The sequence below is a fragment of the Procambarus clarkii genome, chromosome 22 (genome assembly GCF_040958095.1).
Source record: "Procambarus clarkii isolate CNS0578487 chromosome 22, FALCON_Pclarkii_2.0, whole genome shotgun sequence".
Lineage (NCBI taxonomy): Eukaryota > Metazoa > Arthropoda > Malacostraca > Decapoda > Cambaridae > Procambarus > Procambarus clarkii.
This window is the reverse complement of record NC_091171.1, coordinates 33,871,623-33,939,122: the sequence shown is the minus strand read 5'-3', so window position 1 is coordinate 33,939,122 and position 67,500 is coordinate 33,871,623. Positions and strand designations below refer to the sequence as shown.

The 67,500-nt window shown below is 47.2% G+C and overlaps 2 protein-coding genes across 2 annotated transcripts; both read right to left on the bottom strand.

Moving 5' to 3' along the window:
* Positions 1 to 9,819: 9,819 nt before the first annotated feature.
* Positions 9,820 to 26,427, bottom strand: LOC123753306 (protein sax-3). The gene is made up of 4 exons (XM_045735305.2): positions 26,128 to 26,427; positions 18,462 to 19,040; positions 16,464 to 17,993; positions 9,820 to 15,562 (listed from the first exon to the last, which is right to left on the bottom strand). Exons 1-4 carry the CDS (start codon positions 26,207 to 26,209, stop codon positions 14,478 to 14,480), a joined length of 3,276 nt encoding a protein of 1,091 aa, XP_045591261.2. The 5' UTR covers positions 26,210 to 26,427; the 3' UTR covers positions 9,820 to 14,477.
* A 12,868-nt stretch (positions 26,428 to 39,295) lies between these two features.
* On the bottom strand, positions 39,296 to 40,105 carry LOC138367497 (clumping factor B-like). The gene has a single exon (XM_069329171.1). The coding sequence runs from the start codon at positions 40,103 to 40,105 to the stop codon at positions 39,296 to 39,298; it is 810 nt and encodes a 269-aa protein (XP_069185272.1).
* Positions 40,106 to 67,500: the final 27,395 nt, after the last annotated feature.

Sequence of the window (67,500 nt, the reverse complement as noted above, 5' to 3'; positions counted from 1 at the left end):
GCTGACACCACACTCCCCACATGCTGACACCAAACTCCCCACATGCTGACACCACACTCCCCACATGCTGACACCACACTCCCCACATGCTGACACCACACTCCCAACATGCTGACACCACACTCCTCACATGCTGACACCACACTCCCCATATGCTGACACCACCCTCCCCACATGCTGACACCACCCTCCCCACATACTGACACCACACTCCCCACATACTGACACCAAACTCCCCACATACTGACACCACACTCCCCACATACTGACACCACCCTCCCCACATACTGACACCACACTCCCCACATACTGACACCACACTCCCCACATGCTGACACCACACTCCCCACATGCTGACACCAAACTCCCCACATGCTGACACCACACTCCCCACATGCTGACACCACACTCCCCACATGCTGACACCACACTCCCCACATGCTGACACCACACTCCCCACATACTGACACCATACTCCCCACATGCTGACACCACCCTCCCCACATGCTGACACCACCCTCCCCACATACTGACACCACACTCCCCACATACTGACACCACTCTCCCCACATGCTGACACCAAACTCCCCACATACTGACACCACACTCCCCACATGCTGACACCACACTCCCCACATGCTGACACCACACTCCCCACATGCTGACACCACACTCCCCACATGCTGACACCACACTCCCCACATGCTGACACCACACTCCCCACATGCTGACACCACACTCCCCACATGCTGACACCACACTCCCCACATGCTGACACCACACTCCCCACATGCTGACACCACACTTCCCCACATGCTGACACCACCCTCCCCACATGCTGACACCACACTCCCCACATGCTGACACCACACTCCCCACATGCTGACACCACACTCCCCACATACTGACACCACACTCCCCACATACTGACATCACACTTCCCCACATGCTGACACCACCCTCCCCACATGCTGACACCACACTCCCCACATGCTGACACCACACTCCCCACATGCTGACACCACACTCCCCACATACTGACACCACACTCCCCACATACTGACACCACCCTCCCCACATGCTGACACCACACTCCCCACATGCTGACACCACACTCCCCACATGCTGACACCACACTCCCCACATGCTGACACCAGCCTCCCCACATGCTGACACCACCCTCCCCACATGCTGACACCACACTCCCAACATGCTGAAACCACCCTCCCCACATGCTGACACCACACTCCCCACATACTGACACCACCCTCCCCACATGCTGACACCACACTCCCCACATGCTGACACCACACTCCCCACATGCTAACACCACCCTCCCCACATGCTGACACCACACTCCCCACATACTGACACCACACTCCCCACATACTGACACCACACTCCCCCACATGCTAACACCACACTCCCCACATGCTGACACCACACTCCCCACATGCTGACACCACACTCCCCCACATGCTAACACCACACTCCCCACATGCTGACACCACACTCCCCCACATGCTGACACCACACTCCCCACATGCTGACACCACACTCCCCCACATGCTAACACCACACTCCCCACATGCTGACACCACTCTCCCCACATGCTGACACCACACTCCCCACATGCTGACACCACACTCCCCACATGCTGACACCACACTCCCCACATGCTGACACCACACTCCCCACATGCTGACACCACACTCCCCACATGCTGACACCACCCTCCCCACATGCTGACACCACACTCCCCACGTGCTGACACCACACTCCCCCACATACTGACACCACCCTCCCCACATGCTGACACCACACTCCCCACATGCTGACACCACCCTCCCCACATGCTGACACCACACTCCCCACATACTGACACCACACTCCCCACATGCTGACACCACCCTCCCAACATGCTGACACCACACTCCCCACATGCTGACACCACACTTCCCACATGCTGACACCACCCTCCCCACATTCTGACACCACACTTCCCACATGCTGACACCACCCTCCCCACATACTGACACCACATTCCCCACATGCTGACACCACACTCCCCACATGCTGACACCACCCTCCCCACATGCTGACACCACACTCCCCACATGCTGACACCACACTCCCCACATGCTGACACCACCCTCCCCACATGCTGACACCACCCTCCCCACACGCTGATACCACACTCCCCACATGCTGACACCACCCTCCCCACATGCTGACACCACCCTCCCCACATGCTGACACCACACTCCCCACATGCTGACACCACCCTCCCCACATGCTGACACCACCCTCCCCACATGCTGACACCACACTCCCAACATGCTGACACCACCCTCCCCACATGCTGACACCACACTCCCCACATACTAACACCACCCTCCCCACATGCTGACACCACACTCCCCACATGCTAACACCACACTCCCCACATGCTAACACCACCCTCCCCACATGCTGACACCACACTCCCCACATACTGACACCACACTCCCCACATACTGACACCACCCTCCCCACATGCTAACACCACCCTCCCCACATGCTGACACCACACTCCCCACATACTGACACCACACTCCCCCACATGCTAACACCACCCTCCCCACATGCTGACACCACACTCCCCACATGCTGACACCACACTCCCCCACATGCTGACACCACACTCCCCCACATACTGACACCACCCTCCCCACATGCTGACACTACACTCCCCACATGCTGACACCACCCTCCCCACATGCTGACACCACACTCCCCACATACTGACACCACACTCCCCACATGCTGACACCACACTTCCCACATGCTGACACCACCCTCCCCACATTCTGACACCACACTTCCCACATGCTGACACCACCCTCCCCACATACTGACACCACATTCCCCACATGCTGACACCACACTCCCCACATGCTGACACCACCCTCCCCACATGCTGACACCACACTCCCCACATGCTGACACCACACTCCCCACATGCTAACACCACCCTCCCCACATGCTGACACCACCCTCCCCACATGCTGACACCACACTCCCCACATGCTAACACCACCCTCCCCACATGCTGACACCACCCTCCCCACATGCTGACACCACCCTCCCCACATGCTGACACCACACTCCCCACATGCTGACACCACCCTCCCCACATGCTGACACCACACTCCCCACATACTGACACCACACTCCCCACATGCTGACACCACCCTCCCCACATGCTGACACCACACTCCCCACATGCTGACACCACACTTCCCACATGCTGACACCACCCTCCCCACATTCTGACACCACACTTCCCACATACTGACACCACATTCCCCACATGCTGACACCACACTCCCCACATGCTGACACCACCCTCCCCACATGCTGACACCACACTCCCCACATGCTGACACCACACTCCCCCACATGCTAACACCACCCTCCCCACATGCTGACACCACACTCCCCACATGCTGACACCACCCTCCCCAGTCTGCCGTCAGCCAACAAAGCCAAACTAGGATATAGGAAATATTTGCAGAGCAATTATTCCTGCAAGTTTTTATCCTCGCTCGACTTGCTGTTGCAAGGCTGGAGAGGCACCTCTTGTGGGGCTCTTTTACCGCAACTCTCCTTAATAAACAAAGACGTATCGAGGGAGTCGAGGCCGCCATTTACAACACTGTTCCCTCTACACATAGTTGAGAGGCGGGACCAAAGAGCAAGAGCTCAACCCCCACAAGCACAACTAGGTGAGTACATAAGGGCCATGACTAGCCGACCTCTCACGGTGTTCAGAAGTGAACTTTATTAAACACCTCCAAAGGATACCTGGTCAACCGGGCTGTGATTCATACGTCAGACTGCAGGCAGCGGCGTCCAACAGCCTGGTTGACCAGATCACCAGCCAGGAGGACTTTACATCATGGAATCACAACACCGTGATATTTGAAGAAAAAAAAACGAATTTTGGGGAAAATGTGGCAGGATTCAACACACGTCTAAGGTAACTAGAAACGAGAGTTCGAGTCCATTGTATCTTTATTTTTTTTTTAGTTTCTTTTAATGTTCACTCTATTCTCTCAATGTTTTATTCATTTTATGCAATAATTGGATTTATCATTATCTCAAAATTTTCAGGCTTGAGGGTTGAAGGGGAGGGGGGGGTTGGGGGTGGGGGTACTTGGTTAAGACGTTGACCAACAGTATCCCAGGCCAGTGGCTAATGCCAAGCGTCCAGCTGAGCCGCTCTATCCTTCTAGCGTGCTAGGGTCAAGGTCACCTAGGGGTCAAAGGTCAGCCAGGGCGAAGGTCAGTTTGGGCGTCTACACACTACAGGAGGATTCGATTTTATATATTTTTGTGAGAAAAAGCAACATTACTCCTTGAGTTAGTCTACCACACTGGAAGATTACTCCTTGAGTTAGTCTACCACACTGGAAGATTACTCCTTGTGTTAGTCTACCACACTGGAAGATTACTTCTTGTGTTAGTCTACCACACTGTAAGATTACTCCTTGAGTTAGTCTACCACACTGTAACATTACTCCTTGAGTTAGTCTACCTCACTGTAAGATTACTCCTTGAGTTAGTCTACCACACTGGAAGATTACTCCTTGAGTTAGTCTACCACACTGTAAGATTACTCCTTGTGTTAGTCTACCACACTGTAAGATTACTCATTGAGTTAGTCTACCTCACTGTAAGATTACTCCTTGAGTTAGTCTACCACACTGTAAGATTACTCCTTGAATTAGTCTACCACACTACAACATTACTCCTTGAGTTAGTCTACCTCACTGTAAGATTACTCCTTGAGTTAGTCTACCACACTGTAAGATTACTCCTTGAGTTAGTCTACCACACTGTAAGATTACTCCTTGAATTAGTCTACCACACTACAACATTACTCCTTGAGTTAGTCTACCTCACTGTAAGATTACTCCTTGAGTTAGTCTACCACACTGTAAGATTACTCCTTGAGTTAGTCTACCACACTGGAAGATTACTCCTTGAGTTAGTCTACCACACTGGAAGATTACTCCTTGAGTTAATCTACCACACTGGATGAAAGGAAGACGTAGACTCTTCCAGTAGTCTACCAGGCTCGCCTTTTGTGGCCACATTGCAACAAGCTAAGTCTCTGCAACGTGACGTCACGAGGCAACAACCCTGCTGCAACTCTGTGGTCGGGTTGTGTGTGTGGGGGGGGGGGGGCACAGAAGACAACACCTTGAGGGCCAGTAACACAGCCTCAGTGTGGGGCACAGAAGACAACACCTTGAGGGCCAGTAACACAGCCTCAGTGTGGGACACAGAAGACAACACCTTGAGGGCCAGTAACACAGCCTCAGTGTAGGGCACAGAAGACAACACCTTGAGGGCCAGTAACACAGCCTCAGTGTGGGACACAGAAGACAACACCTTGAGGGCCAGTAACACAGCCTCAGTGTGGGGCACAGATGACAACACCTTGAGGGCCAGTAACACAGCCTCAGTGTGGGACACAGAAGACAACACCTTGAGGGCCAGTAACACAGCCTCAGTGTGGGGCACAGAAGACAACACCTTGAGGGCCAGTAACACAGCCTCAGTGTGGGACACAGAAGACAACACCTTGAGGGCCAGTAACACAGCCTCAGTGTGGGACACAGAAGACAACACCTTGAGGGCCAGTAACACAGCCTCAGTGTGGGGCACAGATGACAACACCTTGAGGGCCAGTAACATAGCCTCAGTGTGGGACACAGAAGACAACACCTTGAGGGCCAGTAACACAGCCTCAGTGTAGGACACAGAAGACAACACCTTGAGGGCCAGTAACACAGCCTCAGTGTAGGACACAGAAGGCAACACCTTGAGGGCCAGTAACACAGCCTCAGTGTGGGGCACAGAAGACAACACCTTGAGGGCCAGTAACACAGCATCAGTGTGACGTCTGCTTTTCACTCAAGATGGTGGCTTCTGTTGTGATCATTTGTGAGTGTGAGTGTGAGTGTGAGTGAGTGTGAGGGGAGTGTGGGTGAGTGTGAGGGGGTGTGAGTATGAGTGTGAGTGTGAGTGAGTGTGAGGGGAGTGTGGGTGAGTGTGAGGGGGGTGTGAGTATGAGTGTGAGTGTGAGTGAGTGTGAGGGGGGTGTGAGTATGAGTGTGAGTGAGTGTGAGGGGGGTGTGAGTGTGAGTGTGAGTGAGTGAGGTGGGGGGGTGTGAGGGAAAGTAGATGGAGGAGATGGGGAGGAGACACCGAAGTAGATGGAAGGGGGTGTTTAGACAGCGAAGAGGAAATGACAGAAGACAGAAAAGATAGGAGAAGAGGCAAAGAAGGGGAAATAGGGAGACAGGGAAAGGGAACAAATAATGACAAGAAGAGGAGATAGGAAAGAAGGAATGAGCAAAAAGGAAGAGAAGACAGACAAACGGGGGAAGGAGAAATTTGTTATATTGATTAGGTTCCAAAAGTGAATAGGAGGACGGAGAGAGAGAGAGAGAGAGAGAGAGAGAGAGAGAGAGAGAGAGAGAGAGAGAGAGAGAGAGAGAGAGAGAGAGAGAGAGGGGGAAGAAGAGAGGATAACAGAGGATCAGTAGCAGGAGGAGAGGAGCAGTAGCAGGTGGCGGAAGAGCAGGTGAAAAATCAACATTTAATTTTTTCAATTTAAATAATTGGAGGATGTAGACGAGGAAGGGGGGGGGGTAAGGGGTAGTAAGCTGGAGCAGCAACATGGGGAGGGGTGGGGGGGAGCAACATGGGAAGGGGTGGGGGGAGGGCAGCAACATGGGGAGGGGTGGGGGGAGGCAGCAACATGGGGAGGGGTGGGGGAGAGGCAGCAACATGGGGAGGGGTGGGGGGGAGGCAGCAACATGGGGAGGGGTGGGGGAGAGGCAGCAACATGGGGAGGGGTGGGGGAAAGGCAGCAACTTGGGGAGGGGTGGGGGGAGGCTACAACATGGGGAGGGGTGGGGGGGAGGCAGCAACATGGGGAGGGGGTGGGGGGAGGCAGCAACATGAGGAGGGGTGGGGGGGCAGCAACATGGGGAGGGGTGGGGGGGAGGCAGCAACATGGGGAGGGGTGGGGGGAGGCAGCAACATGAGGAGGGGTGGGGGGGGCAGCAACATGGGGAGGGGTGGGGGGGCAGCAACATGGGGAGGGGGAGGAGGCAACACGGGGAGATGTGGGGGGGGGGGCAGCAACATGGGGAGGGGTGGGGGGGCAGCAACATGGGGAGGGGTGGGGGGGGGAGGCAGCAACATGGGGAGGGGGGGGGGAGTTAGTGCACACACACACTGTGAGGGGAAGAGAGTTGAGGCAGAAAGAGGGGAGTCAGCTAATTTGTTGCAGGGAGAAACATGTGTTGTTACATCGGTATATGTTGGGCAATATGCCGGGTATACGACGGTGTATAACCACGCTGCAGAACTCTCTGGTATACTTAGAAAAACAAATTCTAGTATTTCCAGACACCTGGATGTACACCTGCCTCGCTAGCGCAGGTGTGGGGGGGGGGAGTAGACGTTATTCATATGTGGCTGCATATATATGAACATATATATACCTGGTTGAGCAACAAGATTCAATATAGAATCATATAGGTTGTATATTCAACCATAGGTATTTACATATACATAGGTTATATACATACATAGGTAATATACATATACATAGGTTATATACATACATAGGTAATATACATATACATAGGTTGATATGTATATTCAATATACGTTGAGCAACAAGATTCAATATAGATATAACAACTACAAAACAATGTGACACATACAGTACCCTGCTGTACTCTCCTACCCCACTACACTACACTGTTCCACATACAGTACCCTGCTGTACTCTCCCTCCCCACTACACTACACTGTACCACATACAGTACCCTGCTGTACTCTCCCACCCACTACACTACACTGTACCACATACAGTACCCTGCTGTACTCTCCCTCCCCACTACACAACACTGTACCACATACAGTACCCTGCTGTACTCTCCCTCCCCACTACACTACACTGTACCACATACAGTACCCTGCTGTACTCTCCCTCCCCACTACACTACACTGCACCACATACAGTACCCTGCTGTACTCTCCCACCCACTACACTACACTGTACCACATACAGTACCCTGCTGTACTCTCCCACCCCACTACACTACACTGTACCACATACAGTACCCTGCTGTACTCTCCCTCCCCACTACACTACACTGTACCACATACAGTACCCTGCTGTACTCTCCCACCCCACTACACAACACTGTACCACATACAGTACCCTGCTGTACTCTCCCACCCCACTACACAACACTGCACCACATACAGTACCCTGCTGTACTCTCCCTCCCCACTACACAACACTGTACCACATACAGTACCCTGCTGTACTCCCCCTCCCACTACACTACACTGTACCACATACAGTACCCTGCTGTACTCTCCCTCCCCACTACACAACACTGTACCACATACAGTACCCTGCTGTACTCTCCCACCCCACTACACAACACTGCACCACATACAGTACCCTGCTGTACTCTCCCTCCCCACTACACTACACTGCACCACATACAGTACCCTGCTGTACTCTCCCTCCCCACTACACTACACTGCACCACATACAGTACCCTGCTGTACTCTCCCACCCCACTACACAACACTGTACCACATACAGTACCTTGCTGTACTCTCCCTCCCCACTACAGTACAGTGTACCACATACAGTACCCTGCTGTACTCTCCCACCCCACTACACAACACTGTACCACATACAGTACCCTGCTGTACTCTCCCTCCCCACTACAGTACAGTGTACCACATACAGTACCCTGCTGTACTCTACCACCCCACTACACAACACTGTACCACATACAGTACCCTGCTGTACTCCCCACCCCACTACAGTACAGTGTTCCACATACAGTACCCTGCTGTACTCCCCCTCCCACTACACAACACTGTACCACATGACGTAACACATTGCCTTACGCAACTGTGTGTGTGTCTGTGCAACAAAACACGTCAAGTGGCTTGTTGATCACGCCTCGTGTGTGCCTAGTGGGGCTTGACCGCCGCCCTGCCCGACCTGCTCGGCCAAGCCACCTCTGGTAGACAAGCTTGACAAGGACAGCCTCTTTAAAATGAGAGAAAGTAGGACACGGGGACACAAATGAGGCGAGGAAGAGTAAGGAGTTACGCTCACCCTGCACGGCCGGTCAACACGTGGAATGCTCCGAAAGAAGAAGCTGAGGAAGCCACCTCCACCCACAACTTTAAGACTCGACGCAACAAAGAATTCATATACGTCAGAATAGTCTATAGTTTAATAGCTAGTTAGAATGAATTATAAAAAAAAGAGCCACTGGACCTCGCTTCCCCGTAGTCACTCATAGGTAAGCAAATGCATGTTCCAGTCGAGCTAATTGTTGTGGCATGTGATATGTATGAAGTATATTTATCCATGGAGAATTGTGGAGGCTGAAAATGTGAATTATATCCCCCCTCCCCCAGTAAACCCAAGTGTAGGCAGGCGGACACCACAATGCACACACCACACCCTACACGGCGCGATAAAGATCTTGTGTACACACACATTATATATTACACTTCTCTAGGTCCTTGATGAAGCATGATGGCCGCTCTGATTACCTCTCTTGTGTCAACTGATATTAATCTTATTATTAATCTTATTATTAATCTTATTATGACTTCTGCTAATAGCATTTATTGATCGCCTCCCCCCCCTCCCCCCCACGACGTAAAAATATGAGACCCACCACATGAGGAATTCCCAATAAAACGCCGTTATATAACCGGAGATTAATTTTAATATAAAAATAATATATGTAATATACATATATACAACTGACTAGTAACAAATAATGTGTGACAGCGGTCACGTGACACGACCAACTGGCACGTGACACGACCAACTGGCACTGTTTGGCACCACAGTACATATATATCACGTCTTCTGGTGTGTGGGAGTGTTACTGGGTGTGTGTGGGAGTGTTACTGGGTGTGTGTGGGAGTGTTACTGGGTGTGTGTGGTAGTGTTACTGGGTGTGTGTGGGAGTGTTACTGGGTGTGTGTGGTAGTGTTACTGGGTGTGTGTGGGAGTGTTACTGGGTGTGTGGGAGTGTTACTGGGTGTGTGGGAGTGTTACTGGGTGTGTGGGAGTGTTACTGGGTGTGGGGGAGTGTTACTGGGTGTGTGTGGTAGTGTTACTGGGTGTGCGGGGGAGTGTTACTGGGTGTGTGGGAGTATTACTGGGTGTGTGGGAGTGTTACTGGGTGTTTGTGGGAGTGTTTCTGGGTGTGTGGGAGTGTTACTGGGTGTGTGGGAGTGTTACTGGGTGTGTGTGGTAGTGTTACTGGGTGTGTGTGGTAGTGTTACTGGGTGTGTGGGAGTGTTACTGGGTGTGGGGGAGTGTTACTGGGTGTGTGGGAGTGTTACTGGGTGTGTGTGGGAGTGTTACTGGGTGTGTGTGGTAGTGTTACTGGGTGTGTGTGGGAGTGTTACTGGGTGTGTGTGGTAGTGTTACTGGGTGTGTGGGAGTGTTACTGGGTGTGGGGGAGTGTTACTGGGTGTGTGGGGGAGTGTTACTGGGTGTGTGTGGGAGTGTTACTGGGTGTGTGTGGTAGTGTTACTGGGTGTGTGGGAGTGTTACTGGGTGTGGGGGAGTGTTACTGGGTGTGTGCGGGAGTGTTACTGGGTGTGTGTGGTAGTGTTACTGGGTGTGTGGGAGTGTTACTGGGTGTGGGGGAGTGTTACTGGGTGTGTGTGGTAGTGTTACTGGGTGTGTGTGGTAGTGTTACTGGGTGTGTGTGGTAGTGTTACTGGGTGCGGGGGAGTGTTACTGGATGTGGGGGAGTGTTACTGGGTGTGTGTGGTAGTGTTACTGGGTGTGTGGTAGTGTTACTGGGTGTGTGTGGTAGTGTTACTGGGTGTGTGGGAGTGTTACTGGGTGTGGGGGAGTGTTACTGGGTGTGTGTGGTAGTGTTACTGGGTGTGTGGGAGTGTTACTGGGTGTGGGGGAGTGTTACTGGGTGTGTGTGGTAGTGTTACTGGGTGTGTGGGAGTGTTACTGGGTGTGGGGGAGTGTTACTGGGTGTGTGTGGTAGTGTTACTGGGTGTGCGGGGGAGTGTTACTGGGTGTGTGGGAGTATTACTGGGTGTGTGGGAGTGTTACTGGGTGTTTGTGGGAGTGTTTCTGGGTGTGTGGGAGTGTTACTGGGTGTGTGGGAGTGTTACTGGGTGTGTGTGGTAGTGTTACTGGGTGTGTGTGGTAGTGTTACTGGGTGTGTGGGAGTGTTACTGGGTGTGGGGGAGTGTTACTGGGTGTGTGGGAGTGTTACTGGGTGTGTGTGGGAGTGTTACTGGGTGTGTGTGGTAGTGTTACTGGGTGTGTGTGGGAGTGTTACTGGGTGTGTGTGGTAGTGTTACTGGGTGTGTGGGAGTGTTACTGGGTGTGGGGGAGTGTTACTGGGTGTGTGGGGGAGTGTTACTGGGTGTGTGTGGGAGTGTTACTGGGTGTGTGTGGTAGTGTTACTGGGTGTGTGGGAGTGTTACTGGGTGTGGGGGAGTGTTACTGGGTGTGTGCGGGAGTGTTACTGGGTGTGTGTGGTAGTGTTACTGGGTGTGTGGGAGTGTTACTGGGTGTGGGGGAGTGTTACTGGGTGTGTGTGGTAGTGTTACTGGGTGTGTGTGGTAGTGTTACTGGGTGTGTGTGGTAGTGTTACTGGGTGCGGGGGAGTGTTACTGGATGTGGGGGAGTGTTACTGGGTGTGTGTGGTAGTGTTACTGGGTGTGTGGTAGTGTTACTGGGTGTGTGTGGTAGTGTTACTGGGTGTGTGGGAGTGTTACTGGGTGTGGGGGAGTGTTACTGGGTGTGTGTGGTAGTGTTACTGGGTGTGTGGGAGTGTTACTGGGTGTGGGGGAGTGTTACTGGGTGTGTGTGGTAGTGTTACTGGGTGTGTGGGAGTGTTACTGGGTGTGGGGGAGTGTTACTGGGTGTGTGTGGTAGTGTTACTGGGTGTGCGGGGGAGTGTTACTGGGTGTGTGGGGGAGTGTTACTGGGTGTGTGGGGGAGTGTTACTGGGTGTGTGTGGGAGTGTTACTGGGTGTGTGGGAGTGTTACTGGGTGTGTGTGGTAGTGTTACTGGGTGTGTGGGAGTGTTACTGGGTGTATGTGGGAGTGTTACTGGGTGTGTGTGGGAGTGTTACTGGGTGTGTGGGGGAGTGTTGCTGGGTGTGTGGGAGTATTACTGGGTGTGTGTGGGAGTGTTACTGGGTGTGTGGGAGTGTTACTGGGTGTGTGTGGGAGTGTTACTGGGTGTGTGTGGGAGTGTTACTGGGTGTGTGGGGGAGTGTTACTGGGTGTGTGGGAGTATTACTGGGTGTGTGGGAGTGTTACTGGGTGTTTGTGGGAGTGTTTCTGGGTGTGTGGGGGAGTGTTACTGGGTGTGTGGGGGAGTGTTACTGGGTGTGTGTGGTAGTGTTACTGGGTGTGTGGTAGTGTTACTGGGTGTGTGTGGGAGTGTTACTGGGTGTGTGTGGGAGTGTTACTGGGTGTGTGTGGGAGTGTTACTGGGTGTGTGTGGTAGTGTTACTAGGTGTGTGGGAGTGTTACTGGGTGTGGGGGAGAGTGTTACAGGGTGTGTGGGAGTGTTACTGGGTGTGTGGTAGTGTTACTGAGGGTGGGGGAATGTTACTGGGTGTGTGGGAGTGTTAATGGATGTGTGGGAGTGTTAATGGGTGTGTGGGAGTGTTACTGGGTGTGGGGGAGTGTTACTGGGTGTGTGTGGGAGTGTTACTGGGTGTGTGTGGGAGTGTTACTGGGTGTGTGGGAGTGTTACTGGGTGTGGGGGAGTGTTACTGGGTGTGTGTGGGAGTGTTACTGGGTGTGTGTGTGAGTGTTACTGGGTGTGTGGGAGTGTTACTGGGTGTGTGGTAGTGTTACTGGGTGTGGGAGAGTGTTACTGGGTGTGATTATGATACTACCTGTGGGGGTTACCTGTGGCCGGTTTCGAGTGGCTTTTACCATGGCACTGCCACGGTAGAAGTCTGGTCAGGGAAACTATTCGTATTAGCAGCCTGCAGTAAGTAGCTGATCAAGGGTTGATAGTGTGTGTGTTGATAGTGTGTGTGTTGAGTGTGTGATTGTGTTACTACTGTGTATATGTTTGTGTATATGGCTTGTGTATGGTTGTATTACTGGGGGGGGGTGTATCACTAGGGAGTGAGGGGGGTGTATCACTAGGGTGTGAGGGGGTGTATCACTAGGGTGTGAGGGGGTGTATCACTAGGGTGTGAGGGGGTGTATCACTAGGGTGTGAGGGGGTGTATCACTAGGGTGTGAGGGGGTGTATCACTAGGGTGTGAGGGGGGTGTATCACTAGGGTGTGAGAGGGGTGTATCACTAGGGTGTGAGGGGGGTGTATCACTAGGGTGTGAGGAGGGTGTATCACTAGGGTGTGAGGGGGTGTATCACTAGGGTGTGAGGGGGGTGTATCACAGGCGTGAGGGGGTGTATCACTAGGGTGTGAGGGGGTGTATCACTAGGGTGTGAGGGGGTGTATCACTAGGGTGTGAGGGGGTGTATCACTAGGGTGTGAGGAGGGTGTATCACTAGGGTGTGAGGGGGTGTATCACTAGGGTGTGAGGGGGGTGTATCACTAGGCGTGAGGGGGTGTATCACTAGGGTGTGAGGGGGTGTATCACTAGGGAAAGCGAGTGTATGACTAAGGTGAAGAAGCAGTGTCACCAGGGTTGGGTGATAGCTCTAGGGTGAGGTGGGAGTGACAATGCAGGAAGTATCACTAGATTAAGATAGGCCTACTAGGAAGAGGTGCGTTGTCATAGCATAAAGTGTTAGTCATGAGAGGTGACGTCTACCTATACCAACATTGATTAAGAATTAACAGTGTTTCTGCCCACTTTGTGATTTATTTGTGGCTGTCATTCTAGTTGTTGCTTTCACCAATCTTGCATATGGAATTATTCTCCCTCCAGACACAAGTGGAAAGTCGGGTCAATTACATATATAAACTTTGCAGTGTTCTAAATACACTAGAAAACATCTGAAGGGTTCTGCTGGACATTTGTAGTGGGCCAATTCTGAATTCCACCACTAGTTCACTTTCACAAGACACGGGGTGTGGACTGGCACTCAAACCTTGCTTGCCCTTACAGGTTCGTGGTTTCCCGAGCAATGGCTCTATTGACACAAGTGTTTTAGTTCGAGTAAAGTGAGTTATTAAACAGTGGGTCCATGTGTGTTCAGGTAACACAGGCACTGCTGTGTGTTACAAACCTCAGACTGGCACAGCCAAAACGTTTGTGCATTGCCGTGTGTGGCAGGCCTGCAGATTTAATTGCAACTCGTATCTGCAGGCACAGCAGACATGGGACGTAATGTGTATATTACTACTTGCGGTCCGAAAATGCAGCAGACACTGAATCTAGTGTGTGTTGCTACGTGGCTGGTCGGAAGGTGGCAGAGGGTGACAGTCGGCACGGACCTTTTGACAGCTGTGGCCCTGTAGAGTATTGAAGGTTAAGAACCCTTCTCGGCAGTCTGCAGGGGTCACCTGTGTGTACACATCATAAGTGTGCTCCGAGGCAGCGTCACACGGATGCTCGTACTGCTCCGATCTGCCCATGTTATCGTACTGAGAAGCAAGAGACGAGGCTTTCCTGGCCCCCTGGAGGTCACTTCCGCTTGCCGTGTCCCCCAGGTCAAGTGGTGGGGGACACGCAGGTGGAGGGGGAAGGAATGCGGCCCAGTTGACCTGCACTCCCGAGTCATCGCTGTGGTGTTGCCAGGGAATGCCGTTGTTCAGATGAGGTGACGGGGGAGCCAGTAACGCCGTTGTGGCATAAGGTTCCGTCGCCTCACTCAGCCCCTGAACCCGTGGCTCCGCATATTCATTCACCAGTTGATGTGGGTGCAGGAGCCGTGTCGATGATAAACTTGAGTCCTTGTCGCTCTCTGAGGGACGCCACAACTTATTCTCGCCATACATATTGACAGAGTTTTGGTCTGGATAGATAGACGGGTCCTGGTAGAGAGCGGGCGCATGTGGGGGGTTAGAGGACGGAACTTTCTTACGCAGGCGCCTCACGTACAACAAGGTGACCACAAACACCAGCAGTACCAGTGGTATTAGCAGATACATCAGCCACGCTGGCTGGGGTGAAGCATACATAATGGAATCACTATTGTCTCCAGCCATATTGACCCTCTGAATGCTGTGGGCATCACTGGGCCCAGCATCGAGCAGGACAGGGTCACTGAAGGGCCCAGGACCTGCGCCCGTGACGGCTGCCACGCGCACAGTGTAGAGGCGGCCAGGCAGGAGGTTGCGGGCCTCCAGCCAGGGGCTTGCCACCGTCTCTGTGGTCTGGCTACCATTGTGGCTTATTGTTACCTGGTAACCCACCAGGTCCCCGCGGGCTTCCTCAGCACTCACACTCGCCCACCTGATGAGTACAGAGCCTTCCTCATGCACCGTCACACGCACCTCCCCAGGGGCAACTGCAGGCACTGTGAAGAAATAGAACAGGAGCTCCGTAAATGTTTCCTGCTGTAAAAAAAAAAATGGTCATAAAGATGATAGAAAATATTGTCTGTGTACAGCAGGTCATATCAAAGAAATATTAAATATTATATATATATATATATATATATATATATATATATATATATATATATATATATATATATATATATATATATATATATATATATATATATATATATGCGAACAAGCCTGAATGGTCCCCAGGACAATATGCAATATTTTACAATGTATTTACAATATTTATATATATATATATATATATATATATATATATATATATATATATATATATATATATATATATATATATATATATATATATATATATATGTTGTTGAATATGACCGAAAGGGTAAGATTAATGATTCTAACACGAAGCTTCTCCATATTTCTTACGTTTTTCTTCACTGTCGGGGGTAATTGAAAAATTAACACTCCAACACTCCAAAGTTCATTTGCACATTTTTATTTATGGTCTATAAATCAATTAGACCATAAATAAAAATGTGAAAATGAACTTTAGAAAGTTAATTTTTCAATTATGCCCGACAGTGAAGAGAAACGTAAGAAATATTGAGAAGATTAGTGTTAGAATCATAATTCTTACCCTTTCGGTCATATTCAACAACATATGGTTACAAGAGAGACTGCTACCAATATATATATATTATATATATATATATATATATATATATATATATATATATATATATATATATATATATATATATGTGTGTGTGTGTGTGTGTGTGTGTGTAGATATATATGTATCCTGACGTCATACTGAAAGAAAAAGCGAAAATACTGGATGGGGACAAGCTATAGCATATACGTGATACATTACAACTTTGCAAAGCAACTTACCATCCTCAGGTGTAGTGAGTGAGTGAGAGTTGGAGGGTGTGCCCTCAACACTGCGCCAGAAGGGGACGATGAAGAAGGTGTAGGGGGTGTTGGGACGCAGGTCGTGCACCAGGTGGGAGGAAGAGGACGCACCCAGGACGGTAGCCACCTGCACGGTGCCCACCTGGGCGAGCGAGTATACCAACACACCCTCCACAGACTCTTCTGTAGGGGTCAGAAAGTCCCAGGTGAGCAGGACACTGTCGGGGGCAGTGATAGCAGCGACGGTGAGGGTGATGATTGGGCGTGACAGGCGACGGCTGACCTGGCGGACCTGGTCCAAAGTTAGACTCGGGTCACGAGGTGGACGGGTGGTGACAGCGTCTGACCAGGGACTTGGAAACGACTCTCCTTTGCTACTGACGGCTCGGACAAGGAAAGTATAAGTGTGTCCTGGAGAAAGGTGACTAACAACACATGACTCCTGCAATATGAGGGCGTCAGCCACACGCCATTCATCCCAGCCCTGCCTCCAGTACTCCACCGTGTACCACTGATCCGACGCTGCACTCACTTGAGAGTTAGGAAGCCAACTTAGCTGAACTGCTGTCTGATTCATGGCCATGAGGCGAGGCTTAGTGGGAGGAGCTGGCAACAACAATGGTTCAATAGCATTGGCATTTTGGTCTACTCGCAGTATAGCTGCTTGTTCCACCGTGCCAGTATCTGCCGTGGCACGGCAAGTGTAAATTCCTGCGTCGTCTAGGTTCACGTGCTTGATGATGAGGGCCCCATTGTCTGGGAGAGAGATCCGAGGATCAGCAGAGTCTTGAGAGAGTTGACGGGATGGCAGGTGGACGGCTGGTCTGTACCACCATGACACGGTGGCCTCAGCTGCTTCGCTCACTACCTCACAGGGGAAGGATGCCACTGTACCAGGCACAACAGTTAGGTCTTGGGGTCCCACGCCTATTACAGGTGGTGGGTGAGATGGTACCACCACCAGTTCTGCTTGTCCACTGACACCTCCACCACTGCTCACACCCCAGCAGTGGTAAGAGCCACTGTCCTGGGTATTTGCTTGTTCAATCGTTAGGGTGTGCCCGTCATCAGACACTGAGGCCTGACCCCTGCTCAGTCCTGACGTTAAGAGTGCCGTTCTATCAAGCGTTGGAAGGCGCCAGAGCACCAGTGGCTGTGGCCCGCCCTCTACGCGGCACGAGAACTGAGCTCTCTCACCAGCCATTACCTGAAGATCTTGTGGTCGTTGCGTCAACTCAGGAGCGTCCACTATAGTGAGTGTTGCTTGGGCAGAAGCAATTCCTGCCTCATTCTCCACCTCGCATGCGTACACACCGGAGTCTACAGTCTCCACCTGTTCTAACACCAACCGTTGGTCCTCTATCCTGGCTCGACCCAGCGGCATCTTGCCATCTAGCCGACGCCACGTTACTGTGGGAGTGGGTGATGCTTGGGCTCGACACGCTAGCTCAACCGTGACTCTCGACGGCGCTGTCACATTTGTTGGCTTCTCTTCAAACCAAGGAGGGGCTGAAAATAGACATAACCTCGTTTTTCCATCAATTATATATTTATATATAAGGTATTCCTAATGTGCACTTAGAAAACAGCTGACAATCGGTGTTCTCTGTGGTGACGTTTTAATTTGAATACAAAGTTCATGTTATATATCAAGGATATATCACATATCCCTGATATATAACACCTTTTTTTAGTAAAAAAAAGTATAAAAAAGGTGAGTATATATCCCTGATATATCCTCACCTTTTTTTAGTAAAACACCAATATCATGGTCACTGCTGAAGCTGTCTTACCACTGAGATATTCTTATGCAGTTGTTGGTACTACAAATAATGATTTGGCACCATTAAGTAGCTTTACAAACGGGTTCATAGTGCATAGATCTAAGCTAGAAAGACACTAAAACATGCAAATTATTTCACATTATATGACCTTGATAATAGCCTTTGGGCCAATTTGGAGGATATAAACACTTACTCATAATAATAAGTTGAGTTGGAGAAGACTCCCTGGTCCCAGCAGCATTACGGGCTCGACACACGTAGGCTGCAGAGTCTTCCTGGACGGCCTGGCTGATGACCAGGTCTCCAGCCTCAGTGACGCTGACACGACTGGAGTTGGTCACCTGCCGGCCGTCCCTCAGCCAGGTCAGCTCAGGCGGAGGAGTGGCTTTGGGGGGTCGACATGGAAGGCTGACAGAGTCACCTACCCTGGCCTTCACCGTGGGCTCTGCCTGGCTCTGGAAGTCATACGCAAGGGTGGCCACGGTCAGTGTGGCATTGTGGGAGCGTGTAGTGCCGTAGCTATTGGACGCCACGCACCAGTAGGTGCCTGTGTCACTGTCCTTCCTGGTGGCAGTGACACGGAGGAAGAAGAGGGAACCAGAGGGCAGGAGGACACGGTGGGAGCGAGGGTCTTGTGTGGAGGTGACCACCTCTTCTCCGTCACGGAACCACCTGACGCGGGCGGCACCAGAGGCGGCACAGTTGAGGGTGGCGGGGTCGTTGCGGCGAGCCACCACGTTACTGGGGTGCTCCTTGATCACCGGTGGTCCTTCTGTATAAAGAAAAAGATCATATATGTGAGGCCTGCCCAACATCAATCACTTACAAATACGATATGATATCTGTAAGCACTTGCTTAATGAATCAGTTAAGATCTCTGTTTTTATCTCAACTGAAGTGAGAAATGACTGCATCTATAACTGTCATGCCGAGGTCAAAATTGTGGGTCTTGCCATTGAATACCATACTCCAGGACCCATTAGGTTCTCAGAGAAGTACCTAAATTACAAGATTAAGGTAACGTTTCTGGTTTCCAGACACCGGAAATGCAAACTTAAGAGGATTGGAACCGGAGTGCAAAAATCTACTACAACAATATAGGATGAAAGGAAGACAGATTCTTCAATCAGAAAAGAAGAAAGACCTGGGAGTGGACATAACCCCAAATTTGATGCCAGATCAACATCCGTGTATATTTCAGAAACTTGGACAAAGGGGGTTTCCGGGCCCTATATACAGCGAAGGTGAGATGCACTCTTGAATATGAATCCCCAACATGGAACCCTTACCTGAAAAAGGACCAGGAGAAACTAGAAAAGGTCCAGAAATATGCAACAAGACTTATTCCTAAGCTAAAGGTATTAAGCTATGAGGGAAGACTGAGAGAGCTGGAACTTACTACATTGGAGAAACAGAGAGATAAGGGGGAACATGATATCAATACATAAGATTCTAAGGGAAACTGACAAAGTAGACAAAGCAGCGTCCTTCAGAGCCAGGACCAGCAGAACTAGGAGTCATTGAGGGACACTCGAGACACAAATGAATCAGAGACATCAGGAAGAACTTTTATCAGTGTTAGAGCTATCAGTAAGTGGAACAAGTTAGACGTAGAAGTCGTTGAAGATAATTTGATTCCAAAATGTTAATTTAAATATGATAAAAGCGTGAGTGATGAGTCGTTACATTCCTCTAAGAACTTTTGGAAGGCGGGACTATGGGCCTAGTTCGACCCTGCAAACACATCTTGGCGAGTATACAATACCTAAAGCCCCAGCCGATATCAATTGTATAACATCTCACGTCACTTCATAGTACACACACACACACACACACACACACACACACACACACACACACACACACACACACACACACACACACACACACACACACACACACATACACACACAGGTGTGTCGTGTGTGTGGGAGAGGGGGGGATTATTATAGACACATAAAATACTCAGGCAGATTGACTGGAAATAGACGAAATGGTCACACTGAATAATAACAAAACGAGCGGACATGGGTGGAAGCTGGAAATTCAGATGAGTCACAGATATATTATGAAGTTTTCTTTTAGCAAGAGAGTAGTGGAAAAATGGAATGAAGTTAAGGAGCCGGTTGTGGAAGCAAACTCTATTCATAACTTTAAAACTAGATATGATATGAAGATAAGAGAGGAATAAACAACCGGTGACTAGAAAGGCGGGATCTAAGAGTCAATGTTCAATCCTGTAGGCACACATAGGTGAGTACTCGCACACACACCAGACCTGTCCCCTGAAGCCCACATCAAAAGGATCAGAAACGTGTGTAAGGAATCATTCAGAACCTTGAACACCTCATATGTCAGACCAATACTGGAATATGAGGCTCCTGCCTGGAGTCCACATCTAGCCAAACACAAAACGAAGTTAGAAAAGGTTTAAAAGTATGCCACCAGGCTAGTCCCCGAGCTGAGAGGTATGAGCTACGAGGGAAGATTACTGGAACTAAACCTCACGACATTGAAAGACAGAAGAGTTAGTGGAAACATGATCACTACCTATAAAATTCTATATAAAACCTGTTTAGCATGGGTGGTACGTGAACAAGGGAGCACAGGTGGAAACTTAGTACCCAAGTGAGCCACAGGGACGTTAAAAAGAACTTTTTCAGTGTCAGAGTAGTTAACATATGGAATGCATTAAGCAGTGATTTGGTGGAGGCTGACTCCATACACACTCTCTAATGTAGATATGATAGAACTCAGTAGACTCCAGAATCTATACACCAGTTGATTGACAGTTGAGAGGCGGGACCAAAGAGCCAAAGCTCAACCCCCACAAGGACAACTAGGTGAATGAGTACACACACTTGTATGCATGTCTCTCTCCTCCTCCCCCCTCTCCCTTGCCTCTAAGTCTTCCCTCTCTCATCTCTGTTTCCTTATTCCCCTATCCTTTTCTCTCCAACGAATATATTTATCTCTGTCAATATCTCTGATTATCATTCTCTATCTCAATCTATCAACCCCTTGACCCTCCTTGTCCACATTCCTTTGGTCCCTCTCCTCTTTCTCTCCCTTTAATCCCTTCCCTTGCTTCTCTCTCCTGCTTAATATTGAGAAGTATTGAAACACCTTTTTTTATTATTAATACATGAAGTACATCTGCATTTGTGCAGCTACCCTAGACTATATGAAGTGGAGTACAGTGTGTCAAAAAGCTGGCTACGTGATGCTAAATATCCCCATCACACAGGATGGTTAGTCATACAGAGGCATGTGATAAGTAGTCTGCACTGGCAGATTCTGGGTGCATTATGAGGATATCATCAACACAAGATTGATTAAGATAGCAGTGATACTAAACGTCCCCATCTCGCAGGATGGTTAGTCATACAGGGCCATATGTTTAGTGGCCTGCACTGGCAAATTTTGGGTGCAATATGAGGATATCTTCAAGAACACGAGTGAATAAAATAATTGCAAAGCTCTAGGTACCTCATACCTCTCACATATATAAATCCAAGGGAAACGCATCATATATTTCAAACTTAACCCCTTGAAAATCGCCTGAAGGGGTCTACTATTGTCAATATATCTTAAAGCATTTAACGGATCATAAAACATTTATCTCGACCACCGTATGTCCCTCCCCTACCCCAGACCGTTCACCCTGCAAATAAGAGAGAAAATGTTGTTTTAAATATGATATGGATGAGGTGTGTCGTCACTGTGACGTCACCACACTTAACTGAAGTCATACTAGGTGTGACGTCACATCACCTAACTGACGTCATACTAGGTGTGACGTCACTACACCTAACTGACGTCATACTAGGTGTGACGTCACTACACATAGTGTCATAATGTTAATGCTGTCACAGGTTACATTTAACATCTAACTGTTAAGAAGGCATGACAGCTGAGTGGACAGCGAGCGCTTCGGATTCGTAGTACTGAGAATCAGGGTTCGATCCCCGGTGGAGGCGGAAACAAATAGCCAGAGTTTTTTTTCACCCTAATGCCCCTGTTACCTAGCAGTAAATAGCTACCTGGGAGTTAGACAGCTGCTACGGGCTGCTTCCTGGGGGTGTGTAACAAAATAGGAGGCCTGGTCGAGGACCGGGCCGCGGGGACGCTAAGCCCCGAAATCATCTAGAAATAACCTAAAGATAACCAAGGCTAAATATTAAATGTGATAAAAAATGTTTCATCAATCACTACAGTTTATATGTAGGATCTGACCTCTGCTTGGATCTGACCTCTGCTTGGATCTGACCTCTGCTTGGATCTAATCTCTGCCTGAGTCTCACCTCTGCCTGAATCTGACCTCTGCTTGAATCTGACCTCTGCTTGAATCTGACCTCTGCTTGAATCTGACCTCTGCTTGAATCTGACCTCTGCTTGAATCTGACCTCTGCCTGAGTCTGACCTCTGCTTGGATCTGACCTCTGCTTGGATCTGACCTCTGCTTGGATCTGACCTCTGCTTGGATCTGACCTCTGCTTGGATCTAATCTCTGCCTGGATCTGACCTCTGCTTGGATCTGACCTCTGCTTGGATCTGACCTCTGCTTGGATTTGACCTCTGCCTGAATCTGACCTCTGCCTGAATCTGACCTCTGCTTGGATCTGACCTCTGCTTGGATCTGACCTCTGCTTGGATCTGACCTCTGCTTGGATCTGACCTCTGCTTGGATCTGACCTCTGCCTGGATCTGACCTCTGCCTGAACCTGACCTCTGCCTGAACCTGACCTCTGCCTGAACCTGACCTCTGCCTGAACCTGACCTCTGCCTGAAGCTGACCTCTGCCTGAAGCTGACCTCTGCCTGAAGCTGACCTCTGCCTGAAGCTGACCTCTGCCTGAAGCTGACCTCTGCCTGAAGCTGACCTCTGCCTGAAACAATGAGTGAGTGAAATAAACACCATTGCTTTTGTCCAGATAGTTAGTTGGGTTCATTCTCGACAAATAATACGAGAATTCCAGGCTCGAATCCCGGGTTAGGCGCGTTTCCTATCGCTTATTAACGCCGTTCACCTAACAGTAAATAGGTATCCAGGTGTTAGTCTGCTTGTTGGGGGGGGGGGTCGCATCCTGGGAGGGGGGGTGGTGTATTCAAGAGGCACTTAGACAAGTTCTTGTAAGAAGTGCCGGGCCAACCGGGCTGTAGTGGATATGAGGGCCTGCGGGCCGCTCCAAGCAACAGCCTGTTGGACCAAGTTATCATAAGTCATGCCTGGCTTCAGGCTGGGTCTCGGGGTGTAGAAGGACTCCCGAAATTCTCTCCAGGTATGCTCCAGGTCAGTAGTTTTACCCTGGGGTTGGGGGGACCACGATATAAGGCTAACGTGTATATATTCACTGGCTGACTGTCCCCCCGACAAAATAAAGTTAATATTTGAATTATATAGGTCCCTGTAGTAACATGCCAGACACCCGGGTTGTAATGGATATTGGGGATCTGCGGGCCGCTCCAAGCAACAGCCCTCTCGATCAAGTTATCACATGACATGTCTGGCAACCAGACCGGGCTTGGGGAGCAGAAGAACTCTTGGAAATGGCCACGGGTAAACTCCAGGTAATTGTTTTGTACCACGAAGCAATTCAATACCCTCAAAATAATACCCTATGATGTGGCTTTTGTTAATTTCAGAAATTATGTTATCTTGAGATGATTTCGGGGCTTTAGTGTCCCCGCGGCCCGGTCCTCGACCAGGCCTCCACCCCTAGGAAGCAGCCTGTGACAGCTGACTAACTCCCAGGTACATATTTACTGCTAGGTAACAAGGGCATAGGATGAAAGAAACCCTGCCCATCGTTTCTCACCGGCGCCCCGGGATCTATCCCAGGACCACATGATCACGCGCCCAGTGTTCTGTCCACTCAGCCACCGGCTCCCTATGTTCAGGAACCCGTGTGGCCGCCGCCGGCTGGACGAAGTGACAGACATTAACCTTAACATTGTGCTCATTGTGCTCATTCAAACAATTTAAACATCTTATTATTGAACTCATTCAAACAATTTAAACATCTTATTATTGAACTCATTCAAACAATTTAAACATCTTATTATTAAACATCGAAATCTTAAGCTCATTCTACTCACGCAAATTTGAAATAAGCACATTAGGTAAGGTAAGATAAGATTGGGTTGGGTTGGGTGGAATAAGTAAGGTAAAAACTTAGGTTGGGTTCTGAAAGGTTAGGTTGTGTTAGATAATGTAACGTTAGGTTTAGTTGGGTCTTGTCGGTTAGGCTTGAGTAGGTCAGGTAAGGCAAGGCTGGATAGATTAAGGTTAGATAGATAAGGTTGGATAGATTAAGTAACGTTAGGATAGGTTAGGCTAAGGTTAGATAAGTTAGGATTTTGGTGAACCATCTTGTGTACAATATGACTTGTATCTGAAATTATACATGTAGTCGCCTTATTAAATTTCAGACACGAAGCCCAGTCACACTTCACCACCCAAACTACAGTGTAACTCACCATAGCGCCGCCTCTGGCACTTGTTCTGCTCATGTTCTTTAACCAAATGTACAAATGAGGTAAGATAATTATCAGGAGAAAGCGCTAAGCAAGTATGACTATAGTACTCGGAAGGGATATGAGATAGACTAAGACCTGAGATAGTGTAAAGGAATGGTGCTTAACACTTGGATTATTGGGGATCGAACGTCGACACTGCATGAAGCAAGACCGTCGTTGTACCAAGCAATCAAGAATGTTTGCAGGTTAGATCAATGCTATTCTGAATCGAAACACATGTTAAGTTATCACGTATCCGAATAATGCCGAGTGTATGGAGAACGACATAATGCAGTTCTTCATCGACCTGTATTTATATAATACATTTTCCATGGACATGTATCCACATAATGCAGTTCTCCATATACCTGATTGAAGAAGATTAAGCTACCCAATAGGTGGCATGGGCATGAATAACCCGTAATCCATATACCAGTATCTACATAATGCAGTTCTCCATGGACCTCTATATATATATAATGCATTTATCTATTTATATAAACGTATACATGTGTCCAACTATCTCCTCTTGGGCCTATTTGCAAATTCCACTAGATCATAGCTTCAACAGTTTAGTACATTTACATTTATATCGTCCTACGTTCTAATACATTACGTGTGAATTAATTTATTTTAAAAGTTGTATATCATCACACGTTATAATTCAGGAACATAAAACATGTGTGACAATCAGAATATTTGTAAACATAACACATGGACACGTTGGGTACAGGTGCGGCCTGGCTGTGTCATTTCTTTTTACCTGAATTTACCTGAGGGCATTGATCTCACAAGTCGCCTTGATGAGGACAGGAAGCCGCCAGGTTGTCAAAGATCCCCCCCTTCCATTTGTCCTGATCATTTTATCGAGCTGCATTTCAAAATTCAGTAGTGATTTAAGGCATTTAAATTTTAACCCATGAACTTTTAACCCTTGAACGCAAAATTAACCTAATGTTTTAACCTAATAGTGCTTCTAAAGCACTTCTCAAAGTACTTATAATATTTCCCTATGTATTGCTTACAAGATTCTACACATTAATGTTGTGAATTTTCAATTTAAAATATTCATTATAACCTAAAATAAAAAAGATTCTTTAATGGATTTATCTTTAGTGTCTATTGAGAACTGGATATGTAATATTGCAAATACAGGTAGCAACATGAAGCTCATCCACACACATTTCTTTGATAACCTTCAATAAAAAATTGTAATGAAATTTAACTTGATCTATTTGAAAACTGGTTGCTTTAATCCAATTTTTGTAATGAGTATGCAACATTGCAAATACAGGAAACATTGTGAAGTTCACACACACACAAATGCAACACGTGTCTCACCTTCGTGGGCAGTAACCAGCACTAGAAGACACACCACTATGGCTACAGCCATTGTTATGTATCCACTAAATCCTGGACACATTTAACATCACTTCTCAAAGTACTTCCACAAAAGACACGTTCGATCATAATGAAACGACAATGAGAGACATCCACACAGTACCACTATTCACTTGGTGTCTGATACACTCAGCGAGGCATCACTCCCGTGGATACTTTCGTCAGAGCGTGAAATGAACGACAGATAAGAGAACACTAGGGAGCTACATCCATCCTCGACCGAGTTGCGTCTCGCACTGAGTGTGGTGGAGAGAGGCAGTTGGTGTGGGTGGTGGTGGTGGTGGTGGTGGGCGGAGAGATCGCTGATGGGCGGGGCAACCCCCACAAACCCGTCAAGCAAACTGCGGTCAGCGCAGCACGCGCTCAAACCCAACCTCACCTACCGGTAACTTTTTTTATATTATTTTTACCCCGAAGGCAAAAGCTTTTTTTTGTTTATTGGGCAGCGAAACTTAATCAGTGTGTGAACATAGCGCTATACCGGCATGTTCAACACCCTCCTATACGAAGAACACCTGCTGGGTTGTTCATGCTGTAACTTGTACCCAGACGCAGCTGTGACTTATAACTGTCTCAAGTGAGTTCATGAAGCAAGGGATTAACTCAACTCGCAGTTAACCAGCGATCGGTTATAGTAATGATGTTGAGAAGCACATTTTCTCTCTCTCTCTCTCTCTCTCCCAACCATTGCTTTGAATTAATTTGCATGCCGGCTTGATCCACAGTGGCTGATACATTAAAACCAGAGATAAAAGCACATATTTGGCGAGCAATCAGCCTCGTGCCGGAGCAGGTGATCATCACACACGTAAACAACAAATAAAATTCGATCATTTTTCCGAAATGAAATTGCCTAGCAATCTGACGAGAGCCAAAGGCGCTCTACCGACATAGACAAATTGCCTGTCAATAATGTCAATGATTTATTTGACTTTTATTAATAAAACTGATGACGGGGTATCCGATACCGGCCTAGATAGTGCAACGCTAATTGGATATCGGATAACATGTTATCCTACAATTGAACTTGATGATATCCCGTAATGTAAGGACATAAAAGGGTACTTCGGATAGCCTTTTTGTCCCATACGAGGCAGCTTTAATTTATATCCGTCAAAAGTCATTCATTCATGTGTCTAACCTACCCTGGAAACAATCCAGCGATTACAAGTCAATTATATAACTTCATTTAGATCACATCGACGTCCGTCTTTACAACTCAAAATGTCTAATGTGTTTTTGGCCTAAAAAAAAAATATATATATATATATATATATATATATATATATATATATATATATATATATATATATATATATATATATATATATATATATTGTGACGGTAAAGCGTTGGTGTTCGGCTGTTTCAAAAGCTAGGGGCAGGGCCTCGTCACATAATCAAAAAAAAAAGAGAAAAGTTGGAGCTTTCGTCTGTGGTAAGGTAATGGGAAGACACACAAAACACAAGTATATAAACAATGAAATTTGAATTACTCTAGAAAAACAAGACATGAATAAAGGTGATCACATAAAAATATGCAAGATAAGTCAACAAACAAAATAATATGAATAATCACTGGCAAATGAAAAGTTACGTTAAGACAAGTAAGTTACAGTGATAGCAAAATAAAATATAAGTGGTGCTGGAATACTGGCTTCGAGCTGCCACCTCCCTTAGTACACGAAAGCCAAGGCTTAGTCTACCAGCGAGAGATGTCAACTGCTTGGAGCACTGAGATATTCTGACGATACTGCCGCACTGCAGCCCAGACGTCGACTTGTGGTGGAGGCGGAGGGCAGGGGCGACGAGTCACCAGCCAATCAGCGACAGGCAGGCAGAGGATGAGCTGGTGATTAGCTGGTTACGGCGGTGGTAGCAGGTGTCACGGTGTGCTGGGTACGATTTGCTCTCTGGGCAAAACGTTTGGCGATACTTGGTGGACGTATCTTCTATATTGTCTTGTATATTGACGTACTTATGTAGGGAAGAGCAGGCTCAATCTCTCTTGAAAGAGATTATCGTCACAATATATATATATATATTATTCAACTATCTACACCTATACATAAACACATATGTATATGTGGATTATATTTGACAGTTGAGAGGCGGGACCAAAGAGCCAAAGCTCAACCCCCCGCAAGCACAGATAAGTGAGTACAGACAAGCGGGTCGTCACTGGCAAGGTGGCAGGTGTACTTGGCAAATTTTGAGCTGCCATACCAAACCTGATAGTCATCAGCCCCTCGATATCGTTAAAGAAATAACTGTAAACGAAGGATTCGTCGCGTTAACCACTTTCACATTTTGAATTTCTGCGCCATTAAAAAATTATTAATATTCGAGGTTAATGATATTTAATATTAGATAATTAGCTTCGAAGATTGGGTAAAGGAAAACACCCCAGTTAACTCTACGCTGATTGCGAACTCTGGCGTCTAACAGCCTGGTTAAACAGACTTTGTAACTGGTCCTCAGACGTTAACTGGTATTATGCGTTAAAACACCAACATGACGTGAAAGTGTCCGCTTCCGTCCGTCTTGGATCCTCACCAAGTCGTCCTGGACCCCTCATCTAGTCGTCCTGGACCCTCATCAAGTCATCCTGGACCCTCAACAAGTCGTCCTGGACCCCTCACCAAGTCATCCTGGACCCTCATCTAGTCGTCCTGGACCCTCACCAAGTCATCCTGGACCCTCATCTATTCGTCCTGGACCCTCATCAAGTCGTCCTGGACCCTCACCAAGTCGTCCTGGACCCTCATCAAGTCATCCTGGACCCTCAACAAGTCGTCCTGGACCCTCAACAAGTCATCCTGGACCCTCATCAAGTCGTCCTGGACCCTCATCAAGTCGTCCTGGACCCTCAACAAGTCATCCTGGACCCTCATCAAGTCGTCCTGGACCCTCATCAAGTCATCCTGGACCCTCATCAAGTCATCCTGGACCCCTCATCTAGTCGTCCTGGACCCTCATCAAGTCATCCTGGACCCTCATCAAGTCGTCCTGGACCCCTCATCTAGTCGTCCTGGACCCTCATCAAGTCATCCTGGACCCTCACCAAGTCGTCCTGGACCCCTCATCTAGTCGTCCTGGACCCCTCATCTAGTCGTCCTGGACCCTCATCTAGTCGTCCTGGACCCTCATCAAGTCATCCTGGACCCTCACCAAGTCGTCCTGGACCCCTCATCTAGTCGTCCTGGACCCCTCATCTAGTCGTCCTGGACCCTCATCTAGTCGTCCTGGACCCTCATCAAGTCATCCTGGACCCTCATCAAGTCATCTTGGACCCCTCATCTAGTCGTCCTGGACCCCTCATCAAGTCGTCCTGGACCCTCATCAAGTCATCCTGGACCCTCATCAAGTCATCCTGGACCCCTCATCTAGTCGTCCTGGACCCTCATCAAGTCATCCTGGACCCCTCATCTAGTCGTCCTGGACCCCTCATCAAGTCGTCCTGGACCCTCATCAAGTCATCCTGGACCCCTCATCTAGTCGTCCTGGACCCCTCATCAAGTCGTCCTGGACCCTCATCAAGTCATCTTGGACCCTCATCAAGTCATCCTGGACCCTCATCAAGTCATCCTGGACCCCTCATCTAGTCGTCCTGGACCCTCATCAAGTCATCTTGGACCCCTCATGTAGTCGTCCTGGACCCCTCATCAAGTCGTCCTAGACCCTCATCAAGTCATCTTGGACCCCTCATCTAGTCGTCCTGGACCCCTCATCAAGTCGTCCTGGACCCTCATCAAGTCATCCTGGACCCTCATCAAGTCATCCTGGACCCTCATCAAGTCATCCTGGACCCCTCATCTAGTCGTCCTGGACCCTCATCAAGTCATCTTGGACCCCTCACTAAGTCGTCCTGGACCCCTTATCAAGCCGTTATCAAGTCACGACACGATAAGAGTCCGGGACGGAAAGGAACTGCATCACTCCCATGCAGGCTTTCATGTGGTATGTGTGGCCGGGTTGGGAGACGTGTTTCAGCCACCTTGTTGTGACTTGTTCTCTACATATCAGACTTTATCTGTACATAACCTTGTCAAACACAGTGACCCCCGACTTTCCTGGCGTTACCTCTGCTTGAACGACGTGACTACAGAGTTATTTAATTATCATTAATTGGTATCTAAGAGCTTTGCCCCGAGCACGTCTGCCTTGACCGAAGCTTCAGAGATCCACACAAAACTCGCTTGCACTTATACTCTTTTTTCCCCACCTTTAAAAATATCAAATTAGATTTTCTCATTTATTCTTAAATTAATTAATCTCTCTCTCTCTCTCTCTCTCTCTCTCTCTCTCTCTCTCTCTCTCTCTCTCTCTCTCTCTCTCTCTCTCTCTCTCTCTCTCTCTCTCTCTCTCTCTCTCTCTCTCTCTCTCTCTCTCTGTTTCTCTCATCTGAAGGATAAAGTAAGATGACGGGGTGGCATGAGGTGACAGAGTAACATGACATGTGACTAGAGATGGCAGAGTGACATGAAATGACAGGGTTATCAGGGGGGGGGGGCGAGGGAGGTAATTGGTGACCTTTGGCACGAGGACGACGACTAAAAACAATGACAGCTAATTAGTCTGTTATTTTGGTCATTTATATAAATCGATCTTCCAACCCATCAAAAAAATGTATATACGAGATATTAATTATAAGTTGTGTTGCTAATCGCGTCAACAAATTCTAGAGCGGACCGGTAATTGCAGCAGTAATTACGGTGGTCACATCAGTTTTGTCCGGCTAACCTAAACTCTTCTGGTCCGGACACGAGAGGAGAAGTACCTGTAGACTAATTAGTGGCGGTGGCGGCGTGGTGGTACACACTCACCACAGTCCTTGTGTATGGTACACACACCAGAGTGGTGATACACCCCTTTGGTTATGACGGGGATAATCTGTGTATAATGTGTGAGAGTGTTTCCCAGCGGGGATCATTATCAACGTTATCTTGAGATGATTTCGGGGCTTTCAGTGTCCCCGCGGCCCGGTCCTCGACCAGGCCTCCACCCCCAGGAAGCAGCCCGTGACAGCTGACTAACACCCAGGTACCTATTTTACTGCTAGGTAACAGGGGCATTGGGTGAAAGAAACTCTGCCCATTGTTTCTTGCCGGCGCCTGGGATCGAACCCAGGACCACAGGATCACAAGTCCAGCGTGGTGTCCACTCGGCCGACCGGCTACCTTGACGTTATCAACATTATTAACGTAGAATTAACGTTATCAACGTAGCATCAACATAGTGTCAACATATGATCAACATTTATCAACGTAAGGTCATTGTTATCAACGTTGGATCAAAGCTATCAACGTACGGCCAACGTTATCAATGTAGGATCATCAAGTGGCCGAGGGAGAGAATTAGTAAGAGCGAGAAATCGCCTTGGATACACTTACCCAAGGAGCTGAGCCGACGCCAATCCTTAACTGTTTTTCACCTCAGTTCTCCCCCGCCAGTCATTGGGTACCTGGTTGTTGAACGACTGGCGGGTCGTGTTCCAGGGGAACTAGTGGGTATAAGGCTTACCGTGAGTTATGGAATGGGAAAGTTCTCAGCCTGATGATAAAAATGATGGACTCAACAGTTGCAGAATCTGTGGTGAGATTTTATTATTATTATTATTATTATTATTTTCTACCACAGACGTGGCCACACATTTACAATGCTAACCAACATATATACATTTTCTTCTGTCCTCCATGGACAGGGTTAGAGATCTGTTAAACATATAGTTGAAGGGTTTATTGAACAATGTGGTGAGAGTGACGGACACCGCCTTGACCACTACCTGAGAGAATGTGGACATCTAAGAGACATTAGAAATAGGTGTAGCATTGTAAACTCCACATTATTCCAGTTAGGAAAAACACTATTTGACAAATATAGATACTGGTCTTAAAAGATTTTCGCCCATTTTGCATCCGCTGTCCAATACTGTCACTATGGCGGTGTGTTCACTCACAGGATGAGTGACGCTGCCCAATACTGTCACTATGGCGGTGTGTTCACTCACAGGATGAGTGCCGCTGCCCAATACTGTCACTATGGCGGTGTGTTCACTCACAGGATGAGTGGCGCTGCCCAATACTGTCACTGGCGGTGTGTTCACTCACAGGATGAGTGCCGCTGCCCAATACTGTCACTATGGCGGTGTGTTCACTCACAGGATGAGTGGCGCTGCCCAATACTGTCACTATGGCGGTGTGTTCACTCACAGGATGAGTGGCGCTGCCCAATACTGTCACTATGGCGGTGTGTTCACTCACAGGATGAGGGACGCTGCCCAATACTGTCACTATGGGGGTATGTTCATTCACAGGATGAGTGACGCTGCCCAATACTGTCACTATGGCGCTGTGTTCACTCAGAGGATGAGTGACGCTGCCCAATACTGTCACTATGGCGGTGCGTTCACTCACAGGATGAGTGCCGCTGCCCAATACTGTCACTATGGCAGTGTGTCCACTCACAGCATGAGTGACGCTGCCCAATACTGTCACTATGGCGGTGTGTTCAATCACAGGATGAGTGACGCTGCCCAATACTGTCACTATGACGGTGTGTCCACTCACAGGATGAGTGACGCTGCCCAATACTGTCACTATGGCGGTGTGTTCACTCACAGGATGAGTGACGCTGCCCAATACTGTCACTATGGCGGTGTGTCCACTCACAGGATGAGTGACGCTGGCCAATACTGTCACTATGGCGGTGTGTCCACTCACAGGATGAGTGACGCTGCCCAATACTGCCACTATGGCGGTGTGTTCACTCGCAGGATGAGTGACGCTGCCCAATACTGTCACTATGGCGGTGTGTTCACTCACAGGATGAGTGACGCTGCCCAATACTGTCACTATGGCGGTGTGTTCACTCACAGGATGAGTGGCGCTGCCCAATACTGTCACTATGGCGGTGTGTTCACTCACAGGATGAGTGGCGCTGCCCAATACTGTCACTATGGCGGTGTGTTCACTCACAGGATGAGTGACGCTGCCCAATACTGTCACTATGGCGGTGTGTCCACTCACAGGATGAGTGCCGCTGCCCAATACTGTCACTATGGCGGTGTGTCCACTCACAGGATGAGTGGCGCTGCCCAATACTGTCACTATGGCGGTGTGTCCACTCACAGGATGAGTGGCGCTGCCCAATACTGTCACTATGGCGGTGTGTCCACTCACAGGATGAGTGGCGCTGCCCAATACTGTCACTATGGCGGTGTGTCCACTCACAGGATGAGTGCCGCTGCCCAATAAACTCGCCGTAAGAGGAGAAAAACAAAATAACATCAACAAAGTTTTCCTAGATACACCAGGGTGGGCGGTGGTTGAGGGAGGGGGGGGGGGGGGGGTTAGGGGTTATAAGGGGGCGGGCATCAGCTTCCGTGAGGGGAAATTGCCGCCTCATGAACCAGGACAACATGGTGAGGCACTTAACGGCCATGTGGGGACTGTCTCAGCCCCCCACATGACGGTGTTTATGGCTGTTTGGACAATGAAGGGAATTGCTCACCACGTTGTGTGTGTGTATGTGTGTGTGTGTGTTTGTACTCACCTAATTGTACTCACCTAATTGTGCTTGCGGGGGTTGAGCTCTGGCTCTTTGGTCCCGCCTCTCAACCGTCAATCAACTGGTGTACAGATTCCTGAGCCTATTGGGCTCTATCATATCTACATTTGAAACTGTGAATGGAGTCAGCCTCCACCACATCACTTCCTAATGCATTCCATTTGCTAACTACTCTGACACTGAAAAAGTTCTTTCTAACGTCTCTGTGGCTCATTTGGGTACTCAGCTTCCACCTGTGTCCCCTTGTTCGCGTCCCACCAGTGTTGAAAAGTTCGTCCTTGTTTACCCGGTCGATTCCCCTGAGGATTTTGTAGGTTGTGATCATGTCCCCCCTTACTCTTCTGTCTTCCAGTGTCGTGAGGTGCATTTCCCGCAGCCTTTCCTCATAACTCATGCCTCTTAGTTCTGGGACTAGTCTAGTAGCATACCTTTGGACTTTTTCCAGCTTCGTCTTGTGCTTGACAAGGTACGGGCTCCATGCTGGGGCCGCATACTCCAGGATTGGTCTTACATATGTGGTGTACAAGATTCTGAATGATTCCTTACACAGGTTCCTGAACGTGTGTGTTCAGGAACCTGTGTAAGGAACCTGTTTGTGTGTGTGTGTGTGTGTGTGTGTGTGTGTGTGTGTGTGTACTCACCTATTTGTATTCACCTATTTGTATTCACCTATTTGTGCTTGCAGGTTCGAGCATTGACTCTTGGATCCCGCCTTTCTAGCCATCGGTTGTTTACAGAAATGACTCCTGTCCCATTTCCCTATCATATCTTGTTTTAAAATTACGAATAGAGTTTGCTACCACAACCTGTTCCTTAAATACATTCCATTTTTTCATTATTCTCACGCTAAAAGAATACTTCCTAACATCTCTGTGACTCATCTGAGTTTCCAGCTTCCACCCACGTGTCCCCCTCGTTTTATTAATATTTCGTGTGAGCAATTCATCTATTTCCACTTTGTCAATTCCCCTGTGTGTGTGTGTGTGTGTGTGTGTGTGTGTGTGTGTGTGTGTGTGTGTGTGTGTGTGTGTGTGTGTGTGTGTGTGTGTGTGTGTGTGTGTGTGTAGTGTTTACTATTTGTGTCTGCAGGATCCAGCAGTTAGCTCTCGGACCCCGCATTTCTAACCGTCGGTTGTCTAATGTACTGTCTCTCGACCTATATGTCCTCTAACATGTCTACGTCATATATTTCTCTCTCTAGCACACACATTCCTAGGATGTAGTCCGTAGCAGCTGCCTAACTTCCTACCTATTTTACTGAACGGCGAACATGGGCATCACGTGAAAAAACTATCCATTTGCTTCTGCCTTGACACGGGAATCGAACCCGGGCCCTTAGGGCTACGACCTCAGTTCGATTGCTGTACACTCGGCTACAAAGGCCTGTAGACCTTCGGAGGAGCAGAAGACCAGATATAAGATATCAGTTGGGAGATGAAATTCTTCTAGAATCAGAGAGAGAGAGAAATACTTGGGGGTTGATATCACGCCAGACCTGTCTCCTGAAGCCCAAATCAAGAGAATAACATCAGCGGCATATGCCAAGTTGGCCAACATAAGAACGGCCTTTAGATTCATTACTGGTGTAAGGAATCATTCAGAACCATGTATACCACGTATGTCAGACCAATCCTGGAGTATGCAGCTCCAACATGGAGTTCATATCTCATCAAGCATAAAACTAAATCGGAGAAGGTTCAGAGGTTTGCCACCAGACTATTGCCCGAACTGAGGGGCATGAGCTATGTGGAGAGACTACAGGAACTAAACGTCACGTCGCTGCATGAGAGGAGTGTTAGGTGGGGGGGAGGACATAATCACCATATACAAGATTCCCAGAAGAATTGATAGGGTTATCTTGAGTTATCTTGAGATGATTTCGGGGCTTTAGTGTCCCCGCGGCCCGGTCCTCGACCAGGCCTCCACCCCCAGGAAGCAGCCCGTGACAGCTGACTAACACCCAGGTACCTATTTACTGCTAGGTAACAGGGGCATAGGGTGAAAGAAACTTTGCCCATTTGTTTCTGCCTCGTGCGGGAATCGAACCCGCGCCACAGAATTACGAGTCCTGCGCGCTATCCACCAGGCTACGAGACCCGAGGGCAGACAAAGACAGTTTATTTAACACAAGGGGGCGCACGCACTAGGGGACACAGGTGGAAATTGAGTGCCCAAATGAGCCATAAAGACATCAGAAAGAATTTTTTTAATGTCAGAATAGTTAATAAATGGAATGCATTAGGAAGTGATGTGGTGGAGGCTGACTCCATACACAGTTTTAAGTATAGATATGATAGAGCCTAGTAGGCTCAGGAACCTGTACACCAGTTGATTGACAGTTGAGAGGCGGGACCAAAGAGCCGAAGCTCAACCCCCGCAAGCGCAACTAGGTGAGCACCTAGGGTAGGGGAGAGGGGGTGTGGGGGGTGGGGTTTAAGGGGAAGACCCTGTAAACTCCCAACAGCGTCTGGGAGAGCAGTAAACCTCTCTTACCTACCGGTGTTATGGCGCCACAAAGGATAGAAGGTTGGGGCTAATTAAGTTGTTTGTCAAACAATATGTTTAGGATATTTGTTTTCTCCAACCTCCCCTCCCCTCCCCCTCCACTCCGACCCCTCCCCTACCCCCTCTCTTGTGTGACCAACACAACTGTTATTGTTTGTTAATCTTATAATAAATATCAACTTAGATAACTAATATTTGCAGTAAATATCTCTAAAGTTACCTAGTCGACGCATAACTAATATTGTTGACTACTATTATCATTACTGCTACAGTTGACTGTTGCTGTTGTAGGTCACATTACTGGACCTGAACGAGCAGATGTGCTGGCTGCTGAAGGCGCTGAAGGAGACCATATTGCATACTTCATACCCAAGACTCTACTACAAATTAGAGGTATTGTCAGGCAACATCACCGTGACAAGGTAACTGAGGAAAGGAGGATAGAAGCACAAACCAGTGAATCTATACGATGGTACAACATGGTTGCAGCTGGCAATCCCAATCATTATGGCCGAAGAGGAGGAGGACGAGGGAGGGAATCAGTAATAGCGAGAATCCGTCTTGGATACAAATATCCATGGAGATATGGAATGGAAACAACAGTTGATCAGCGAAGTTGCAGAATCTGTGGTGAGAGTGATGGACACCGCCTTGACCACTATCTACGTGAATGTGAACACCTGAGAGACATCAGAAATATGTGTAGAATAATAAACCCCACATTGTTTGAGTTAGGAAAACACTATTTGTCAAATATTGATGCTGTTCTTAAAAGATTCCCCCATTTTGCACCCGCAAGATAACGTAAGCTTTTAAGGGTTGATAAATGTTAATCTTCTTGTTTGAGGAACTGTTCACTTGAGACAATTAAGCAAGTCCCAGCTGTGTCTGGGTACAAGTGACAGGATGAACAACCCAGCGGGTTTTCTTCCTATTGGGGAGTGTTGTACATGCTGCTATGGCGGTGTGTCCACTCACAAGATGAGTGGCGCTGCCCAATACTGTCACTATGGCGGTGTGTCCACTCACAAGATGAGTGGCGCTGCCCAATACTGTCACTATGGCGGTGTGTCCACTCACAGGATAAGTGGCGCTGCCCAATAAACTCGCCCCTCGGGGCAAAATTTAAAAAAAAATTACTGGACCTACTGCTGTTGCTGGACATTACTGGACCTACTGCTGTTGCTGGACATTACTGGACCTACTGCTGTTGCTGGACATTACTGGACCTACTGCTGTTGTTGGACATTACTGGACCTATTGCTGTTGCTGGACATTACTGGACCTACGACTGTTGTAGGTCACATTGTCAGTGTAACACGTCTAGCCCCACGGCTGTTGCTATTAATATTCAACCCGTCTTCCTAAGGGGGTTGGCGTTTGCCTTTCCATTAGAGACTTTCGGCGCCGTGGAGAGGGAGGGACCTGCTGCTTGGGTAACAGCTTCTCTTCCGTATCAACCTACCCTGGCTTTGCGCCCTGGAGAGGCCACTCCAGACCGACAACCAGAGCGCAACTCCATAGCCTCCTAAGACTGATGGATGCCTACTACTATCTCCTAAGGTTCCCCCAACGTCAAGAAAACGGTCAGTTTAAAATGTCCTCGCCTGACCTACCAGAGGACCCAAAACAGAAAACGGGATAGGATGTCACTTTCGTCAGCCGCTTCCATTTTCTAGTATGACTATTTTGGCCTTAGTAACGCATTCGAGTGAAAGTGACGTTCTTTGTAGGAGGACAGGTTGTAGGAGGACAGGTTGTAGGAGGGCAGGTTGTAGGAGGACAGGTTGTAGGAGGACAGGTTGTAGGAGGACAGGTTGTAGGAGGACAGGTTGTAGGAGGACAGGTTGTAGGAGGACAGGTTGTAGGAGGACAGGTTGTAGGAGGGACAGGTTGTAGGAGGGCAGGTTGTAGGAGGACAGGTTGTAGGAGGACAGGTTGTAGGAGGACAGGTTGTAGGAGGACAGGTTGTAGGAGGGACAGGTTGTAGGAGGGACAGGTTGTAGGAGGGCAGGTTGTAGGAGGACAGGTTGTAGGAGGGACAGGTTGTAGGAGGACAGGTTGTAGGAGGGCAGGTTGTAGGAGGACAGGTTGTAGGAGGACAGGTTGTAGGAGGGCAGGTTGTAGGAGGGACAGGTTGTAGGAGGGCAGGTTGTAGGAGGACAGGTTGTAGGAGGGACAGGTTGTAGGAGGGACAGGTTGTAGGAGGGAAGGTTGTAGGAGGGCAGGTTGTAGGAGGGACAGGTTGTAGGAGGGACAGGTTGTAGGAGGGCAGGTTGTAGGAGGACAGGTTGTAGGAGGGACAGGTTGTAGGAGGGACAGGTTGTAGGAGGGACAGGTTGTAGGAGGGACAGGTTGTAGGAGGGCAGGTTGTAGGAGGACAGGTTGTAGGAGGGACAGGTTGTAGGAGGGACAGGTTGTAGGAGGGACAGGTTGTAGGAGGGCAGGTTGTAGGAGGGCAGGTTGTAGGAGGGCAGGTTGTAGGAGGACAGGTTGTAGGAGGGACAGGTTGTAGGAGGGCAGGTTGTAGGAGGACAGGTTGTAGGAGGACAGGTTGTAGGAGGGACAGGTTGTAGGAGGGCAGGCTGTAGGAGGGCAGGATGTAGGAGGGACAGGTTGTAGGAGGGACAGGTTGTAGGAGGGCAGGTTGTAGGAGGGCAGGTTGTAGGAGGACAGGTTGTAGGAGGGACATGTTGTAGGAGGGACAGGTTGTAGGAGGGACAGGTTGTAGGAGGACAGGTTGTAGGAGGACAGTTTGTAGGAGGACAGGTTGTAGGAGGACAGGTTGTAGGAGGACAGGTTGTAGGAGGACAGGTTGTAGGAGGGACAGGTTGTAGGAGGGACAGGTTGTAGGAGGGCAGGTTGTAGGAGGGCAGGTTGTAGGAGGGCAGGTTGTAGGAGGGACAGGTTGTAGGAGGACAGGTTGTAATATTAGGCCGAGTTTAACAACATATATCGCATCTCAAATTGTAAGCTAAATGTTTTCCAATTTAAGTCTAAGAACGTAAGCGAGATTGATACCCGTTCAGTCCAGTCAGAACTGTAACTTTTTGTATAAGGCATTTATATAAGGGTCAGTATTTGTATAAGGGTCAGTGTTTGTATAAGGGTCAGTATTTGTATAAGGGTCAGTGTTTGTATAAGGGTCAGTATTTGTATAAGGGTCAGTGTTTGTATAAGGGTCAGTATTTGTATAAGGGTCAGTGTTTGTATAAGGGTCAGTGTTTGTGTAAGGGTCAGTGTTTGTATAAGGGTCAGTATTTGTATAAGGGTCAGTGTTTGTATAAGGGTCAGTGTTTGTATAAGGGTCAGTGTTTGTGTAAGGGTCAGTGTTTGTGTAAGGGTCAGTGTTTGTATAAGGGTCAGTATTTGTATAAGGGTCAGTGTTTGTATAAGGGTCAGTGTTTGTATAAGGGTCAGTGTTTGTATAAGGGTCAGTGTTTGTATAAGGGTCAGTGTTTGTATAAGGGTCAGTGTTTGTATAAGGGTCAGTGTTTGTATAAGGGTCAGTATTTGTATAAGGGTCAGTGTTTGAATAAGGGTCAGTGTTTGTATAAGGGTCAGTGTTTGTATAAGGGTCAGTGTTTGTATAAGGGTCAGTGTTTGTATAAGGGTCAGTGTTTGTATAAGGGTCAGTATTTGTATAAGGGTCAGTGTTTGAATAAGGGTCAGTGTTTGTATAAGGGTCAGTGTTTGTATAAGGGTCAGTGTTTGTATAAGGGTCAGTGTTTGTATAAGGGTCAGTGTTTGTATAAGGGTCAGTGTTTGTATAAGGGTCAGTATTTGTATAAGGGTCAGTATGTATACTTACCATCTCCTGTTTACTTCTATTACTAACATTCATAATGTAAACTTTCTTTTTTGGTGATGGATACGTGTCAGAATTAAGATTTTTTTTTTCTAGGGGGGGGCGGGAGATGTATTGATTACCTGGCGGGAACTGTTTCACTTGATCGTCGACTGGGAAGCCAGATCAGAGACCAGGCCGCGGGAGACATTGATCCTCGGAACTAGTTCAAGGTAACGTCAAGGTAGCATCAAGTTAACCTCAGAGTAGCCCCCAAAAGTAACCTCAAGGTAACCTCAAGCTGACCCATGGCAACCTTAAGATAAGGTATGGGGGGGGGGGGGGTGTCAAGGTAGCTTCAAGATAACCTTGACGGCTGAGTGGACAGCGCTCGGGATTCGTAGTCCTAAGGTTCCCGGTTCGATTCCCAGTGGAGGCGGAAACAAATGGGCAGAGTTTCTTTCACCCTGATGCCCCAGTTCACCTAGCACTAAATAGGTACCTAAGTATTAGACAGCTGCCACGGGCTGCTTTCTGGGGGTGTGTAACAATGGGCAGAGTTTCTTTCACCCTGATGCCCCAGTTCACCTAGCACTAAATAGGTACCTAAGTATTAGACAGCTGCCACGGGCTGCTTTCTGGGGGTGTGTAACAAAAAGGAGGCCTGGTCGAAGACCGGGCCTCGCTGACGCTAAGCCCCGAAATCCTCTCAAGATAACCTCAAGATAATCCTATTGGGGTCAAGGTAATCTCAAGGCAACCACAAAATAACTTAAGGTAACCTGCACATAATCGATTAATCCTGCGTGTGCTTTCAGGCAGAATGAGATGCTTGGGCTCGTTCCCTTACACCTGATGCTTCTGTTCACCTAGCAGTACGTCAGGTACCTGGGAGTTAGTTGATTGTTGTGGTTTACATCCCAGGAAATGGCGTGTCAAATATATATAAAGTGGTTTGGCTTTGCCAGAAACGTCGATTTTACGGTGCTGTTTCTTCCGCTAAGGATCCGGAACATTGCCACTGTGACTGAGAGCGTCACAAATGTGGTGCATTAAGTGTGAGGAAAGGATGAAGCGGCATATATGAGCACCATTTTTTGTTTAATGGGGTTAAGGCCTTTCAACCTCTGGAGGGTTATTAAGGTCTATCAACCTCTGGAGGGTTATTAAGGCCTATCAACTTTTGGAGGGTTATTAAGGCCTATCAACCTTTGGAGGGTTATTAAGGTCTATCAACTTTTGGAGGGTTATTAAGGTCTATCAACCTTTGGAGGGTTATTAAGGTCTATCAACTTTTGGAGGGTTATTAAGGTCTATCAACCTCTGGAGGGTTATTAAGGCCTATCAACTTTTGGAGGGTTATTAAGGCCTATCAACCTTTGGAGGGTTATTAAGGTCTATCAACTTTTGGAGGGTTATTAAGGTCTATCAACCTTTGGAGGGTTATTAAGGTCTATCAACCTCTGTAGGGTTATTAAGGTCTATCAACCTCTGGAGGGTTATTAAGGCCTATCAACCTCTGAAGGGTTATTAAGGCCTATCAACCTCTGGAGGGTTATTAAGGCCTATCAACCTCTGGAGGGTTATTAAGGCCTATCAACCTCTGGAGGGTTATTAAGGCCTATCAACCTCTGGAGGGTTATTAAGGGCTATCAACCTCTGAAGGGTTATTAAGGCCTATCAACCTCTGGAGGGTTATTAAGGCCTATCAACCTCTGGAGAGTTATTAAGGTCTATCAACCTCTGGAGGGTTATTAAGGTCTATCAACCTCTGGAGGGTTATTAAGGTCTATCAACCTCTGGAGGGTTATTAAGGCCTATCAACCTCTGGAGGGTTATTAAGGTCTATCAATCTCTGGAGGGTTATTAAGGTCTATTAACCTCTGGAGGGTTATTAAGGCCTATCAACCTCTGGAGAGTTATTAAGGCCTATCAACCTCTGGAGGGTTATTAAGGTCTATCAACCTCTGGAGGGTTATTAAGGCCTATCAACCTCTGGAGGGTTATTAAGGTCTATCAACCTCTGGAGGGTTATTAAGGCCTATCAACTTTTGGAGGGTTATTAAGGTCTATCAACCTCTGGAGGGTTATTAAGGCCTATCAACCTCTGGAGGGTTATTAAGGTCTATCAACCTCTGGAGGGTTATTAAGGTCTATCAACCTCTGGAGGGTTATTAAGGCCTATCAACTTTTGGAGGGTTATTAAGGCCTATCAACCTCTGTAGGGTTATTAAGGTCTATCAACCTCTGGAGGGTTATTAAGGCCTATCAACCTCTGAAGGGTTATTAAGGCCTATCAACCTCTGGAGGGTTATTAAGGCCTATCAACCTCTGGAGGGTTATTAAGGCCTATCAACATCTGGAGGGTTATTAAGGCCTATCAACCTCTGGAGGGTTATTAAGGGCTATCAACCTCTGAAGGGTTATTAAGGCCTATCAACCTCTGGAGGGTTATTAAGGCCTATCAACCTCTGGAGAGTTATTAAGGTCTATCAACCTCTGGAGGGTTATTAAGGTCTATCAACCTCTGGAGGGTTATTAAGGTCTATCAACCTCTGGAGGGTTATTAAGGCCTATCAACCTCTGGAGGGTTATTAAGGTCTATCAACCTCTGGAGGGTTATTAAGGTCTATTAACCTCTGGAGGGTTATTAAGGCCTATCAACCTCTGGAGAGTTATTAAGGCCTATCAACCTCTGGAGGGTTATTAAGGTCTATCAACCTCTGGAGGGTTATTAAGGCCTATCAACCTCTGGAGGGTTATTAAGGTCTATCAACCTCTGGAGGGTTATTAAGGCCTATCAACTTTTGGAGGGTTATTAAGGTCTATCAACCTCTGGAGGGTTATTAAGGCCTATCAACCTCTGGAGGGTTATTAAGGTCTATCAACCTCTGGAGGGTTATTAAGGTCTATCAACCTCTGGAGGGTTATTAAGGCCTATCAACTTTTGGAGGGTTATTAAGGCCTATCAACCTCTGTAGGGTTATTAAGGTCTATCAACCTCTGTAGGGTTATTAAGGTCTATCAACCTCTGGAGGGTTATTAAGGGCTATCAACCTCTGAAGGGTTATTAAGGTCTATCAACTTTTGGAAGGTTATTAAGGTCTATCAACTTTTGGAAGGTTATTAAGGTCTATCAACCTCTGGAGGGTTATTAAGGTCTATCAACTTTTGGAAGGTTATTAAGGTCTATCAACCTCTGGTGGGTTATTAAGGTCTATCAACCTCTGGAGGGTTATTAAGGTCTATCAACCTCTGGAGGGTTATTAAGGGCTATCAACTTTTGGAAGGTTATTAAGTTCTATCAACCTCTGGAGGGTTATTAAGGTCTATCAACTTTTGGAAGGTTATTAAGGGCTATCAACCTCTGAAGGGTTATTAAGGTCTATCAACTTTTGGAAGGTTATTAAGGTCTATCAACCTCTGGTGGGTTATTAAGGTCTATCAACCTCTGGAGGGTTATTAAGGTCTATCAACCTCTGGAGGGTTATTAAGGGCTATCAACTTTTGGAAGGTTATTAAGGTCTATCAACCTCTGGAGGGTTATTAAGGTCTATCAACTTTTGGAAGGTTATTAAGGGCTATCAACCTCTGAAGGGTTATTAAGGTCTATCAACTTTTGGAAGGTTATTAAGGTCTATCAACCTCTGGAGGGTTATTAAGGCCTATCAACCTCTGGAGGGTTATTAAGGTCTATCAACTTTTGGAAGGTTATTAAGGTCTATCAACCTCTGGTGGGTTATTAAGGCCTATCAACTTTTGGAGGGTTATTAAGGCCTATCAACCTCTGTAGGGTTATTAAGGTCTATCAACCTCTGGAGGGTTATTAAGGGCTATCAACCTCTGAAGGGTTATTAAGGTCTATCAACTTTTGGAAGGTTATTAAGGTCTATCAACCTCTGGTGGGTTATTAAGGCCTATCAACTTTTGGAGGGTTATTAAGGTCTATCAACCTCTGGACGGTTATTAAGGCCTATCAACCATTTGGAGAGTTATTAAGGCCTATCAACCTCTGGAGGGATATTGAGGTCTATCAACCATTTGGAGGGTTATTAAGGCCTATCAACATCTGGAGGGTTATTAAGTCCTTTCAACTTTTGGAGGGTTATTAAGGCCTGTCAACCTCTGGAGGGTTAATAAGGCCTATCAACCTCTGGAGGGTTATTAAGGCCTATCAATAAGGCCTACCTATCAAGTATTGGCCAATAAGCCTTCTGCGATTTCCTTTATTTTATTCCCATGTCACTGGGAAGCGAGGACACTAACTTGCGTCACGCAAGACTCCGTCCATTAGAGTAAGACCCGCTGTCCCAGGTCGTGGACGGACGCGTGACGCACGCCCGGGACACGCATTGTTGCCCAACCTGAACTACTCACGGTAGGGAATTATCAGGGGAAAACGCCAAGCCATTACAACTATATAGCCCTGGGAAGGGATCAGGATAAGGATATGGTTTGGGACGGGGGGAGGACGCTCCGGTAGATAAATGAGTATCTAAGTAACAGCAAACAGTGAGCAACTGTGAGTAACACTCACAGCCCCCCTCCTGTGTCGGGAAAGTCCCCTACGGGTTCACCATAGCCCGTGCTACTTGGAACTTTTTGTTCTGAGTAGATGAATTTAAACGAACAATACCAACAGGGAGGCACTGTGAGGGAGAGAGACATCAGAGGGGCGAGATGTCACCAGCGGAGTCCCACAGGGTTCTGTACTTCCCAAATCTGTTCCCAAAACGACATATGAAAAGGATGTAATCAGCGGCGTATGTTAGGTTTGCAAAACACAAGAACTGCCTTTAGAAGCCTGTGTAAGAAAGCATTAAGAACCTTGTATAATATATATCAGACCAATCCTGGAGTATGCATCTCCACCCTGAAGTCCATACCTAGTTAAACACTAAACAAAGTTAGAGAAGATCGAAAGGTATGCCAACAGATTAGTCCCAGAGCTGAGAGGTATGAGCTACGAGGAACGGCTACGGGAATTAAATCTCAGGTCCCTGGAACACGGAGTTAGGGGAGACACGATTACCACCTACAAAATTCTCAGAGGAAATGACAGGGTCTAGAAAGACAAACTATTCAGCAAGGGTGGTACAAGAACAAGGGGACACAGGTGGAAACTTAGTACCCAGATGAGCCACAGTGACACTTCCAAAGTTCTTTCTAATGCCTGAGTAGTAAACAGATAGAATGCATTAGGCAGTGATGTGGTGGAGGCTGACTCCAGACACAGTTTCAAATAGATATGATAGAGCCCAGTAGGCTCAGGAACCTGTACACCAGTTGATTGACAGTTGAGAAGCGGGACCAAAGAGCCGAAGCTCAACCCCCGCAAGCACAACTAGACGAGTACTCGAGGTTACTCGACGGGAGACAATACAAGTTCAGCCTTGACCTAACTAAAACTATTTCCTCTATTTTAATATTTTATGCAAATGTAGATTTCAATTAAAATAAGATCGAGACTTTAGTTTATAATAGTGTTAGATGGTGTATCCGGCGGTGCCCGGGTCTCGCTCCCTTCCCTCTTTCTCTTTCCTCCTTTCTCTCTCACCCCCTTCCCCTCTTCTCCCTCCCCTCACCAAACTTTGCAAAGTGATTCATGATAACTTTGGTTCAATTTGATAACAGTTATTCATTGTTACTAGAGCATCTTTTGCCCACTGGGAGAGAGGAACCAAGAGAGAGAGAGAGAGAGAGAGAGAGAGAGAGAGAGAGACTGAGAGAGAGAGACCGAGACCCAGGCACCACAAAGTAGACTATGTAGTATATCTATAAGGAAATGTGTCTGTGTTCGAGGCTGGAGGTCGCACGCTTGGAGCTATCCTCACCCAAATGTTTCTCATTAATTACTGTTGGGAACAGGCTCAACATGGGCGGTTGGGATTGGCATCAGAAAAAAGAATGCCAAGTGACACTTTGCTAACTTCACCCCCACGAAAATCTCGCAATTCCACGACTCGATGCTAAATTATTAGTAGTTTTGGTTATATCAGAAACTGTAGGCGATGATCACACCACATTAAAAAAAAATACGGGAAAAGGGGGGAGGACGTGGGGCGGTGGGAAGAGAGACCCCGGGCACCGCCGGGTACCCACTATTAGTTAACCAATATACAAAACCAAACAATACAATTGTCTTAAACGCAAAACGTGTCACAATCGCGTTACGTTTTCTCCCACTGGCTGTGAAGGAGATAATCCAGGGGGGACTTCTCCGCACGAAACTTCTCTGAAACTTAAATTTGGACCCAAGAAGTGGTGTGTGTGGGCGACATTGCTCTAAACATTCCTGTGGGAGACACGGACTGTGTGTGTTGGAGTAGAGTTGGCGGCCTCAAGAGTGCACGCTGTGAACCAGAGTGGAAGGCTCAGAGTGGTGCCTGAGTGCGCTTTGAGTCTGTAACAAGGAGTTCTAATGAGGAGCTCCGGGAGGGGGACATTTTTAAGAACCTTTTTTCACGGTTGCGTGTGTCTTGTGTGTGCGTTGACTGAGGCGTGTGTGTGTGTGTGTGTGTGTGTGTGTGTGTGTGTGTGTATGTGTGTGTGTGTGTGTGTGTGTGTGTGTGTGTGTGTGTGTGTGTGTGTGTGTGTGTGTGTGTGTGTGTGTGTGTGTGTGTGTGTGTGTGTGTGTGTGGTTGACTGAGGCGTGTGTGTGTGTATGGTTGACGGAGGCGTGTGTGTGTGTATGGTTGACGGAGGCGTGTGTGTGTGTGGGGGGGGGAGTAGGAGGCGTGTGTGTGTGTGTGTGTGTGTGTGGGGGGGGGGTTGACGGAGATGTAAATGTGGGTGTGTGTGTGTGTGCGTGGCTGACGGAGGCGTGTGTACTCACCTAATTGTACTCACCTAATTGTGTGTGTGTGTGTGAGTAATTACCTAAGTGTAATTACCTAAGTGTAGTTACAGGATGAGAGCTACGCTCGTGGTGTCCCGTCTTCCCAGCACTCTTTGTCATATAACGCTTTGAAACTACTGACGGTCTTGGCCTCCACCACCTCACTTAACTTGTTCCAACCGTCTACCACTCTATTTGTGAAAGTGAATTTGCTTATATTTCTTCGGCATCTGTGTTTAGCTAGTTTAAATCTATGACCTCTTGTTCTTAAAGTTCCAGGTCTCATGAAATCTTCCCTATCGATTTTATCAATTCCTGATACTATTTTGTATGTAGTGATCATATGTTAGAGTGTGTTAGTGTGTGTGTTTATATGATGCTATTTGTCCGTGCAGAATCGAGCTATTAGCTCTTGGACCCCTCCTTTCTAACCAATTTATTTTTCTTCTATTATGTCTACTACATATATTTCTTTTACACACAAGATAGCGACTTCCTCCAGTAGGGTCTAAAACCTGGTCCGGTATAACCTTTGTAACGTCATAGTGACGTCACTTACCACCTCCACACCATGTATAAAACTCACCCTTTTATCTCTTATTTTCGTTAGTTCCGGGTTAGGTTGCGTTGGGTTAGGATAGGTTAGATCAGGTCAGGATAGACTGGGGTGGAGTTGGGTGAGGTTAGGTTATATTGGATTAGGTTTATTTGGGTTAGATTAGGTTGGGTGTGTTTCTAGAGTAGTACAAGAATGTTTCTGTACAAGAATGTAACAACTCTTGTATATATCTCAAAAAAAAAAAAAAAAAAAAAGTAGCGATGACGTAGAGAGGTACATAGTTTCCTCAGGTTTTAGACCCTCCTCAGGACGTCAGAACCAAACCTTGACAGAACAATGCTGTGTTTTTAGAGTTTCTTGTAGTTGTTGTTAAAGATTTGCTACCTGGAACAAAAAAAGTTCCAAGCAGCACGGGCTATGGTGAGCCCGTGGTTCTTAGCGTTTCTGCCGTTGAAGTGAGGACACATCACGAAGCTTGGAAATGCTTTGCAGGTGAGTTGTATGATGTCTACAGCATCAGTTGGGGCGGTGTTAGTATGGGGTGAATAATCAGCGACTCCTCCAGGAGTGGGTGTCAGCATAATGAATGCTGCACACGGCGGCTTGCTGGTGTCCGGACACGTAAGAGAACACACGCACGTGACAGCTTGTAAGCAAGAAGCATGACCGGGGTTTGAGGTCTCTGCCGCCTGTTGCTCCACACACACACACACACACACACACGCACGCACGCACGCACGCACGCACGCACGCACGCACGCACGCACACACACACACACACACACACGCACGCACGCACGCACACACACACACACACACACACACACACACACACACACACACGCACGCACGCACGCACGCACGCACGCACGCACGCACGCACGCACGCACGCACACACACACACACACACGAACAAGGGGACACAGGTGGAAGCTGAGTACCCAAATGAGCCACAGAGACGTTAGAAAGAACTTTTTCAGTGTCAGAGTAGTTAGCAAATGGAATGCATTAGGAAGTGATGTGGTGGAGGCTGACTCCATTCACAGTTTCAAATGTAGATATGATAGAGCCCAATAGGCTCAGGAATCTGTACACCAGTTGATTGACGGTTGAGAGGCGGGACCAAAGAGCCAGAGCTCAACCCCCGCAAGCACAATTAGGTGAGTACAATTAGGTGAGTACACACACACACACACACACACACACACACACATATCCTGTCTGATATGATATATCATATCAGACAGGAATATGATAGAAACAACATGGCCACCATTAACATAATAGAAAGAGCAGCTTCTGTTGCTAGCAGGAATGGATCTGGACTACTAATTATGGGAGACTTCAACCATGGGAAGATAGATTGGAAGAACAGAGACCCGCATGGAGGACCAGAAACATGGAGAGCTAAGCTGCTGGACGTGGCAACAAGAAACTTTCTAAGCCAGCATACCAAAGAGCCAACAAGAATGAGAGGAGAAGATGAACCAGCAATGCTTGATTTGATATTTACCCTAAATGAATGGGATATAAGGGAAGTTAAGATGGAAGCGCCCTTGGGAATGAGTGACCACAGTGTATTGAACTTTGAGTACCTGGTAGAGCTAGGACTTATCTCCCCCCAAAAAGAACTAGGAATCAAAAGGCTGGCATACCGAAAGGGGAATTATGAACAGATGAGAAGTTTCCTAAGTGAAATACCTTGGGACACAGACCTCAGAGACAAGTCTGTACAGGGTATGATGGACTATGTTACCCAAAAGTGTCAGGAGGCAGTAAACAGGTTCATCCCGGCCCAAAGGGAAAAATCCGAGAAGCAACAAAAGAATCCATGGTATAATAGGGCATGTATGGAAGCGAAGAAACTGAACAAGAAGGCGTGGAGGAACTTCCGGAATAACAGAACACCAGAAAGCAGGGAGAGATACCAGAGAACCAGGAATGAGTACGTCAGGGTGAGAAGAGAAGCAGAGAAAATTTTTGAAAATGATATAGCAAACAAAGCCAAGACCGAACCAAAGCTACTCCACAGTCACATCAGAAGGAAAACAACAGTGAAAGAACAGGTATTGAAACTTAGAACAGGCGAGGACAGGTATACAGAGAATGACAGAGAGGTGTGTGAGGAACTCAACAAGAGGTTCCAGGAGGTCTTCACAATAGAACAGGGTGAGGTCACTGTGCTAGGAGAAAGGGAGGTAAACCAGGCGGCCTTGGAGGAGTTCGAAATTACGAGAGAGGAGGTCAAGAGACACCTGCTGGATCTGGATGTTAGAAAGGCGGTTGGTCCAGATGGGATCTCACCATGGGTACTGAAAGAGTGTGCAGAGGCACTTTGCTTGCCACTCTCCATAGTGTATAGTAAATCACTAGAGACGGGAGACCTACCAGAAATATGGAAGACGCCGAATGTGGTCCCAATATACAAAAAGGGCGACAGACAAGAGGCACTGAACTACAGGCCAGTGTCCTTGACTTGTATACCATGCAAGGTGATGGAGAAGATCGTGAGAAAAAACCTGGTAACACATCTGGAGAGAAGGGACTTCGTGACAAATCGCCAACATGGATTCAGGGAGGGTAAATCTTGCCTTACAGGCTTGATAGAATTCTACGATCAGGTGACACAGATTAAGCAAGAAAGAGAGGGCTGGGCGGACTGCATTTTCTTGGATTGTCGGAAAGCCTTTGACACAGTACCGCATAAGAGGCTGGTACATAAGCTGGAGAGACAGGCAGGTGTAGCTGGTAAGGTGCTCCAGTGGATAAGGGAGTATCTAAGCAATAGGAAGCAGAGAGTTACGGTGAGGGGTGAGACCTCCGATTGGCGTGAAGTCACCAGTGGAGTCCCACAGGGCTCTGTACTCGGTCCTATCTTGTTTCTGATATATGTAAATGATCTCCCGGAGGGTATCGATTCATTTCTCTCAATGTTTGCGGACGATGCTAAAATTATGAGAAGGATTAAAACAGAAGAGGACTGTTTGAGGCTTCAAGAAGACCTAGACAAGCTGAAGGAATGGTCGAACAAATGGTTGTTAGAGTTTAACCCAACCAAATGTAATGTAATGAAGATAGGTGTAGGGAGCAGGAGGCCAGATACAAGGTATCATCTGGGAGAGGAAATTCTTCAGGAGTCAGAGAAGGAAAAAGACTTGGGGGTTGATATCACGCCAGACCTGTCTCCTGCAGCACATATCAAGCGGATAACATCAGCGGCATATGCCAGGCTGGCCAACATACGAACGGCATTCAGAAATTTGTGTAAAGAATCATTCAGAACTTTGTATACCACATATGTCAGGCCAATCCTGGAGTATGCAGCCCCAGCATGGAGTCCATATCTAGTCAAGGATAAGACTAAACTGGAAAAGGTTCAAAGGTTTGCCACCAGACTAGTACCCGAGCTGAGAGGTATGAGCTACGAGGAGAGACTACGGGAATTAAACCTCACTTCGCTGGAAGACAGAAGAGTTATGGGGGACATGATCACCACATTCAAGATTCTGAAGGGGATTGATAGGGTAGATAAAGACAGTCTATTTAACACAAGGGGAACACGCACAAGGGGACACAGGTGGAAACTGAGTGCCCAAATGAGCCACAGAGATATTAGAAAGAACTTTTTTAGTGTCAGAGTGGTTGACAAATGGAATGCATTAGGGGGTGATGTGGTGGAGGCTCACTCCATACACAGTTTCAAGTGTAGATATGACAGAGCCCGATAGGCTCAGGAATCTGTACACCTGTTGATTGACGGTTGAGAGGCGGGACCAAAGAGCCAGAGCTCAACCCCCGCAAACACAACTAGGTGAGTACAACTAGGTGAGTACACACACACACACACACACACACAAACACACACACACACACACACACACACACACACACACACACACACACACACACACACACACACACACACACACACACACACACACACACACACACACACACACACACACACACACACACGCCCACACACGCACGAACACACACACACACACACACACAGACACACCCAGGTGGAAACTGAGTGCCCAAATGAGTCACAGAGACATTAGAAAGAACGTTTTTAGTGTCAGAGTGGTTAACAAATGGAATGCATTAGGAAGTGATGTGGTGGAGGCTGACTCCATACACAGTTTCAAGTGTAGATATGATAGAGCCCAACAGGCTCAGGAACCTGTACACCTGTTGATTGACAATTGAGAGCCGAGATCAAAGAGCCAGAGCTCAACCCCCGCAAGCACAATTAGGTGAGTACCCACATACTGAGGAGGACATCGAGGACTTGGAGTGTGAAATACCACTTGTAGCCAGTGATCATTAAGTGTGTTGGTATTTAACTTTATGATGGAATTGAAAACAGTGACAATAAGACACACGGGGTCGGGGGAAAGAAGACCATCTTGAGGTTATCTTGAGATGATTTCGGGGCTTTAGTGTCCCTGCGGCCCGGTCCTCGACCAGGCCTCCACCCCCAGGAAGCAGCCCGTGACAGCTGACTAACACCCAGGTACCTATTTTACTGCTAGGTAACAGGGGCATAGAGTGAAAGAAACTCTGCCCATTTTTTCTCGTCTGGTTTCTATAGACCAGACTATAGAATATGGAAATACATGAAAGTAAGAGAGCATGTAGGAAGCATGTAGTGGGAGGAGGAACTTAATTAAGGGGGAAGAAAGTCCAGGAAATGATGGGCCAAGTCAATCTAAGATGGAAGGAGGCAGAAGAGTCATACCAACAATAAGAGAAGAACCTAGGAGGGAATATAACTTACGCTTTAATAAACAGTGACGAGAAGAAAAAACGAAAAGCAGGAGGAAGTGGAAGAAATACAGAGATCAAAGAACAGAGGGAAACCGCGATAGATGCATCAGGGCTGGGAACGAATGCATAAATATATGAAGAATGTTAGAAATAAATTATGAATATGATATTGTTTCTAGAGGTAAAAACGCAAACAAAACTCCCAAATAATCATATAAGAAGGAAAATGACGTGAAGTGACTAGATTATGAAAACGGGGAGGTGACTATACAAGAAATAATAATGAGATTTATGAGGAATTTTATGTCAGCTTCCATGGAGTGATCACAACTGAACCTGAGCAGCTCCCAGCGCTAGACTATTATGTCAGCTTCCATGGAGTGATCACAACTGAACCTGAGCAGCTCCCAGCGCTAGACTATTATGTCAGCTTCCATGGAGTGATCACAACTGAACCTGAGCAGCTCCCAGCGCTAGACTATTATTATTAACATCTTTATTGACAAAATAAATTACAATTTTGGCTAATCTGAGGATTTTAATTGAGTCTTATTAAAGTGAGGATAATGCTGGTATTCACTGTCACGCAGGACAGAGGGTCATACACATGGCAATAGGTCTAAACTAGCACATATATATCATGGTTACAATCAATGTTTTAATGTATGAATATGTAAAAACAACTTTCTATTGTACACTGCCACACAAGGACAGGGATGGGTTCATAAGTGATGCAGCTTAGAAGTAATATAAATAAAACTGTTCTTCATTCTTTAAAATATACAAGCAAATTTTGGATAAATTGTTAGGATGTCGTCCAGAACATCCAAATCAATGAAATAATTACACAGTTGGTGGTACAAGAGGCCAGGAGGTCTAAAATCTTTTACGGTTTCACATTCAACAATATAGTGTTCTAGTGAATGCATTAAAGGTTTATCACAGAGTATACAATCTGAATATTCTGGTAGTGGCTCAGCCTCACTAACCTGCCAGATGTGCCTATAGCCAAGGCGAATTCGCGCAATGACTACATCACATTGCCTGGTCCGGTTACTGTGCTGACCATACAAATACCTATTATTACAAAACTTGTCATAACTTTTAATACTGCAGCTTTCAAGTCTCTGGGCATTTCTTAGTTTTTCTAAATCTGAATTAATTTCTTTAATTTGTATGTTTCTAATAATTGCATTAGATAGTCCAAAGTCATAATCAATGTTTTCTTTCTTGCAAGCCTCATTGACCAATCGATCTACAAAGTCATGTTTTCCAACTCCAACATGGGATGGGATCCACTAAATTTTAAAGGATAGTTATTATCATTGGCAAAAATTCCATTCCATTTAATATTACAAGTTACTTCCTACATACATTGTGATGGGTTATTTAAGGACTGCAGAGCACTTTTAGAGTCACAAAATATCACTCCACCACCATTGAGCTTAAGGTATTCAGTGGTTAGATAAATACCCAATAGCTCAGTCTGTGTCGTGCTTGCCCAGTTGTTCAATCTCTGTGTACTAGACATGATCATTTCATTCCCTTTATATACTGCACATGCACAACCTGTTCTACCAGTGCCTAACTGCACAGAGCCATCAGTAAAGACAGTAATAAGATTCAGTCGGTTTGAAATTTTGAAGGTGACTGTCAATAGCTTCTAATGTTATACATTTCATAGTTTCAGTGTTATACATTTGTTTCACGCTGATGGGGGTATAATGCAAAGAGACCTGCACATCTTTCCAAAGGGGAATATAGTGAACAGTTTTATCAGGATTAGAAGACACATTGAGTTTCAGAAGATTGTAGGCACAATTACTGAGCCACACACTGTAGGGAGCTTTTTGCCGCGGATTGAGGGAACAGTCTGAATTGTTTAGAATGGATCTCAATTTAATTTGAATAGAGCTGGAGGGATCATTATTTTTCAAAATTTTGGCGCAAAACATAGTACTAAGTAGAACTATTCTTTCGTAAATGGAAGGTAATTTTAGTTCCTGTCTCATGTTAACAATTCTGACAGTTCTAGGACAACTCAGGATGATGCGCATGGCATCATTCTGTACTACATCTAGGCCTTGTAATTGTTTAGGAGAAAAAGCGCTAGCAAGGAGGTTACCCCACGATGAGAGACTATGAAATATTGAGGTAACAGCAAAGGAACAAAAGAAAACCACTTTCATCACTAGACAGAAACGGAAATTATTGAACAATTCAACATATGACCATTGGATAATAAGTTGTCCCTCTAGCATTGATCTTTAACGAGTCACTTACAAAGGGATAATTGCACCGCTGCTGGAAGTAGACAAATGGGGTGCCAATATACACGAAAGGAGATAGAGCAGAGGCACCTATCTATGGGCAAGTATCCCCTGTAAAGTACTAATCAGGATGAGACTAGTTACACACCGGGAGAGAATTAGAGGTGTAAACAAACATCAACATGGCTTTAATGATAGAAAATTGTGCCTGGCGAACCTACTGCAGTTCCATGATAATGTAATCAAAATAAGGCAGGACAGAGAAGGTTGGGCAGATTCCTTATTTCTGGACTACCAAAAAGCCTTAGATTCAGTACTTCACCAGAGATTATTACACAAACTCGATAGACGAGCGGGAGAAAGCTGAGAAGCTCTAACATGGATAAAGAATTACCTAACAGACAGGAGGTCTGTCACAACAACCAAGCCACCAAGGCTTGGGTAGTCACCCAACAACCAAGCCACCAAGGCTAGGGTAGTCAGCCAACAACCAAGCCACCAAGGCTAGGGTAGTCAGCCAACAACCAAGCCACCAAGGCTAGGGTAGTCACCCAACAACCAAGCCACCAAGGCTAGGGTAGTCACCCAACAACCAAGCCACCAAGGCTAGGGTAGTCAGCCAACAACCAAGCCACCAAGGCTAGGGTAGTCACCCAACAACCAAGCCACCAAGGCTAGGGTAGTCACCCAACAACCAAGCCACCAAGGCTAGGGTAGTCAGCCAACAACCAAGCCACCAAGGCTAGGGTAGTCACCCAACAACCAAGCCACCAAGGCTAGGGTAGTCACCCAACAACCAAGCCACCAAGGCTAGGGTAGTCAGCCAACAACCAAGCCACCAAGGCTAGGGTAGTCACCCAACAACCAAGCCACCAAGGCTAGGGTAGTCACCCAACAACCAAGCCACCAAGGCTAGGGTAGTCAGCCAACAACCAAGCCACCAAGGCTAGGGTAGTCACCCAACAACCAAGCCACCAAGGCTAGGGTAGTCACCCAACAACCAAGCCACCAAGGCTAGGGTAGTCACCCAACAACCAAGCCACCAAGGCTAGGGTAGTCACCCAACAACCAAGCCACCAAGGCTAGGGTAGTCACCCAACAACCAAGCCACCAAGGCTAGGGTAGTCACCCAACAACCAAGCCACCAAGGCTAGGGTAGTCACCCAACAACCAAGCCACCAAGGCTAGGGTAGTCAGCCAACAACCAAGCCACCAAGGCTAGGGTAGTCACCCAACAACCAAGCCACCAAGGCTAGGGTAGTCAGCCAACAACCAAGCCACCAAGGCTAGGGTAGTCACCCAACAACCAAGCCACCAAGGCTAGGGTAGTCACCCAACAACCAAGCCACCAAGGCTAGGGTAGTCACCCAACAACCAAGCCACCAAGGCTAGGGTAGTCACCCAACAACCAAGCCACCAAGGCTAGGGTAGTCAGCCAACAACCAAGCCACCAAGGCTAGGGTAGTCAGCCAACAACCAAGCCACCAAGGCTAGGGTAGTCACCCAACAACCAAGCCACCAAGGCTAGGGTAGTCACCCAACAACCAAGCCACCAAGGCTAGGGTAGTCACCCAACAACCAAGCCACCAAGGCTAGGGTAGTCAGCCAACAACCAAGCCACCAAGGCTAGGGTAGTCAGCCAACAACCAAGCCACCAAGGCTAGGGTAGTCAGCCAACAACCAAGCCACCAAGGCTAGGGTAGTCAGCCAACAACCAAGCCACCAAGGCTAGGGTAGTCAGCCAACAACCAAGCCACCAAGGCTAGGGTAGTCAGCCAACAACCAAGCCACCAAGGCTAGGGTAGTCAGCCAACAACCAAGCCACCAAGGCTAGGGTAGTCACCCAACAACCAAGCCACCAAGGCTAGGGTAGTCACCCAACAACCAAGCCACCAAGGCTAGGGTAGTCACCCAACAACCAAGCCACCAAGGCTAGGGTAGTCAGCCAACAACCAAGCCACCAAGGCTAGGGTAGTCAGCCAACAACCAAGCCACCAAGGCTAGGGTAGTCAGCCAACAACCAAGCCACCAAGGCTAGGGTAGTCACCCAACAACCAAGCCACCAAGGCTAGGGTAGTCAGCCAACAACCAAGCCACCAAGGCTAGGGTAGTCAGCCAACAACCAAGCCACCAAGGCTAGGGTAGTCAGCCAACAACCAAGCCACCAAGGCTAGGGTAGTCAGCCAACAACCAAGCCACCAAGGCTAGGGTAGTCAGCCAACAACCAAGCCACCAAGGCTAGGGTAGTCAGCCAACAACCAAGCCACCAAGGCTAGGGTAGTCAGCCAACAACCAAGCCACCAAGGCTAGGGTAGTCAGCCAACAACCAAGCCACCAAGGCTAGGGTAGTCAGCCAACAACCAAGCCACCAAGAGTCACCAGACCACAGTATTCACCGGGGAACAGGGAACAAGTTATCCTCCAACACCAACACTATACACATTGTATTTACACAAACAAAGTCGTGTGTTTTCCTATATATACCCACTTATACGTCGCCTGCAATATATGATAATAATCATTTTGACTCGGTCCATTTATTTTGCACCCAGAGCGCATCCTGTGAGCGGCGGTGGATCCCGTTCCCTTTCTGTGGGTCGTAGTAGACCTCCTATCATTCTACTGATGGGAGTAGACCCAGTACCCATCTTGTGAGTAGTGAACTCATTACCCCTTTCTCTGGTAGTGGACCCGATACCCATCCTGTGTGTGGCAGTGGGAAAGGTTACAGTGGTACATAGTGGGGCTCAGGAACCCCATGAATCATGAAACTTAAATAGTTTTTCCTCCCACACAGAACTTCCTTTTAAAATTGGTTCATCTTGAACGCCTCCAAATATGGCGCTTCCTTCCTTGTGGCTACTTACATCCTGGGCGACAACCACAGCTTCCGGCTCTGCTCTATCTTCTCTCCTCTATCTTTATTACTCTTGTTCACTTCCCCTTTTACAACGTGACCTGACCAGTGCCACCGAGTGCCAGGAAGCTGATGATTGGTGTGGGTGTGAGCCCCGGAGCTTCATGGGTTGGGGACTAGCGAGTCGGGAACCCGTCTGTGGGTTGTGGCGTTGTTTAGAAAGTGTTTGATCTCTGTGAGAAGTTTGTAATGAGGTTTGTATATTGGTGCTTAATACAGGGGCAGTGGTATTGTGCTGTGTGGAACAGTTATTGTGGCAACCTTGAGTACGTATGTTTGTTTATAAAACACCTGCGTCATGTTAGTTTGTAAAACACCTGCATCATGTTAGTTTGTAAAACACCTGCATTATGTTAGTTTGTAAAACACCTGCATCACGTTAGCGTCTAAAACACCTGCCTCACGTTAACAAGGCGACCAGCTCGTCGACTAACATAAATCATATTGGATTTCCCACTTCAACAATATTCCTTTAACCCTAAATCATCCCCATTTACCTTCCACCCCCCCCCCCCCCACCCTTCCCCTTACCCTTTTTTTTTGTTGCCGCCGAAGGCGGCTAGTTTATTGTGCACCCCATACTCATCCTGTGAGCGGTAGCGCAAAAGCATTACAGAGGGCACAAAAGGTCTTTATCAGACCTCATCTTAGATTATTACATAAACAATTTCTTCAATCCTTCACACCTTATAGATACAATGTCAGCTAGATACAGAGAAAGTGCTATTACAAGAGCTACATATTTACAGTAAGTCATCATACATTAATGGTAGGTCTTATCGTTAATACATAATATTTTGGCCAATGGGGATATTACAGAGTCATAGGGGAGCTTCTGTTTATTATTAGTCCTCACAATACACTACTTGTTTCTGAATCTCATATGTCGTCCATCTACTGGAAGCAAAATGTGGGTACAGTGCAAGGATTTCAGGTAATTTATCCATGGTAATAAGATAGGTTGCCATATCATACAGAGTGAGCTTAGACTTATCTCTAAAAGGCTCAATTTTACAACAATCCAAGATATAGTGTTCGAGTGTGTGTCCCTGCCTATGTCCACACACTTTACACTTTACTTCATCTGGATCCCTATACAAGCCGAACTGCCAGAGATACTTGTAGCCAAGTCTTATACGAGCTGTGACAACATCTGTTAGTCTACTGACTTTGTTACTTGCCCCATACACATGTTTTACTTCACACATTTCATTGTGATGAACAATGGACCTGCTAGTTCCAGTTTGCACTGTTCTACTTTCTTCAAATCCATCCAGGAGTTCTCGTCTAATGACACTTTTAAGGGACCTATTTGATAACTCAAGATTCCATTCAATACTGTCTTTATTTACTGCAGCCTTAGCAAGGGCGTCAACTTTGTCATGTTCCTGCAGGCCAATGTGAGAAGGAATCCACAACATTTTTATATTTACCCTCTTGCTAAGTATTCTTACATATCTACGTCTAGCTTCCAAGACAAGCACGTTATTACTTGATTGCAAACTGTTTATTGCTCGTAGTGAGGATAGGGAGTCAGAAATAATTAAGCTGTCTACTTCAGTGTTGTCAATAATTTCGAGTGCTACCAGTATCGCTACCAACTCGGCCTGCATTACCCTATTTACACAAAACCCCCTTCCTCAACCCCCTTAACAACCTCCAACCCTCTCCCCAATCACCTTAACATCCCCCCAAACCAGTCGTTAAGTAGCAACAACCCCCCCCCCGTTCCTCCCCATTCCTAAGTCCCCCTTTAAAAACCATTACCCCCCCCCTCCCTCCACTAAAAAAAATTCTGTTCTCTGATGCATAAGGCAGCGTAACACAGACCCCTTGGTCTGTGGGCTCTGGGTAAGAGTCTGGAAAACCCCTGGGGGAAAGTGCTCCCATAGTTGTGCTTGCGTGGGGAGGGGGGGGGGGAGTTGAGCTTCGGCTCTTTGGTCCTGCCTCTTAACTGTCAATCAACTGGTGTGTACAGATGCCTGAGTCTTGATCCTCGACGTCATCGCTATTCTGTAAACAACCACAATCAATGCCAATCTAGTCTAATCCAACCCAATCTTTTCCAGCCTGGTTGATACCTGGTTGATGGGGTTCTATGGGAGTTCTTCTACTCCCCAAGCCCGGCCCGAGGCCAGGCTTGACTTGTGAGTTTTGTCCACTAGGCTGTTGCTTGGAGCGGCCCGCAGGCCCACATACCAACCACAGCCCCGGTTGGTCCGGCACTCCTTGGAGGAATAGATCTAGTTTCCTCGTCCTCCAGAGACGTCCTCGTCCTCCAGAGACGTCCTCGTCCTCGTCCTCCAGGGACGAACCTAACGAAAATAGAGAGATAGAATGTTGTGTTTCATATACGAGGTACATGAACCGTGTTTGTACGTCAGAGTGACGTAACACAATGAAGGTAGTATAGGTTTTAGGACCCTACTGGAGGGAGGTAGGGTATCGCACGACCAGTTAGCGTCCAGCTGCACACTGGAGGACCATGTTGTTAACTGTGGTCTGCGGCCAGGCACGCGGAGGCTCACCACTGGTCTGTGGTCTGAAACACTGGTAGGACCATCACTACGGGTGTCATACAACCAATTAGCGCTGGTCTTGTGGTCTGAAGGGGGTATGGACAGCGGTGGGAAACCCATTCTGACTAATGGGCTCTCAATATCGCTCGTCTAACTGCCATGGTCTTCCCGTATTTCCATGTTGTGCAGAATATGTTTATTAAACGCAGCACAAACATATTAACAGGGATGGGAAACTGATCGAGGGGGGGATGGGGGGGGGGTCGAGGATAGAGGGGATGTGAGGCTGGTTGTATCCGCTGGGGTCGAGGATAGAGGAATGTGAGGCTGGTTGTAGCCGCTGGGGTCGAGGATAGAGGGATGTGAGGCTGGTTGTAGCCGCTGGGGTCGAGGATAGAGGAATGTGAGGCTGGTTGTAGCCGCTGGGGTCGAGGATAGAGGGATGTGAGGCTGGTTGTAGCCGCTGGGGTCGAGGATAGAGGGATGTGAGGCTGGTTGTATCCGCTGGGGTCGAGGATAGAGGAATGTGAGGCTGGTTGTAGCCGCTGGGGTCGAGGATAGAGGGATGTGAGGCTGGTTGTAGCCGCTGGGGTCGAGGATAGAGGAATGTGAGGCTGGTTGTAGCCGCTGGGGTCGAGGATAGAGGGATGTGAGGCTGGTTGTAGCCGCTGGGGTCGAGGATAGAGGGATGTGAGGCTAGTTGTAGCCGCTGGGGGGTCGAGGATAGAGGGATGTGAGGCTAGTTGTAGCTGCTGAGGTCGAGGATAGAGGGATGTGAGGCTAGTTGTAGTCGCAGGGATCGAGGATAGAGGGATGTGAGGCTAGTTTAAGTCAGTTGAAGTGTCCGCATGTTCTTACTGAGCCGTGATCACTAAAACTCAGCCTCCAGTAGATATAGATAGTGATGCAGCAGCGACAGACTTGGACAAGGATGGAGAACACCTGTGTTGATAGCGCCAGGGGACGATAACACCTGTGTTGATAGCGCCAGGGACGAGAACACCTGTGTTGATAGCACCAAGGGACGAGAACACCTGTGTTGATAGCGCCAGGGGACGAGAACACCTGTGTTGATAGCGCCAGGGGACGAAAACACCTATGTTGATAGCGCCAGGGACGATAACACCTGTGTTGATAGCGCCAGGGAAGAGAACACCTGTGTTGATAGTGCCAGGGACGGGAACACCTGTGTTGATAGCGCCAGGGACGGGAACACCTATGTTGATAGCGCCAGAGACGAGAACACCTGTGTTGATAGCGCCAGGGACGTGAACACCTGTGTTGATAGTGCCAGGGACTGGAACACCTGTGTTGATAACGCCAGGGACGGGAACACCTGTGTTGATAGCGCCAGGGACTGGAACACCTGTGTTGATAGCGGCAGGGACGAGAACACCTGTGTTGATAGCGGCAGGGGACGGGAACACCTGTGTTGATAGCGCCAGGGACGGGAACACGTGCAGGGGGATGCAGGAAGCCAGAGAGACAAATAACACGCTTGCGGACACAGGAGCAGCCAAGGACACTCCTGTCCTGTCTGGCTCTCCCTTCCCCATCCTTCTCTCTTTCTCTCTCTCTTTCCCCTCGTCTCTCCCTTCCTCATTCATTCTCTCTCCCTCCTTTCCAATTGCCCTTCGCCCCTGTTTCCCCCTACCTCTGTCTCTCTCTTTCAAATCCCTACTTCCAACCCTCTTTCCTTTCCTCCCATCCTACCTCTCCCCACCTCCTCCCCCCCCCTCTCTCTCTCTCCCTCTCTCTCTCTCTCTCTCTCTCTCTCTCTCTCTCTCTCTCTCTCTCTCTCTCTCTCTCTCTCTCTCTCTCTCTCTCTCTCTCTCTCTCTCTCTCTCTCTCTCTCTCTCTCTCTCTCTCTCTCTCCGTCTCTCTCTCTCTCTCTCTCTCTCTCTCTCTCTCTCTCTCTCTCTCTCTCTCTCTCTCTCTCTCTCTCTCTCTCTCTCTCTCTCTCTCTCTCTCTCTCTCTCTCTCTCTCTCTCTCTCTCTCTCTCTCTCTCTCCCACTCAACAGACACCATCCCGGGTAATGGCCTTGTTTTTCCCGGTATCTCCAGCTGTTATCATGACTTTTAGCCAGGAAATAAGCGCTCGGTTATCGCTCGTATCCGGAAATTACTGTCACTTTAATTCTTCACTCGGGGGGAAAAATATCATAGACTAGATTGCTGAGTTAAAGGCAGCGCGCCTAGACAAGCGCTGCACCCGGCAAACCGGTTGTCCAAGCCAGAGGTGGTGGCCGGCTAACCGGTTGCCTTAGCCAGTGGTGACGGCCGGCTGGCACTCGGCCACCAGTGCTAGAATGACCCTGAGGTGGGGCGTCAGTGTTGTAATGTTCAGAATATTACCGTTCCGTTAATTGGCCTAATTCATTGTATTTTGAACGGATTGGTCGACGTATTTAGTGACTAAAAAATATTAAAAACCAAAGAATATTGGCGATTAAAGAATATTAGTTACTAATAATACGAGTTACAAGGAATATTTATGACTAAAATATTATTAAGAATGAGAAAATCCACAGGAGCCGTGATGAGGATTCGAACCAATGCGCTGGGTGTTCCCAGAAGCATTGGTTCTCAAAATGCCTGCCAGTAATCCTCATCTCTGAAGATAGTAGTTCCAGCCTGAAGAGTGTGGATATATATATATACCTTTCTGAGCATAAATTTAGCTACAGAGTGTTGATACGTTTGAAGGCTTCCAAATACAGGTGGTGTGATTGTGATATGGTAAACAGGATTATTGAGGCATGCAATTCTTTCAGGCGCGCGTAAGGTATTTAACGTCTACGAGTTTATAACTCTACTAAAACACTGAACCGGAAGAAAACAGAACTATCTACCCTACAAAAAAAAAGAACTTTTTAAAAAATGCAGAACTCTTCTCTCAATTTTCCACTGCGTTGATTATACAACGTTGATTATACAACGTTGATTATACAATTGTTTTGTCTACCGAGACACGTACGAACGGAAGCACCCCCCCCCCCCACCTGACCTTTCATGGTCAACGCATATAAAAAGTCAATATTACGAGGCTTGAATTTTTTGGTTTAATATGTTGCATTTTATCGATATTGAATTCCCTTAAATATGTAACTTAATAGGTTATACCACAGGTGTTGTTATGCCCTTAAGTATAACATCTTTAATTCCGTTTTTTTATAACTTACATTTCTAACAAACAAACCACCAGTTTGAAAATCTTCATGCATATTCAGCCTCCCCTCCCTCCCATCCTCCCCCCCCCCCCAAATATTTGCCTTTAGGCTTGGCTATATTAGCGAGGTTCTCGAGGGCCGCATTGTTAGCCAGAGCACTTTACTCCTGGTTTACGATGACACTTCTAACGATCTCGCTCTTTGTGGACGACCTGATGCTCAACTTTCAGTTGCCGGTCCAGCAAACATGGACCAAAAACATATGCGTATTTTGTCCAAAGTCAAACGAATTAGTAGCCATGGAGGAAATATTGTTATGGAAAGTTATCTTGAGGTTATCTTGAGATGATTTCGGGGCTTTTAGTGTCCCCGCGGCCATCTCCTCGACCAGGCCTCCACCACCAGGAAGCAGCCCGTGACAGCTGACTAACACCCAGGTACCTATTTTACTGCTAGGAAACAGGGGCATAGGGTTATGGAAAGATATAATATTTTTTTCCCCTTTAAGTAAAATTAAAATAGTAACCATGGGAAAAAGTTGTGTCCGAGTCAGATTAGAAACAGTATTGACAAGAGAGTGGGGCGTTTACTCTCCAGCCGACTTCCTAAACCGGATGTTCCGGGTAATTGACCAATAAAGATGTTAGTAAATCATAAAGAAATTGTTGCGGGTCCCCCACTTCTTCCCGGGGGCCACACGAGGCGATCTATCACTCCTCCATAAAATTATAGTAATCATAGTTACAATGGCTGGAACGTACAAATATGGTCGGTTGAACACACACAAATTTCAAGTTTTGTTCTATTGAAGTTCTCCGAATTGCCTAAATTGACAATCCTAGGCCTAATATCTTAGGCTAAATTTAATACGTATATATTTATACATTCTAACCATAGCACCTATAAGTCCTATCATTTTTGGGATGACAGGCTGACATAATTACTCAATCACAGGAGTCAGAAGTCGTCTCCTCGTGCACCCACCAGGTGTAAAAAAAAAAAATACCATTTATATATACAAATATCGTCAGTTGATAAAACAGTTGTTTTATCGAGCCTCTAACTCTTCTGTCTCACACGTGCGTGTGTGGCACACACACGCACGTGTATGTGTGTGTGTGTGTGTGTTCTCACCTAGTTGTGCTTGCAGGGGTTGAGCTCTGGCTCTTTGGTCCCTCCTCTCAACCGTCAATCAACTGGTGTACAGATTCCTGAGCCTAATGGTCTCCATTGTATCTACATTTCAAACTGTGTATGGAGTCAGCCTCCACCACACCACTTCCTAATGCATTCCACCTATTAACTACTCTGACACTGAAAAAGTTTTTTCTAATGTCCCTGTGGCTCATTTGGGTACTCAGTCTCCACCTGTGCCCCCTTGTTCGCGTACCACCCGTGTTAAAAAGTTTATCCTTAGGGGGCATATTACGGGTTTCATAAAAATTGTTCAATTTGTTTATAAATTTATTTATGAAATGGTTATAGAAAGAGCTGCAACTGGTCCAAGTTTCAGCATCACACCCTAAACAGAAAAGGAGAAAAAAAATACACAACGTATTTTGCAACGAATTTTCAACATTTTCAAATAAATTCAGGGAACACATGTGTCAACTAAAATCATTTCTATAGCACTCAGATATTAAACTAACACATAATAATAGATTGTATTGATCAGTTTTATCAAAGAAAGTGTTTAGTGCAATAATATAATTTTTCAAAGTTACCCTTCCAAAAATATGCAATATATGATGTTTATAAATTTTTATAAAATCAACAAATGGACTTTGGACTAAAATGTCTCAATAGGTTTGTAGAAGCACAAACTCTACATATAAGGTGTAATTTGCATGTAAATTGATTAATAAATGAAAGCTGAGAAACGCCTTGAAGTTGTAAATTACTTTCCAGAGTAAAATAAAGATCCAAGTTCGGCCACCTGTAGCTGAGCTTGACTTCGACAGATTTCGTTCATAATTGGTACCCTTGCAGATAGGCATCCATTGAGCAAGGTGTGCAAGTTTCATGCAAATCCCTTGATAACAAACGAGAAGAAAAAAAAATTGGCAAAAAAAAAAAAAAAAAAAAAAAAAAAAATTACATATAAATATATTGCACATACATATTACAATTATTACAAGAGTTTGTGCTTCTACAGCACATAGTAGACATTTTAGTTGACACATGTGTTTCCTGAGATTATTTGAGAATGTTGAACATTCGTTGCATAATACGTTGTGTATTTTTTTTCTCTTTTTCTGTTTAGGGCGTGATGGTGAAACTTGGACCAGTTGCAGCCCTTTCTATAACCATTTCATAAAAAAATTTATAAGCAAATTGAACAACTTTTAATTTAGTGTGATAAGCCCCCTTATCTACTCTGTCAATTCCCTCTGAGGATTTTGTAGGTAGTGATAATGTCTCACTCTTCTGTCTTCCAGTGTTGTGAGGTGCATTTCCTCGTTTACTCATGCCTCTTAATTCTGGGACTAGCCTAGTGGCATACCTCTGAACTTTTTCCAGCTTCGTCTTATGCTTGACAAGGAACGGGCTCCATGCTGGGCCCGCATACTCCAGGACTGGTGTGTGTGTGTGTACTCACCTAGTTGTACTCACCTAGTTGTGCATGCTGGGGTGGAGCTCTGGCTCTTTGGTCCCGCCTCTCAACTGTCAATCAACAGGTGTACAGGTTCCTGAGCCTATTGGGCTCTATCATATCTACACTTGAAACTGTGTATGGACTCAGCCTCCACTACATTGCTTCCTAATGCATTCCATTTGTCAACCACTCTGACACTAAAAAAGTTCTTTCTAATATCTCTGTGGCTCATTTGGGCACTCAGTTTCCACCTGTGTCCCCTAGTGCGTGTGCCCCTTGTGTTAAATAGCCTGTCTTTATCAACCCTGTCGATTCCCTTGAGAATCTTGAATGTGGTGATCATGTCCCCCCTAACTCTTCTGTCTTCCAACGAAGTGAGGTTCAATTCCCGTAGTCTCTCCTCGTAGCTCATACCTCTCAGCTCGGGTACTAGTCTGGTGGCAAACCTTTGAACCTTTTCCAGTTTAGTCTTATGCTTGACTAGATATGGACTCCATGCTGGAGCCGCATACTCCAGGATTGGTCTGACATATGTGGTATATAATGTTCTGAAAGATTCCTTACTCAAGTTTCTAAAGGTCGTTCTTATGTTAGCCAACCTGGCATATGCTGCTGATGTTATCCTCTTGATATGAGCTTCAGGGGACAGGTCTGGCGTGATATCAACCCCCAGGTCTTTCTCTCTCTCTCTGACTCTTGAAGTATTTCATCTCCCAAGTGATACCTTGTATCTGATCTCCTGCTTCCTACCCCTATCTTCATTACATTACATTTGCTTGGGTTAAACTCTAACCGCCATTTGTTCGACCATTCCTGCAGCTTGTCCAGGTCTTCTTGAAGCCTCAAGCTGTCCTCCTGTCTTAATCCTTCTCATAATTTTGGCGTTGTCAGCAAACATTGAGAGGAATGAGTCTATACCCTCTGGGAGATCATTTACGTATATCAGAAACAGGATAGGTCCAAGCACAGAGCCCTGTGGAACTCCACTGGTGACTTCACGCCAGTCTGAGGTCTCACCCCTCACTATAACTCTCTGCTTCCTATTGCTTAGGTACTCCCTTATCCACTGGAGTGTGTGTGTGTGTGTGTGTGTGTGTGTGTGTGTGTGTGTGTGTGTGTGTGTGTGCGTGTGTGTGTGTGTGTGTGTGTGTGTGTGTGTGTGTGTGTGTGTGTGTGTGTGTGTGTGTGTACTCACCTATATGTACTCACCTATATGTGCTTGCAGGATCGAGCATTGACTCTTGGATCCCGCCTTTCTAGCTATCGGTTGTTTACAGCAATGACTCCTGTCCCATTTCCCTATCATACCTAGTTTTAAAAGTATGAATAGTATTTGCTTCCACAACCTGTTCCCCAAGTGCATTCCATTTTTCTACTACTCTCACGCTAAAAGAAAACTTCCTAACATCTCTGTGACTCATCTGAGTTTCCAGTTTCCACCCATGTCCCCTCGTTCTGTTATTATTACGTGTGAACATTTCATCTATTTCCACTTTGTCAATTCCCCTGAGTATTTTATATGTCCCTATCATATCTCCTCTCTCCCTTCTTTTCTCTAGTGTCGTAAGGTTCAGTTCCTTCAGCCGCTCTTCATATCCCATCCCTCGTAGCTCTGGGACAAGCCTCGTCGCAAACCTCTGAACCTTCTCCAGTTTCTTTATGTGTTTCTTCAGGTGGGGGCTCCATGATATATACAGGTGAGTACACACACAAACTAACACACACACACACGCTGAAACGGACAGAGAGAAGGATCACACCAAATCTGTCTCCTGAAGCCCACATAAAAAGAATAACGTCTGCGGCAT

What these genes read in the sequence shown, in the direction of transcription:
- LOC138367497 (XM_069329171.1), bottom strand. Translation starts at nt 40,105, where the DNA reads ATGAATGTTAGTAATAGAAGTAAACAGGAGATGGTAAGTATACATACT.
- LOC123753306 (XM_045735305.2), bottom strand. Translation starts at nt 26,209, where the DNA reads ATGTGTCCAGGATTTAGTGGATACATAACAATGGCTGTAGCCATAGTG. An exon ending in AACTCAACTTATTATTATGA is followed by an intron (nt 17,994 to 18,461) that starts GTAAGTGTTTAT and finishes GTCTATTTTCAG; the next exon opens with CCCCTCCTTGGTTTGAAGAG. An exon ending in ACTCACTACACCTGAGGATG is followed by an intron (nt 15,563 to 16,463) that starts GTAAGTTGCTTT and finishes ATTTCTTCACAG; the next exon opens with TGCCTGCAGTTGCCCCTGGG.